This window comes from Kogia breviceps, chromosome 11, assembly GCF_026419965.1.
Source record: "Kogia breviceps isolate mKogBre1 chromosome 11, mKogBre1 haplotype 1, whole genome shotgun sequence".
NCBI classification, from domain to species: domain Eukaryota; kingdom Metazoa; phylum Chordata; class Mammalia; order Artiodactyla; family Physeteridae; genus Kogia; species Kogia breviceps.
Window position 1 is genome coordinate 9,673,243 of NC_081320.1, and position 69,504 is coordinate 9,742,746.

The window sequence follows — 69,504 nt, forward strand, 5'->3', positions numbered from 1 at the left end:
ATCATATAAACTTCCACCTTAGGAAACTAGAAAAAGAAGAGTAAATTAAATCCAAAGTAAGTAGAAGGAAAAAAATTAGAGCAGAAATCAGTGAAATTGAAAAGAAGAAATAGAGAAAACCAACAAACTCAAAAGCTGGCTCTTTGAAAAGATAAATAAAATTGACAAGGCTTTAGCCAGGCTAAGAAAGAAAAAAAGAGAGAAGACACAAATTACTAATACCAGAAATGAAAGAGGGAACATTACTACAGATCCTTTATTAAAAGGATAATAAATGAATATTATGAACAACTTTATGCCCACAAATTTGATAACCTGGATAAAATGAACATTTCTTTGAAAAATGTAATCTGCTAAAGCTTACACAAGAAGAAATAGACAATTTGAATAGGCCTATATATATTAAAGAAATTAAGGCAATCATTAATAACCTTCTAAAACAGAAAGTGCCAAACTCAGATGAGTTCACTGGTGAATTCTACTAAACATTTGAGGAAGAAATCATACCAATTCTCTACAATCTCTTGCAGAAGATAGAAGCAGAGGGAATACTTCCCTAACTTAATTGGTGAGGCCATTATTACCCTAATACAAAAACCAGACAAAGACATTACAAGAAAAGAAAACTACAGACCAATATCTTTTTTTTTTTTTTTTGCAGTACACAGGCCTCTCACTGTTGTGGCCTCTCCTGTTGCAGAGCACAGGCCCTGAATGCACAGGCTCAGCGGCCATGGCTCACGGGCCCAGCTGCTCCATGGCATGTGGGATCTTCCCAGACCGGGGCACGAACCCGTGTCCCCTGCATCGGCAGGCAGACTCTCAACCACTGTGCCACCAGGGAAGCCCAGACCAATATCTTTAATAAACATAGATACAAAAATCTTTAACAAAATATTAGCAAATTGAACCCAGCATGTATAAAAAGAATTATATACCACAACCAAATGGGATTTATCCCAGGTATGCAAGGCTGGCTCAACATTTGAAAACCAGTTAATGTAATCCATCAACAAGCCAAAAAAGAAAAATCACATGATCATATCAATAGAGGTAGAAAAATCATTCACAGAATCCAACACCCATTCATGATAAAAACTCTCAGCAAACTAGGGATAGAGGGGAACTTCTTCAATTTGATAAAGGACATCTACCGAAAATGTACAGCTAACATCAAACTTAATGGTGGGAAACTAGAAGTTTTATTGCTAAGATCAGGAAGAAGACAAGGATGTTCCCTCTCACCTCTCCTTTTCAACATCATACTGGAAGTCCTAGCTGATGCAATAAGACAATAAAATAAAATAAAATGTATACTGATTGGAAAGGAAGAAATAAAACTTTGTCCACAGATGACATAATTGTGTGTGTAGAAAATCTCAAAAAATTAACAACAGCAACAAAAAAAACCTCCTGAAACTAGTAAGTGATTGTAGAAAGGTTGCAGGATAGAAAGTTAATAAGCAAAAGTCTATTGCTTTCCTATATATCAGCAATGAACAAGAGAAAAATTAAATTGAAAAAATTACCATTTATATTAACACCCCACCAAATGAAATACTTAAGTGTAAATCTAACAAAATATGTACAAGATATATATGAGGAAAATACAAAACTCTGACGAAAGAAATCAAATAAGTAAATAAACGGAGAGGTATTCCATGTTCATGAATAAGAAAATTCAATATTGTCAAGATGTCAGTTCTTCCCAACTTGATCTGTAGATTCAATACAATCCCAACCAAAATCCCAGAAAATTATTCTGTGGATATTAACCACCTGGTTCTAAAGTTTATGCAAAGAGGCAAAAGACCTAAAATTGCCAACACAACACTGAAGGAGAAGAAAAAAGTTGTAGAACTGACACTACCTGACTTCAAGACTTACTATAAAGCAGCTGCAATCAAGATGGTATGGTTTTGGTGCAGGAATAGACAAATAGATTAATAGAATAAAATAGAGAACCCAGAAATAAGTCCAAACAGATATATTCAACTGATCTTTGACAAAGGAGCAAAGGCAATACAATGGAGAAAAGACAGGCTTTTCAACAAATGGTACTGGAACAATTGGACAGCTGCATGCAAAATAATTAATCTAGACACAGACCTTACATCGTTCATAAAAATTACCTCAAAATGGATCAAAGACATGAATGTAAAGTGCAAAATGATAAAACTCCTTGATGATAATATAGGAGAAAATCTACATGACCTTGGGTATGGTAATGACTTTTTAGATATAACACAAAGACATGATTCCATGACAGAACTATTTGATAAACTACACTTAATTAAAATGTAAAACTTCTGCTCTGTGAAAGACACTGTCAAGAGAATAAGACAAGTCACAGACTGGGAGAAAATACTCGTAAAATACTTATCTGATAAAGGATTGTTATCCAAAACATACAAAGAACTCTTAAAACTCAATAATAAGAAAATGAACAACTCTAGGACTTCCCTGATAGTCCAGTGGTTAAGACTCCATACTTCCAATGCAGTGGGCGTGGGTTCAATCCCTGGTCAGGAAACTAAGATCCACTTGCTAGTGCAGCCAAAAAAAAAAAAAAAAAAAAAGAGCAACTCAATAAAATGGAAAAAGACCTGAAGAGAGACCTCACCAAAGAAGATATACAGATGGCAAAATAAGCATATGAAAAGATGCTCGACATCATATGTCATTAAGGTACTGCAAATTAAAACAACAATGAGATACCACTACACACCTATTAGAATGGCCAAAATCCAAAACACTGACAACACCAAATGCCAGTAAGAATGTGGGAAAATAGGAACTATCATTCACTCTTGGTGGAAATGCAAAATGGTACAACCACTTTGGAAGACAATTTAGCAGTTTCTCACAAAATTAAACATATTCTTACCATATAATCTGGCAATTGTGCTACTTGGTTTTTACCCAAATGAGTTGAAAACTTATGTTCACACAAAACTTGCATATGAATGTTTATTAATAATAGCCAAAACTTGAAAGCAATTTTGTCATTTGGTAGGTGAATGGATAAACTGTGCTACATCCAGACAATGGAATATTATTCACTGCTAAAAATAAATGAGCTATCAAGCCATTAAAAGACATGGAAGAATCTTAAACACATTTTATTAAGTGAAAGAAGGCATTCTGGAAAGGCTATGTACTGTATGATTCCAACTGTATGATATTCTGGAAAAGGCAAAACTATGAAGACAGTAAAAAGATCAGTGGTTGCCAGGAGTTTAGCAGGGGGAGTGATGAACAGGTAGAGAACATAGGATTTTTAGGGTACTGAAACTACTCAGTGTTACTACATCACTATAGTGATACTACAGTGGTGGATACCTGTCATTATACATTTGCCCATACCCATAGAATATACAACACCAAGAGGGATCCCTAATGTAAACGATAGACTTTGGGTGATAATGATGTGTCAATGTGGGTTTATCAATTGTGAAAAATGTACCACTCTGGTGTGGGATGTTGACAGTAGGGACAGGGAGTATATGGGAACTCTCTGCCTTTCAGCTCAATTTTGCTGTGACTATAAAACTGCTATAAAAATAAAGTCTATCAAAAAATAAGCAAATTGAAATTCTGGAATTAAAAAATACAATATCTGAAATGACATATTCATTTAATAGGCTTGACAGCAGATTGGATACAACAGAAGAAAGGATCAGTGAAAACTTAAAGGCCGGTCAAAATAAATTATCCAAACTGAAAGCGTAGAAAGAAACCATCACCAATAGCCGACTAGAGTAAAAATCAGCAGCCTATGGATCCATGGGCCAAATCTGGCCTTCTGCTTATTATTTTTAAAATCTATTTTATTTATTTATTTATTTTTTGGTTGCATTGGGTCTTCACTGCTGCGCGTGGGCTTTCTCTAGTTGCAGCTAGTGGGGGCTACTCTTGGTGGTGGTGTGCAGGCTCCTCATTGCAGTGGCTTCTCCTGTTGCAGAGCACCAGGCTGAGTAGTAGCCTGCAGAACGCAGGCTTCAGTAGTTATGGCTGTGGGCTCTAGAGCACAGGCTTAGTAGTTGTGGCACACGGGCTTAGCTGCTCCACAGGATTTGGGATCTTCCCAGACCAGGGATCGAACCTGTGTCCCCTGCATTGGTAGGCAGATTCTTAACCACTGTGCCACCAGGGAAGTCCCCTGCTGCTTACTCTTATAAATGAAGTTTTATTGAGACATAGGCATTCCGATTTGTTTAAGTATTGTCTATGTCTGGTTTAGTACCACAATGGCATTGCTGAGTAGTTGTGACAGAGACCATATGGCCTGAAAAGCCTAAAATATTTACACTCTGGTCCTTTAGAGAAAAAGTTTGCCAGCCCTTGGAATAGAGCAACAAAACCTATGAAACAATATTAAATAGTATGACATATGTATAATTGGAGTCCCAGAAGACAAGGAGAGAGAGAATGGGGAGAGTAAACAGCTGCAGAAAGAATGACTGAACATTTTCCAAAACTGATGAAAGATGTCAACCCACAGATTTAAGAATCTCAGTAAAACAAGTAGGATAAATACAAGGAAGGCTATTTCTAGGAACATTAAAATCAAGCTAGAAAACAGAAGTAAAGAGAAAGTCTTAAAATCATCCAGAAAATATAGTCATATTACATTCAGAGGAAAAACAGTAAGAACGATAACTGACTTTAAAAACAAATATTTATTTATTTATTTAGTTTGCTGGATCTTAGCTGTGGCATGTGGGATCTTCGTTGCGGCATGTGGGATCTTTTAGTTACAGCATGCGGGATCTAGTTCCCTGACCAGGGATTGAACCCAGGCTCCCTGCATTGGGAGCGTGGAGTCTTAACCACTGGACCACCAGGGAAGTCCCACTAACTTATTAGAAACTAAGGAAGCCGGAAGACAATTGAAGAACAATTTTAAAGGGCTTAAAGGAAACAAAACCTGAACTTAGAAGTCTATATCAAATAATAATCTCCTTCAAAAATAAAGGCCAAATTAAGACATTTTTAGACAAATAAAAGTTTGGAGAATTCATTGTAAGGAAACCTGCACTACAAGAAATACTAATGGAAGTTCTTCAGGTCAAGGGAAAGAATCCCAGATGGAAGTCTAGACTATCAGAAGGAAATGGAGAGCATCAGACACTGTAAACATGTAGACAAATAGAAGAGACAAATGTTTTTTTCACAACAGAATAAAAAACCTTTGGGCTGTTTGAAGCAAAGAATAATAAAAATGTAGAAATAAAGCATATGGTAACACTAGCACAACAGACTGAGACGGTAAATAAATTATACTGTTGCAAGGTTCATTTATTATCTTGATGTGAGTGATGGATACAGGGGTGTGTATATATTTGTAGAGATTCATGGAGGTGTACAGTTAAGATTTGTGTACTTCATTATATGATAATTATACTGTACTTCACTATACATAAAAAGAGAGAAATAATAGACACGACAGAGCTCTGTCAGCTGTACAGGACTCACAAATAGAGCAGATGTTCATGCTTGTCACGGGTGAGTCAGGTCCTGCTCCCTGGAAGAGGTCGTTACAAGCTGAAGATGGAGTTGGGCTGAGGTTCAGCCTGCTTCCTGCTGTGCTGACAAGGCAGGAATTTCCTTCTGTGATTGGAGCCCTGCTGGAGCCCCTCTTCCTGTCTTCATGGAGAGATACACCAGGACTTGACCCATGACATGAAGGGCCCTGAGGCCTGGTCTTCCTGTCCTGGGACTCGGGGGGTGGGGCTGGGGGGGCTGGAAGACAGCCTATCTCCTTCCTGGGACCCTCTTGTTTGTGGTGAGGAAAACTAGAATGTCAGCCTGGAAGAGACTTCTGATTCAGTCAGTTCCCTGCTGCCATTTTACAGAGGTAGGACTTGGAGCTCAGAGTGAGTAAATTAAGAGAAACTGGATTTGAAACCAGGCCTTCTCTTTGTACTATAACAGCTGCCTTGGGCCCATTTAAGCTTGTCCTGCCTGAACAAAGCTAGAGGATCCACAGTTATCTCTTTCTCTGCCCCTTTCTTAAAAATCCTCATTCCACCAATGCCCTTGCTTTGTTAGTTCAGGGGAAAGCAGCTGATGAAACTAATTCATACTATAGTATGAGTGACTGATATCCATTTAAAACCTGCCTGAAAGGGCATGTATATTAACCACCTCCGAGAAACCATCCTCATGGTGGGTGTGATCCCATTCAGCATGGCAGGCTGAGGAGGAATATTTTGGGTCAGGGGCAGGCAAAGAAGGTGAGAAGAGTTACCAGTCTGGAGGCAGCATAGGGTAGGTAGGAGGGAAGGCAGGGTTCCATCTCCACTGTGTCCCACCCTGGGCACATGATATGGCTTCCCTGCGCCTGGCTCTTCCTCTATAAAATGAGGGCTGGACACGAGGATAGCTCAGAAGCCCTTCCTCCCTGACATCCCAGGCCCTTTCACTCACATCCTTCTAGTGTGTTCACTTTACAGGGGTGGTCTTGTTATCAGCTTTGGCTCTCATGACCACGCTAGAGGATTAGAACCTCAGGTATGGGGGGATCTGCAGGGCAGAGAAGGAAGGTCATTCTGTGGGGTGGACTGAGTTCCTCCCTCCTCCCCCACCCCGCCCCCCCCCAGGCTGTCTCATGAGAGGGGCTGGGGTAGCCGCCTTTTCACACCTGAACCCTGGCTGCCTCTCTGGCCAGCCCCAGGCAGCAGTGCCCTCCCTGGACAGGGGTGGGGGTGGAGTGGGGAGCCAGCCCCACTCGAGGCCCCAGAGAGAAGTAGGGGACCCCTTCCAGAGGGGCTCTCCCCGCTCAGCTCCTCCCCAGCATCAGGCGTCGCAGCCACCCGAGTGCCCTTATCGACTCCCAGATGCCCCCCCCCGCTTCCTCTGTGTCTTCGCTCACACGTCCCCTCCTCCTCGGCTGTCCTTCTCCCCTTCTCTTCCTGCCATGCTCTCACTGAGGTGGCTCCGGTAGCAGGGTGCAGTGCATGATGACCGTGGAGACAGGCATTTCTAGCTTACTCAGGGGTCTCCCTTGCTCTCGGGGGACTCCCTGGGGGAAGGACCTCCCGTCCACCCACTCCCCAGTGCACAGCGCCTTTTGGGGTTTGGAGACACGTATTCTGATCCCCTCAGTATGCTGGCGCAGCACAGAGTCCCTGAGCACCCTTGAGGTCCTGGCCCAGCCCAGGCACGTTCTTGGGAGACTGAGGAAAGGACAGGCTGGGAAGCTACAGAGGGAGAAAAATCTGGGTTCAAATCCCAACTCATCACGCAGGAGCTGATGAACCAGGACACTTTGCCTCACCATCAAATGAGACACTAGTGCCTCCTTCACGGGCCGTGGTGATGGGTAAGCAAAATGGTGTAATGTGAAGGAAAATGCTCAATGAATGACGATTCTTATTCTTACTGTCCGCCTGTGAGACCCTGGCAGGCCACCTCCCATCCTGTTTCCTCACTGTAAAGGGAATAACGGCCCCAGCACTGCCTGCCTCGCCGGGCCCTGGTATGCATTCGAGGCGGCTCGGGTGATGACGGTGTCAGGGGGCCGGAAGAAATGAGGAGGACCGGATGGGGCCCGCGGCCGCTTCCCACTGGGCCCAGAGATGAGCGGCCCCGCCGCTCCCCTCCGGCCGCAGAAGCACCAGCTGCTGCCCTGCCGGCTCCGGGCTGTGTTTGCTCACTGATAGGTCCGCTGGAGCCTGGGGACCCAGAGCCCCACACCTTCCCCAGAAAGACCCCCAAGGTGGTGTGCTCTTCTCTTGCTCTGAGGATTGAAAACTGTTTTATTTCCAGAATAAAGAGAACAAAGCCCCTCTGACAGCAGTAATGAAGCGGTAATAAGAGGAGGCTTAATGGGCTCTCGTTAAGAGGTGCGCTCAGGGAGTGACAGCTGCCAGAGCCGACTGTCACAGAATCATGGTGCCATTTGTCAAGGGACCAGGAGGAGGGGAGGGGACCGTGGGGGACAGCCTGGAAGGCACGCCTGCCCAGCCCCAGCCCCAGCCCCGGGCTGCAGATTCTGCTCCGGGAAATGGGGCTCCAGGTAGAAAGGGTCAGTGGCATCGGTTCCTTGTCTGGCCTCTCAGCCATCTCAGGTGGCTTGTGGCCGTGTCTGTAGCACTTGCCATCTGATGAAAGGAGCAATGAACATGGCCCAGGACGGGATCTCAGGGGCCGTCTGGACCAGGTTTTGCAAATTCTTGGTCACACGTAACCATTCCTGTGCCCGTCGCACATCCGTCCCTGCCGAGCCCGGGGGGCAGCCTCGGAATTCCTCTTAAAATGCCACTCAGACTGCTGTGCCCAGTTGGCCTGTGCGTGGAGGTCTGTAGAGCCACAGCCAGACTCCGGGGCCCCGTGCAGCCCAGTGTGGGTGGATCCATCCCGCGGCTCGTTTTGCATGGGGAGGAAGCGGTGACCTAGGCCTGGCTGAGGGACCCGGACAGATGCTTAACATCTTCGTCCTGAGCCCTGTTTCCTCTGGCTCAGGCCAGGAGATGCACTGAGTCCTCATGTGGCCGAAAGTCCACGCAGGTGCACGCCAGGGTTAGCTGGAGCTCCGGTCTTGAGCTCTGGGAAAGTCCGGGTACCATACCCCAGTTCTTTGTTTCCCCGTTGTGTCTTTCCTAGTTGATCTGAGGCATCGAAAGGGTAGGGTTTGTCCCATTTTGGTCCCATGAATGGAAGCTGGCCCCTCTGTGTAGAGTTGAACGGGGGTAGGAGTGCAAACACCCCCAGGGGTAAAACACAGGTCACTGGTGCAGAGAAGATGCATGTGTTGGGGCCAGAGGTGAGGAGGCCACGTAGGAGCCCCCAAGGAGGCAGGGAGGGAGGAGCGGAGGGACAGAGAGAGGAAAGAGAGGGGGTCCTCAGTCATGTGACCGAAACTCAGTAGATGTCCCCTGAGCCCGGGTAGCAGTGTTGGCCAGGAGGAGGCAGTCCCAAGCTGCCCTTAGAGAAGGACCCTGGACTCCCCACCCCAGGCCGAGGACAGGGGGACAGGGAGGGGCTCCAGGCAGTGTCACTGAGCTCTTGGGGTCAAAGGGCAGGGGCAATATCCGGGCTACACTTTTATTCCACAGCAGTGACGTGAGGGGGTGTGGAGCGCTGGGCACACGGTGGGTAGACTCCATGGGTGTGAGGCTGGCCTCCGCAGCCTGCCGGTTTTGGCTGTGCAGTGGCCGACCTGTACAACAGGACACTTGCCACGTGCCAACACATGGCACAGCTGAGGGGTCTTGGGAACCTGAATCCTGAATTCACTCTTACGCTCTTCTTCTCTCTGTGGACCACTCGAGCCAGGCTGTCTGGGTTTGTATCGTGTTCACCAACCCAGCTCCTCCCTGGTGTCCCCCAGCCCAGCCTTGGCATTGCTTGTGGAACAAAGACGGAGGAAGAGTCGCCACTTTCAGGAAACTGGCCAGTGACAGGTCTGGGCACTGCCAGTATGGTGACTCTTTCTTGTTATGTAGTTTCTCGTTTTGATGGAACATCTCTTCCAAAAGTTTCTTGAGAAAAGGCACAGAGGAGGAAGTTATTCTGAAACTGTCTTCAGCATCCCATCCCACACACCGGACAGTCCGCCAGCGTATTCGTCTGGCTTCTTGTAGCAGACAGCTGGCTCCAGGGCGGATTTGACCTCCCTGGCTGGTTGACCCTTTTGGCTCCCAGCTGCTGGGGCAGCATCCCCCGACCTAACGTTCATGTCCCTTTTGCGACCTCTACTGTAACATCCAGTCACTCAGAAGCCCTCAGCAATCATTACAAACAAGGCAAATAGGCAAAGGAAAGGCTAACAAACGGCAACTTTAATTACCAGCAAAGCACATGCAGATCACGTGCTAGGAATGTATCTTAACTAGAGGCACCTCCTGAGGAAAAATGGAAAATACTAATAAGAAAAAAAAAGCCCGCCCCTGCCTCTGCCATACTCGGCTCTAACAGCAGCTGCCTCCTGTTTGAGAAGACCTACCTCCCAGGGGTATTAAATTTTTTATTGTTCCTGTTTATTTTTTACTTTTTTGGCATACTTTATTTGTTGAACCAGTAGCGGCAGCAGTAGAAAGAGAAATGGGGGAACTGCAAAACCGGTTCGCTGTGTCTGCCTTGACTGGGGGTGGCACATGGGTGACTCCCAAGCCCGCTCTACTGGGCCTGGCAGGTCACACAGGGCACACACACTCCCGGTCTGTGTGTGACATTCTTACGGGGCTCATGCTATTAGAATGAATAGAGAAGTGGAGGGGGCACAGGTGTAGTGGTGCCCTGGCTGGAGTTCTGGCTGGTGGGTTTCTGGCAGGAGGGGCCATCTGCTAGGAAAGGCACAGCCGATGTGACCCCCTGCCCACATCCTTGGGGAGGCTGGAAGGGACAGGTGGACTCCACCCACCACCCTCATGTCCCTGCTCCAGTGGGGGAACTCAAGGCTGGTGGCTGGCCTGAGGTCACCAGCATCCAGGAGGTGGCAGGACCCTCCAGGGGCTGCCCTAGGTCCCCACAAAGGCAGCTCGCTTTCCTGGAGGCCCGGGTCCCTCTGAATGCCCATCGTGGAACCCCGAGTGCTAATGGCACCCGGCACAGCAGCCTGGAACCAGGGTCTCTGTGCTCCTCTCCAGGGTGCCGGGGAAGCTGGAAACACCCCAGTGGTCCACCCCCGGGAAAGGGTTAAACAAAGTGAGGGAGCCAGCGCACGATGTGCAAGGAAAAACCTCCGAGAGCGTTTGTAAGAACACCCAGAGGCAGGACTGTATGCTGAATATGACCTCATTTGTGTAGAAAAATAATGAATGTATAGTTTATGAGGAAACAACGAACATCTTATGCCTGTATGCCTGAGTTTTAAAAGATTCAGAGGAGTATCCCAAAATTGTTAATAATGATTATGCGGGCAAGGGAGATGTTTCATCTCACACACTTGGTAATTGCTTGAATTGCTAGCATGAACGTGTATATATTTTTTATGGTGTATTACTTCTGTTAAAAGAAAGAACTAGCTTTAGTCATTACCTGTGGAGACGGAAACATGTTTCGGGGAGGGGGAGGTAGTTGAGAGACACATTAGCATTGTCTGGAATATTTAAGTTTTTTTTTTTTGAACAAAGATATTCTTGAGCAATTTAAATACATCTTAAAAGCCTAATAAATAAATAAAAAATAAAACTTCTGGCTGTGGCTTCTGAGCTCCCCCCACCCCGTACCTCCTTTACTCCCCCTCCGCTTGGGAAGCTCAGGTCTTAGGAAGGTAAATCTTTGGAAGAAGCTGGAAGAAGGCCTGCAGAGGCCTCACTGGCTAGGCTCGAGCAGGTGCCAGGCCCAGAGGACCTGTGTGCTCTGGCCAGGGCAGCTCAGCACTCAGGAGCCCAGCTCCATGGGGCTCTAGGGGGGCTCAGAGGTCACATAACTTACCCAATCCTGCAGTCAGCTTCAGAGGAGCAGGGCTGGACCCACGAGCCCAGCAGAGCTCCCCAGAAATGGATGGTCCCCGCCCCACTGCCTGGGCGAAACACCATTCCAGTCTCTAAAGCCCTCCAAGTCCCCCTCGTTGGGTTCCCCAAGGGGCCCTGGTGGTCCCTGAGCCCACCAGCCCAAGGGTCCACACCTTTGACCAGAGTGAGGCTTGATCCAGCATGGGCTGGGGGAGGGGTGTGTACTTGGGGGAGGAGGTCCCAGGTCCCTTCCCAGGACCGAGCTCCCTTCCCCCTCCTCACCCCCTCTGCTCCTCAGTGGCTGGCAGGTCAGCTCCTGCCTCCCGAATTGTCATGCCAGCTCTGAAACACACCCAGATCCCAGACTTGGTTCTGGAAAGGGCCCTGGACAGGAGCCAGGAAACCCATCTTGGAGTCCTCACTCCACCCCAACCAGTCTGGTGACCTTGGATCTCCTTTTCCCTGGGGAGTGAGAGATTTGCCACTTTCCTGCCTCGTAGGGCAAGAATATTAGGAGAGCTGAGGGCTGGAGAAGACAGAGGAAGCAATGTTTTCATTCATTCGATGCTCAGCTTTTACGAAGCACCTGCAGGATATCAGGTACAATGCTAGGGGAGACCCAGATAAAGGAGAAAGGGTCTTCACCACTGAGGAGCTCACAGTGCAGTGGGGTGGCCAGCTGACAAGTGGACAGAGAATTATGTGGAAATTCTACACGAAGACATTTGAAGTAGCAAGACAGTCCTTGAGGTCTGCCTGGAGGAGTTCAGAAGCTTTGCAGAGGAGGGGGCATTTGATCTGGGCTTTTAGGGATGGCTAAGCATTCACCAATTAGAAGAGAAGAGAGGGGCCTTTGTAGGTAGCAGGCAAAACGAAGAGAAAGCAAAATGTGTTTCTCCTAGAGATGCGTTAGAAGGGTAGTGATGGAAGACGAAGCTGAAGAGGCAGGTGGGTACTAGATAGTGTTGGACCTTTTCAACAGTTAGAGTGCTTCTGGCTGCAAGTAAAAGAATTGCCCACTTAAAGTGTATAAACACACGTAATGTTTTATTATGTCACATAACAAAGAGAGGCAGGGCATTAATTAAAAAACGCATGGTATTCATATCTATCTATCTATCTATCTATCTATATATATATATATATTCTTTTTCAGATTCTTTTCCCTTATAGGTCATTATAAAATATTGCGTGTAGTTCCCTGTGCTATACAGTAGGTCCTTGTTGGTTATCTATTTTATATATATATATAATATATATATATAAATGCATATATATTATATATATATATAATATATATATATATATCCTTCCCCCCTTCCCCTTTGGTAAGCATAAGTTTGTTTTCTATGTGTGTGTGTTTATTTCAACAACAAAACATTTTTTAAAAATAAAAATTAGATAAATAAAACTCCTTAAGCCCCCCGCCTTCCGCAAAAAAAAAAAATCTCATGGTATGGTTAAGGAACATTGTTTTCCACCTTGGGCTGGTCTCCTCATGGTCACAAAATGGTTGCCATAGCACTAGACAATATGCCCGCACACATCCAAAGACACAAAAGGGTAGTTTCCCTTGAAGCCTCGGCAGACGTCCCCCCAGGTCCCCTTATCTAGGATTGGGTCACATGACAAGGCTTAGGCTGTAAAGGGGTCTGGAAAAAATGTGGCTGGCATTTTCTCTCTCTAATGGAAGGCTGAGTGGGCCAGTAAGGAAGAAGGGTGGAAGTAGAGGACCTGGCAATGGCCAGAGAGTCTACCAGGGTCTTGAATGCCAAGCTTATGAGGAAGGACACCATGATGAAGCAATGGGGCAGCCATCAGAAGCCTGTGGCCAGGGCAGTGGTGGTATCGGCTGAGTGCTGGCGAGCTCTCTCTCTCTCTCTCTCTCTCTCTCTCTCTCTCTCTCTCTCTCTCTCTCACACACACACACACACACACACACACACACAGGAGTTCTCACCAGGAAGGGTAATTGGGAGGGGGTCACCCAGTTCCCAAAGAGCAGTGACCTAACTTGCTCAGTGATTCCCTGAAGGTGGTGGTCTTGGGGGCAGTGGGGGCGGGGCGTCTGCAGATGGCAGTGGAGAAGGGAGGGGCCTGGGATCCCAGGCCAGGCTCAGGACACATGGAAGGGCAGGGGGCCCCACGCCAAATTCTTCCCCACCAATCCCTAACATCCCACCCTTAAAGCTTTATTCATTTGGTTAAGCATCGCCCTCCTCTATTTTACAAGACAAATACCCCTAGCAAGGCAAGGACCACAGTGGGAGCAAGTTGCCAGTAACATGGCTATCCCAGAAAGGGCCCAGGGCAGCGGGCTGGGGAAGGCTCTAAGAGTGAGCAAGGGGCCACCCAAGGCTACCACTGCTGCCATCCCTGGGTTTTCCTGTTCTTCCTCTGGAGCCCTCCCCCTACCATTGAGGAAGAAGCAGCGGGCCCCCATCACGGTTGTGGCCCCGAGGCCCAGGCTGAGGACGGGTCAGTCGGGGAGCCCTGGGACCAGAGGGAGAAGCCTCATGGCCTTCAGCCTCCCCCGAGTCCCTGTGAGAAAGGCCCCTCTCCTGAGGGTACGGGCACTGTCATTCTGTCCTCCTCACAGACAAGGCAACCGAGGCCCAGAGACGCCCGGCACACGGCTGCACGGCACAAGCAGAGCCAAGAAAGGCAGGATTCCGCACGCGCCTCCTCTCGCTGGTGCTGCTGGGAGGTTCGGGGCTGTGGGCTGGGGGAGGGGCTCTCCCGACCTCAGAGCAGGGCCACTGAGTTGCCTCCGGGCTCCCCACAGACGGGTGTGAGAGGGAAACAAACTTCCATCTCGTTCAGGTGCCGTTGCTGCAGCAGAAATGAATCCCGTCGGACACGAGCCCCTCGCTTTTGGAGTCCTGCTCAGTGGCCAAGAGCTGTCACCACATCGTCTCCCTTGGGACCTGCCCTCCCCTGTGGGATTCTCTGAGTGTTCCCACTTGGCAGGTAGGAAGACTGAGGCCCAGGGCAGTGAGGTGGCCTTTCTAGAGTCAGCGCCCGCAGGGCGGCTCCAGCCATGGGCTTCCAGATGGGGACGGAAGGGGCAGTGGCCTGGACGGAGGCAGGGCGGTGCGGGGGACAGTAGCTACGCTGGGGGGGGGGGGCGGACTTGGTGACGGGCGGGGTGTCAGGGAAGGTGGTCTGGGAGGAGGGTGGGGAGGATGGGGGCCGAGCCCTGCGTCTGGGGACGTGGGTAGGGAGGCCATAGGCCGAGGTCGAGGTTCGACCTCATCGGCCTGCCTCTCTCCTGCCATCCGGCGCGTGTGACATCCCACGGTCTGAGCCGCGGCCGTCCCCCGTGCCCCTCCACGGCCAAGCGCTGTAACATTGGGGGGATACGGGGTGTTGTGAGATGAGTCAGGCCACCGGTCACGGAGCCCAGCACAGGGCAGGGGTGAAGAGGGCGCCGGGGAGCCAGATGGCCCAGGGGTGAGGCATTTACCGTTGCGCGCGCGCGGGGGGGGGTGCGTCTCAAGTGGGTGCCCGCAGCAGCCCCCAGCCCTCTCAGCAAGTCTGCGGCGAGAGCCCGGCGGCAGCTGTGAGCGCAGCTCTCTGCCGGCTGCGCCAGAGCCTCTGAGAGGCCCAGGCCGAGGCAGAGCAGCCCGCGGGCACGTTGCTGGGAGCAAACCTGGTGGCTCCCGAGATGAGCCTCCTCCCTAGCCGCCCTCTCCCCAGTCGTCCCTGAGTCACCAGCACCCTTCCCTTCCACTCGGTTCCCTGGGAAGCTCCCTGTCCCCCACTGTCCTGTGAGTCACCCCTCCACCCTCGGCACCCCGCCCACGCGGTGCGATCATCACGCGCGCTCCCCCAGCCTGCTCTCTGCACGGCGCTTTCAAAAGGCTGCCTGGAGGCGGGCCGTCAGGCGGGCAGGGCGCTCGCTCCGCCTCTCACCTCCCGGGGGGCCATCTTCTGGGCCTTCTCCTGGGCTGTCTCCTGTCAGGTGGGGAGACTGACCGAGTTGGAGGGCTGAGTGCAGGGCCAGGCTTTGGGGAAGGGGCTGGGTGCCCAAGGGCCTCAGACAGACGGAGAAGTTTCAGAAGGCGTGACCTCCAAGGCGCCTGGGCAGGCTTCTTAGGGGTCTGCTGCAGGCCCACCCTCTCTTTAGGCTGGCAGGGAGCCCACATTTCCACCGTTAGACGTGTATCCCTCCAGGCCGTGCCCTGGGTCTGCAAGACACCCCGCCGAGATGAATGCACTCAGCTCTGGCAGGGCCTCTTCAGTTCTTGGCCATGACTTCACTCCGCAGGTGCTCTGGCCACCTGCTCCCAGCTCAGCACAAGGCCCCGCTGGGCAGTGGCCAGGGGAGCGCGCCTGGTGGGAGCAGGCAGAGCCGGCCTTCCTGCTGTCTGCCCTCCGTCCTGCTCTGTGGCCACCTTTCTGGACCTCGGGTCCCCTTTGACAGCATGGGGGGGGAGGGGTGTTCTTTGAGCTTCCTTTTGTTTCTAGGTCAGAAACCAAGACCCACTTCTGTTTGCAGCTGTGACTTTGGTCAAATCGCTTGACCCTCCTCAGCCTCAATTTCATTCTGTGTGGAGGAAACAGATAGTGAGAGCCCCCGAAGGTGAGATTTTTGATGGAAGAATCGTTAACACCAGTGACCCCATAGGCCTTTACCATCTGCAAGGTGCTTTCACGCAAAATATCTCATCGGGGCGCTCCCACGGACCCTGAGAGGTGGTGATGCTTTCATCTAGCCCCCACCCCGGCCCCTCAAACTTACAGTTTGAGAAACAAAGGCTCAGCTACAGGGGGACAGGCACAAGGACTGGTCTCACCTCCAGGTTCCCTGTCATCAGATGAAACGCCAGATCAGGGAGAGGCCTGGGCACAGAGCCAGGGGCGGCTGCTCCGAATGTTCTTCTCACCTTTCTCTCCCTGGTCGGGCATCTCTGGGAAGGCAGAGGAGCAGCGGCCCTTCCCCAAGTGTGGCGTGAGGGGGCAGGGAAGTGCTTCTGACAGCTGTGCAGATAATCAGTACTTCTCCCTTGCTGCTAATGGCATGTTTAGCTTGCCGACTCCTCTGTTTGCCTGGTGCCTCCCACGGGCCCAGAGCTGGGAGTCTCTTAGCTCTTGCTTGGGGCGGGACATCTGTGACAAAGGGGGCCTGCCTGCTCCCCAGCCCTGGTCCACCCGGGACCTCGGGGTCCCCCTGCACTTCTGTGCCTCGGCTCCCCCCACCCCAGGGAGCTCCTTTCAGGCTCTGGGAAAGTGGAAAGGGCCTCCTGCTCCTGGACCCCCGGGTGCCCCAGCCCTCCGAGCTCAGTGCTGCATGAATCTCTTATCTCCACGCAGGACCAAGTCTGGGTGATTCTGCACTGAGTGGGTCTCATGGACCAGCGGGACTGTGGCCAGCCCACCTTCAGATTACACTTCCACCCCTTCCTGCAACCCCGTTACCTCCCCCAGGCCACCACGGGACACATCTCACGCTTGGAGCAGGACGGACGCCAGCCCACCAGGCCCCATCACTCCTGAGCTCTCACTTCCTAGGTTAGTAGAAAACCCAGCTCACACTCTCAAGGGGCTTTCTTCCTCTGGCTGGTCTGCAACCCTTAAGGGTTCATGGACTTCCCAAAAGCAGCCCGCCATATTCCTCTCCGTGGGGAGAAGAATCTTTGGTCTGGCTGTGCCCACTGTCCTTGGCCTGGTGCCCTCGGCCTGGTGCCTTCACGGCAGCCCCGGCTTCTTTGCTCCTGGGCTCAGCTTCTGCGTGATGAAAGGCTTTCCCTTTAGGGGTCCATGGCCCTCTGCTGACCCCCCAGCCAGATGGAACGGACCCCACAGTGGATAGCAGAGGACCGGGGTGAAGACACTTGTCTGTCTGTCCATCTCCCGTCTTACGGGGATCATCACCTCACGATGCTGTGACTCCTTGTTTACCATGCGGCTCAGTGCTGGACTGGCCCCTCCAGGAGATGGGGGGGCCTGGCCCATTCACCGCGGTGTCTCTAGTGCCTAGAGCGGTCGCCCAAACAGGATGCTCAGCCACCGTCTGCCGACAGAATGAATAGGTAAAATTTGTTCTCTTTTCCCTTAACGTTATTTCACGAAGAATTTTCCAAGTTTGCCATCTTTCTGGGCTGCGTAATGAGTATCCTGCCTTATTGACACATCATTCCGTTCCCCCCCTGCCACTTGCAGAGCATTTTGGCTGAGTCCACTTTTGTACTATCATAAATAATGTTGCTATAAACAGCTGTGCACATATAGCTATTTTTCCTTTTGCAATTATGTCTTTGGGAGGAATTCCAAACAGTGGGATTACTGGGTCAAAGAACATGGCATATTTATGGCCCTGGATATGGTGCGACTGGCTAATTCTCAGCCCCCAGGCCGGCCCTGTTGTCCCCAAGGTTTGTCTCTGAGTGACGCCCACAAATGTTCCTTCCCTTTGGCGCCAGAAGTGACCCCGGTGTGCTCCCTCTGGCTCCTGACTAACTGGGGGCCAGGCGCAGTGGCAGGGGGTGCTGGCGGGGGGGAGTGAGTGGAGGGGTCAGGGGGAGGTAGCTGTGGGGATGGTGCAGATGAGGCGTGGCCCCCAGATTCTGGGGCCAGGAGTCCTGTTTGAGGGCCAAGGAAGGCACTGCCTCTCCCGGACCCCCTCTTTCTCTCGGATCAGCTCTCTGCTGTCCTGGAGCCCCTACCTCAGTCTCTGAGGCCGGGGGGCGGGGAGCAGTCCCCATCTGGAGGGCCACAGGAAGAAGGGAGGGGGGCTCTGGTGCCTCAGCTATTCCTGACTTCCCTCCTCGAGGCGCTCAGGTGGAGAAACAGAAGATATGGAAAGCTGGTTTTGAATTAAAAGTCTGCATCATTGTAAAAAATGGGTCTGAGATCCCGTCTTCCCCAACATGCTCTGTCTGCCTTCCTCCCGGTCCCCTGCCTCCAAACACCCCTCACTTCCTCAGCTCCCTGAGCCCCCTTAACCCATCAGCAGCACCCAGAACCAGGGGCCTGATGGTAGAGGGGGAGGGGCCCACATCAGCCCCTCTGGGCCCGGCCCCAGAGCCGAGAGGAGGGCAGGGTGCACCCCACCTCAGGTACACCTTCCCTGTACCGGGGAGGCTCATTCCGTCTGGGGTGTCGTCCTGGCCGGCATTTAATGGGTACCTCTGAGGTTTCACTCCACTGATGGCGTCGTGTATTGGGAACAGTAGTGCAGTGCAGGAGGGGCCCGCTGTTTCTGAGAGCTGGCCGAGCCCCAGCCCAAGCAGCAATGGGCAGCAGTGAGGCCCCGTGTCCCCAGGCTCTCCCCTCTAGAGCGGCCAGCAGGATCTCCCTGTACCTCCTTCCCTGGTCCTTCTGGCTTTCAGGTCTCCGGGGGCAAGTTCTGGGAAGCAGCACAGAACGAGCACAGGACTTGGGAGCTCTCGTCCTGTCTCTGCCACTGGCTGGCTGTGTGATCCAGGCCCCCTGCCCTCTCAGTCCTCAGCTGTAACAAACACCAGGGTGCTGACGCCCACTCCTGCCTTGGGCGGCCCCGGTCAAGGCCTCAGCAGGGTGTGAGCCTCACGGGCTCACGAGGGGGTCCTCCAGAAGGACCATCAGGTGGGTGGGCATTGTAATTAACCCAGTTACAGATGAGGATACAGGCTCCGAGGGGTTCACTGACTTGCCCAGGTCACAGAGCCAGTCAGTGGGAGAGCTAGGCCTTGAACCCAGGCCTCTGGGTCCTCCGGTTCCCATCTGCCTGGCACCTCCTCCTAAATGACCACATGGAGCTGATGTTTCTGAAGATGAAGCCAGGGTTGGGGCCACTGAAGCAAAGAGCAGTTGCAGTTTATGTTCTGAATCCTCAGGCAGGATTTGCCAAAGGTTCCCCGCTACCCCGACCCTCAGTAGTATGTCTTTCCTGCTGGAGGAGAAGAAAGGTTAGAATGGGGAGAAGCCTGTCCTACTGGGACCCCAAGTCCCAGGGGGTGGACTTGGCAACTCTCTGGGATTCAGAGGGAGTCTCAGAATCTGTTGGACTCCTAGCTCTCTGCCATGATGATTTTTCCCACCGTGCAAAAGGAACCAATGGCTAGAGACTGAACCCTACTCAGGAATCTCTTGCTTCTTTCCTGGCAACATTTCATTTACATAGTGGGAATTCCTGTGGGGACAAGTCAGGTAAAAGGAGAGTGGGCAGGGGCTCTTAATGACAGGTCATTATGGTAGCCGTTGGAGCTGATCACAAATGTTCAAGTCTCTTTTATCCCAGGCCCATCCGTGATGACTTTTCTATCCACTTCAATTCAGCCTGGCCGTCCGACTTGCTTTGATCAATAAATAAAACTGTGCCCAATAAAAAGTGATGTGGGTATAACTTCCAGGCAGGAAGGAGGGAGTTGATGAGAACGTCTGGGGGCCATGGTGTTGACACCCCTTGAATTTGCATATCGCCATGCAGCTCACAGCAAAAGCTTTCACAGTCTTGGGGCTGCATAATGCGGCGGTGAGAGCAAAGACATTAGCCACTCCTGAGTCCATCTTGTTGCCTTTTCCTAACTGGCTGTGGCTCACCAGATATCCCAGGCTCTCCCAGACTCGTCAACTCCTTTCTCACTAGGCAGGGTCACACCAAAGCATAGAATTCCCAGTGTGTGGGCTCTTCCAGGCAGAAGCATTAATTAAGGGGTCCTTCTTGTCTCTTTCCTTGTCTCTGAGGTTCTGGACACACCTGTTGAGATGAAGCCTCCGTCAGATTGGGTCACTCGTGACTATGATGTGCAGAGCCTTCCCGCTGACCCACAGTGGACATGTTGCATGTGCAAGAAATCAATTTACTGTTTGGGTCATTGAGATTTAGGGGCTGTTTGTTGCTACAGCATAGCCCAGCCTATTGGGACTGATACAATCACCAAGCTAGTCAATGAGAACCTTGCCCAGGACTTTAGAGTTAGGACCTAGGCCTTTCTAGTGGGCTGGACCCATAAACCTTGCTGCTATATTTTCCACCATGGGAATGTGGGAGCTGAGAAATAATTTTTTAAAGAGAGAAAAGGCACACATCCAGGAGAGGTGGAGATACATGCCCAGCGTTCCATTTCCTGCCTAAGATGCAGATGTGTAAAAGTCCCCTGGGTCCTCTTATGAAACACTTCCCCCTTTATTATACAAGCTTGGGTTGATTTAGGTTGGTCTCAACCAAGAGTCCTAATACTGAGCGAAAGTAAGGATTCAGGACAGCCTCCCTTTTCCAGATGAGGAAGCTGAAGTTCCGAGTGCTTAAGTGGCTTGTCCAAGGTTATAGAGCCATTGAGGGTAAATGTTCACTTGCTCCCTTTCTTAGTAAAATAATTCAAACAGTAAAGATAAAATGCTAGCCTTCCCTTCTCGCTCTCCCAATCCCACTCTCCAAAATTAACTACTCATCAGTTTGGTGGGCTTTTTACCAAACTTTTAAAAACTATATATTTACACATAAAGCTACACCACATTCAAAGAGTTTTATTAGAAGAATGGGATATTACACCCATTTTTCTGAAATTCGTTTTTTTCACTCATCGGGTTGTTGACACTTCCAAATTCTATCTGTACCTGGCCCATCTGGTGATATGCCAGGGAGAGGAGTGGTGAATGAGGTCAGGGCCCAGACTCAAGGGAAGCAGGTCAGGAAACCCTGGGGGTGGGGAGTGGGGAGAGAGTCTGGAGAGAACCTTCCAGGCACCTGGTTCTGCCCCTTTCAAGGCTCCCAACAGCCCTCGAGGCAGCAGCTCCTCCGGCTAGCTCTGCACCAGAGGAGCTTGGCCTTTTGTTTAAATTGAAATCTGCTCCCCCGCTGAATCCTCCCACTGGCCCAGTACTTTCCATTAATTCCGGGGCAAAGCGCTTTAACCGCCTCCCAGCCTCCCACGGTAGATCAGGCAGGGGTGCAGCGTCTCCATCTGGCTGCAGATGCAACTCCTGCATCCGGGGCCTGAGAAGCAACAAAAACCAGCTCTGCAGAAGGTGGAAACAAACACCAGTATTGACCAGGAAGAAGTCAGGAGCCCAGAGGCTGAAAACCAAGGGCCCAGGGGGCATGGAGAGAACCAAGAGGAGGCCCGGAGGAAACGGAGACAGCCAGAAGGCAGGCAAGCAATTAAAGGAGGGGGCTGAGTTTTCAATTAACAGGCACCTCTGCTAGCAGTAGATAATTAACAGGTTGGCAAGGCTGTTAGCAAGGCTGCTGCCAGTGAGGACTGGGGCAGGTGCCTGGGCATGGGGAACAGGGGGTGGGACTGGGGCTCCAGATTCCACAGGAATGAAAAGGCAACTTCAGGCTCAGGAACCTGAGGGCCGCTGAGGGTCGTGGGACTCAGCAGGGATGTAGTGTGCAGGCTGGAGGGTGGGAGGGCAGGCCGGGAGTTGGGGTGGTGATGGTGGTGTCATTGAACTGTCCCCTGGCCTGCAAAGGCCGTTGGTTTGCAGAGCTGTCTCTGCCTGGAGCTGGGCTAAGGAGGGAGTTGATGAGAATGTCTGGGGGTCACGGTGTTGACACTCCTTGAATTCGCGTATCGCCATGCAGCTCACAACAAGCTTTCACAGTCCTCTGAGGCTGCATGATGTGGGGATGAGAGCAGAGACTGACATTTGCCACACCTGAGTTCATCTTGGTTCCACCTCCTAACCAGGTGTAGCTCATCAGACATCCCAGACTCTCCCAGACTCATCAGCTCCTTTCTAGTTAGGCAGGGTCACACCAAAGCATAGAGGAGCGAGCGTGTGGGCCCTCCGGCTGTATCTTCCCCGATAGGGAGTTTGAGAAAGGCACTGCTCCAGACAGTGGAGCCTTCATCATCCTGAATCCCTGAGTGGCCTGCGTGGAGCAGATCCCCCTCCCAGCCTCGCGGAGACATATAGTGGGAGTGAGAAATACTGTTTTAAGTTATGAGATTTCAGAGCTATTTGTTACAGCAGCATAACCAAGCCTATATCCTGGCTATTACACAGGGTGACCCTCACCTCCCTGAGCCTCTGTTGCCTCGTCTATAAAGTGAGTAAGAATGATGCTCACCTTGAATGATTATTGGGAAGTTAAGTGAGATGATATATAAGTTGGCTGAAGGATCTTCTCAGTTCCTGGGTTGTACGCCTCCTCCAAAAAAGAGGAATGTTGCCATGTGCCAAGGTCAAAGGCCAGGGGCATTTGCTTGGCCACTGCTAATGGTTGGAACTGCTATAGTGCTGAGCAGAGATTAAAGGCTGAGCCCACATGGGGATGGCAAGGTCCATGGGACGCTGGAGGCCTGGGCTGACCCTCCCAGAGGGAAACCAGACCAGGTCCCTCCCTCTGCGCCTTTTCCAGCTCTCTTTTTTCTGCATTGTGGGGAGAGAGGCTGATGGCTGCTGCCCTTGTCCATGCCTGGGGAGGGCTGGCTGGACCAGTAAGTGCTTCTCCCTGAGCTACTGGGACCCAGACGGGCTTCCCTTGGTTCTTAAAGGCCTCAGGCCATGTGTGACCCTAGTGAACTGCCAGCAGCACAGGCTTTCCCTCTGTACCCTCTCCTACAGCGTCCCCAGCTTCCCTTCCTCTCCTGGCTACCTGCTTACCCTACCATCTGTCAATCATCCCCTTCAGCCTGTTCCTGAGCTGGTCCCACTTTCCTCCATAGAGGAGGAGCCAGGTTACAGGAACAGTCAGGAAACGGCTGACTGTTCTCCACTCCGTTTTTGGCCTATTCCCCACTGTTTCTGTTTGGTCTACAAGATCAACCCCCCCCCCTTTTTTTTTCAGCTGATCTCATTCCTCCTGGAGTTTCTGATGCTCTGCATCCAAAGCCTGAGCAAATGTTTCTGTTCACTTTCCAAATATGAAGCCTTCTCGCCCTCTCTCTGTAGTTGGCTCCCTGCTCTGAGCTCACCTGATTTTTTAGAGGCAGAATGTTCCAGGGGCAGGCTTTTAAAATTTCCTTCTTAGTCTGAGCATGTTCTGTTGGGGCTCTTCCCCTCTCCACCCAGGAAGCTGCCATACGCCCCCACAAGCAGCCACGACGCCTCTTCTCTGGGGCCTTCCTGCCCACCATGACTGAGCCCACAGGTCTGGACTCTGAGATGCACAAATACGATCAAGGTGACCTCATGTCCATGGAGCATCCTGATCAGGAAAGCACTTGACTCTCAGCTGTCTTACTCACAGCCACAGATCAGCAGGGATTGGCAGTTTCCCTCGTCTCTCTCACAAATGAATCCCTGTTCTGGCTAATGCCAGCAGCTGCCACCCTAGCAGCCAGAGGTACAGCCACCAGGCCTGCGCTGTCCAACGCAGTGGCCACTGGCCACATGTGGCTTTGGGCACTTGAAATGTGGCTCCTTCCTTTGTGTCAGACAGATGAGACTGCTGAGGCTCGAAGCATTAACTGAGCACCAGGGTCACAGAGGGCAGCAGGAAGCAGTGCTGGCCTGAGTCCCAGGTCTTCCGGCTCATGTGACTAGTTGTCTACCCAAAAGCCACCCTCCCCTTCCTTTCCCTTAAAGCTGAGGATGGCTATACAACCCAGGATGACTGATGACAGATGTCCCCCGAGAGGGGTTTCCAAGATGGCTACCGCTTTCCTGGCAGCTCTGATGGCTCTTCAACTTTGCCCTTCACCTGCCACTTATTCTTCTCTGAGGCATCAACCACCCTGTGACCATGAGAATGAGGTACCTGCTGAGGACGGCAGAGCTGAAAGGACCCTGTTCCCTGATGACCTCACTCCAACCCTAACAACTTGACTAGCCGTGGCCTCCTGACCTCTAGACTTCTTGTTACTTCAGGAAAAAAACCCAAAACCCTATTTGTTTAAGACACTGCTGTCAGGTTTCTGTGTTTTTGTTATATGCAATTCTAACTGATCCTGTCCCGTGTCCTTTGGGAATTTTGGTCATGGGCAGAATTTACTGGTAGGAAAGGAAATAGCTCAGGGAATCTCTAATCTCACCATTTGTCCTCTCAAGTTTGCAGGGACAGACAGAAAGTTAGCAGGAAACTAGTTTTCCTCAGTGGCCTGGTGGGTGAATTCTAGGAGGATACCCTCGTCACAGAGCATGAGAGCCCAAAGGAGGATGGCTACAATCAGAACCATTCTTTTCACATTACTGATGAAGAAACTGAGCTCTATGTCAGTTAGGGTATGTTTGGCTGCAAGTAAAGAAGACTCAAGTAATGGGAGCTTAATTAAACAGGAGTTTATTTTATTCACATAACAAATCTATGTGGTTGCAGGACTGTCCCACAGCCCCCAAAAAGCCAAAGCATGAGGTTGGCAAGTCTGAGATTTTCTTGGTATTTCCCTCATTGTTGCAAGATGGCTGCCAAAGCTCCAAACATCACATTCTCATTTAATGACAAACAAAACTGGAAAGAAGGGAGGACAGAGGACAGAAAAGGAGGAGGCTTTCTTTATAGAAGACAATCTCCCAGAAGGATCCCAGCAGAGTCCTTCTTCTTTCTCCTTGCCTGGGAGTAGGTCACATGGTTACCCCTAGTTGCAGTGGAGGCTGCCCAGGCAAGTAGTTAACAAAGGGCAGAAGTGCTCCACAACCATTTCCAGTCATGATCCGTTCCCTGTGGGCACATTGCCACCAAGCCACATCAGAGTTGTGTCGGCAAGGTGCGAGGAGAGAATGCCTGTGGGTGGGGGACCGATGGGGCACCTGACTTGTCCAGGGTCAGACAATGACTGGTGGAGAAAACAGGACTAGAACTCCAGTCTCCTCTCCACCGGTCTCTGAGTGGGAAGAACCTCTGTGTTCTGGTGCAGCAGATGCTGCTAGAGTATTAGAATTCTGTGCTATTGGGGGAGTCCATGTAAGCCAGTCATGGTTTTCCTGTCCCCTCTGCTGGAGACTGACCAAGAATGGGTGTGTGATGCCATTCTGGTCAGTGAGCTATGACAGAAAAACTGCTTATGGGGATTCTGGGGAAAGTTCCCTTACTCTTACATATCCAGGAAGAGGTATCCTCTCCTGGGTGCTATCCCCTGCTGGATGTGATGGCTAGAACTGTGGCAGCCCTCTTGTGATAATGAGGGAAGCTGATTTGAAAACAGAGCTGGCCCACTGAGGCGGGCAGCATGACAGGTGCAAGAGGCTTGGGTCTCTGTTGATGCCACTGCAGTGCTGAGCTAAGCAGCGTCAGGCTGTCCTACCTTGGGGCTTCTTTGCACAGGAGGCCCATCTCCCTTATTGTTTAAGCCCCTTCTAGGTGGGCTTTCTGTCCCTTGCACCTGAAAGCATTCTAACTAATCCACCCGTTTGCCTCTGCTCCATGTCCTGCTCCAGAGGCAGGCGCAGAACAGCACCAAGCAGCCGCTACCCGTTCTTTGCCCACACAGCTGGAGCTCAGCCTTGTGCGTCTAGCTGTTCAGTACATACCACGCTGCCTACCACAGCCAGAAAGAGGTTGAGAACTGCATTCAAAACCCCAGACAGTGGGCAGGAGTGGTTTGGGGAGAGATATTATGGGGGCTGCATAAAAGAAGGTCATTCCTGACCTTCAGAACCCCACCATGGCCCTGCCCAGCCCAGCCTGGCCCCCAGTGACTCTGAAGACAATGCCAGCAGCCACCTTCCAGCTGCTCCTGGGCAGGGAGGGGCAGAAAGGTTGGTGGTTAAGTGCTGGAGAATTCCCAGGCCCTGGGGCCGGCCCAGAATTGGTTTTTGTTGCGGGAACGTGACCATTCTGTCCCTGCAGCTTGCCTGGTACAGGATGAATACAGACCAGTTAAGTACTTTTCAGGCAACTGATTATATAGATATGCTTCCATATGGACTCTCTTGCAATGACCCAGGATCCCACGGGGGCCCTCCCCCAGCCATTTGTGCTGAAACACAGCATGCTAGCCTCTTTGCTCTCTAGGAAAGGGACTCTTTGGCAGGAAGAAGGGCCTAGAGGGAGGTATTTCTTGAGGCACTTTCTTTCTTGGAGGAAATGCTAGAGGGCCCTAATGTCACTACTCCCCCATGCCACCCACCACCAGCTGCCAAGTGAAGCCTGCACATTGCGGATTTGCTCATACCTCCCCCGGTCCAGGGCTCTGGTGGCGCCTGCTGCCCTGGAATTGCCGGGCAGCAGGGGGCTTCACGTTCTGCTGGTCCAGCTTCATGTTGCTGGGCTTTTTGCTTGTGCCAGTCCCCATGCCACGATCCCCTTATCGACCCAGACAGTTGTGCCACCCCGGTGTGGCCATCAGAGTCATAGGGATTGGTTCAGGCATGGGCATATGTGACTCTTTCTGGGCCAAAGAGCATCCGTCTTTGTGGGAAACTTTGTGGGAAACTCTGGGAGAGGGATGCCCACACCTCTAGGTTTGTCAGATGGAGAGTCTACAGCTGGCACTGCCGGGGACCATCTTTGTCCCCCAAGGGGCTCAGCCTAAGAATGAAACCAACCCAGAGGGAAGCAGACTGGAAAAGCTCTAAGGGACATCCTGATGACATTATTTGCAGTACCTGAATGCATCTGTGCCTGAAAGCTACCTTTGGACTTTTCAGTCACTTGAGTCAAGAAATCCCTTTGTTCAAAGAGACCAAAAAACAAAAAACAATTTGAGCTGGGCTTTTAGGCATTCACATGAAAAGTCATTCATTATGGGACTTCCCTGGTGGTCCAGTACCAGGGTAAGACTCGGTGCTCCCAATGCAGGGGGCCCAGGTTCAATCCCTGGTCGGGGAACTAGATCCCGCATGCGTGGCACAACTAAGACCCCGTGCAGCCAAAACAAAATAAATAAATAAATAAATATATTTTTAAAAGTCATTCATTATGAAGAGAAAGGCAGGACGCCCTATCAGGCAGGATTGCTCTCCATATGCTGCTCTCACAGCACTTACCCACTTGGGTAGCATTGGCTGTTTCTTTATCCGCCTGCCCAACTGAACCGTCTCTCTTGAAGGAGTGGACATTGCTGCCTCCTCACCTGCCATTGGACCTCAGATGTGGCTCATTATACTCTCAAGCTGAGTTAAATTCCTTGGCACATTTTCATCTTTGGTCCACGTAAAACCCCTCTCTCGTTTTATTTATTCTCTTTTAGCTCTGTATCTCTCTCTCATTCCCTTCCTCTGCACAGGATACATGTGAATGGATCTCCCCCCACCCCCCGCCACCCCCACACTGTATACGTTCTTGCAAAATGGCTACTCACCTTTATCCAGCTAAGTCTGACCTGTCTATAGATCGCGTTAGTTCTCTGCTGCTGTGTAACAAGTTACCACAAACTTAGTGGCTTAAAATAACATACATATTTAAAATATTTATTTATTTTTGGCCTCTCTGGGCCTTCGCTGCTGCGAAGCTTTGGGCTTTCTCTAGTTGCGGTGAGCAGGGGCTAATCTTCGTTGTGGTGCGCGGGCTTCTCATTGCGGTGGCTTCTCTTGTTGTGGAGTACGGGCTCTAGGCACGCAGGCTTCAGTAGCTGTGGCACATGGGCTCAGTAGCTGTGGCACACGGGCTTAGTTGCTCCACGGCATGTGGGATCTTCCCGGACCAGGGCTCGAACCTGTGTCCCCCTGCACTGGCAGGCGGATTCCTAACCACTGTGCCACCAGGGAAGTCCCCACATTGATTCTTTAATCCACTATCTGAGTATCCACCTTGTATGGGATAACATCATTTTTCTCTATAAAGTGAGTCAGAGTTTTCCCAATAAGAACAACTCTTTCCCCACTGGCTTGTGATGTACCTCTTATCACATACTAAGCTCCCCTATAACCAGAGATCCAACTCTGAACTCTCCATGCTGTCCCAGCAGGTTGTCTATTCTTTCATTAACGCCATATTGGTTTTTTGTTTGTTTGTTTTTAAAACGATGTCATTGTAGTATACCTGAATATCTATGGGAGTGAGTTTCCTGCCCACCCCCACCCATTTCACTTAGGTATCTACAGACCTTTATTTCTCCTCACAGATTTCAGAGTAAGTTTACATAGCTGGAATTGTTATTGAGATTACAGTGAAGTTTAGATTAACTGAGGGAGAACTGACATCATCATATATTGGGCCACCCCTCCCAAGAGCGTGAGATGACTACTTGGGGAGTGTCTACACCCCCAATTTGTGCCCATCCAGCAATTAGCAGGAACTAGATAGTTTGATAAATCAATGCTAGGGAGGAAATCTCCAAGGGGGAAGGAAGAGAGGGCCTGGAATGTTCCTCAGCACCAACTCCCTCTATTCAGCCAAGTCAGGCAACAGGGTGGACACACCCTGCTGAGCTCTAAAGAGAGGGGCCAGAGCCCCTCTGCCCAGATGAATGCCAGCCTAAGTCCTCTTTTCCAGATGACGTACAGAAGGAAAGCCCATCTAACTCAGGGAACACTGGCCCCCAACCACAGGGCAGGCCTCTGTCCCTCTGGGCCCAGGGAACCCAGTTGCGTGTGTCAGGACATTCTGGGTGATTCGGCCTGGCCTGAACCCAGGGTGGGGCTCCCGAGGTCCAGTTCGGGTAGGGCCAAGCCCCAGTGAGTTTCTCTGTTTCCCCCGAGGTCTGGTCAGCCAATCAGTCTGCACGGCAGCCGGCCTGCAGGTCTCGCTGCATGGCAGCTCCATGTTTTCTGTGCACTGTTTGATGAGTACACTGAATTCTCAGTATCCCAACCAAGATGCAGGTCTGAGAGATGTGCTTCTTTTTAAATGTCCAAATTGCAGCAAACAACACAAACAAAACACATTTCTTCCAAAGAAGCAACAGGACTGAGGACAGAAACTCTGCTAGAACACAGACCTAGTCTCTGCCCTCACAATCCGTGCAACTTTCAAGTCTGAAGCATCTGTCTGGGCTACTTCTGAGCGTTAAGTCTCCCTACGAAGGAATGGTGGGGGCCTACTGGCAGCTGTGAAACTCAACTGCCTACACAGATGGCATTCCCAGAACAAAGGGGCCTCAGGTCAATGCAAGTCTGTACTCTGAGGAGGTAACTTACTTCTAATTTAAGGTGGTCTTGGGTTTTTTGTTTGTTTGTTTTTTCAGATTCTGAAGCTGAAGTGTACCCTGATACAAAAGAAGGGTAAGATAGGGGACAAAATGGATTCTGAAAATGCTAAAAGGACATTGCAACCTGAGTTAAAGTCAACGGACAGAAACATAGAGCCTGCGTAGATAGACACAAAATGGCACAAAGAAGGCAGAGGAATGGCCACACCCTGGAGGGGAAGGGTGAGGGCAGTCAGATCAGGGCTGTCGAGTCAGAGAGCAGGTAGGGGTGTGAACCCAGTCAGGCTCCGATGTGACTTTGCTCAGTGTCACAGTGTTCGGCAACTGTGGGGTTCTCTGGCTGTCATTACATGGAGGCCAGTGTAAGAACAAAGCACAATCATCCCCTCCTTCATTTATTCTGTACGCTTTGCCTACTACTTGCTGGTCCCCTGCTGTGTCCTGGAAACAATCAAAACATGAACGAACCTATACAGTCCTCATTCACCTGAAGTTAGGGCGGAGACAGGGTATTAATCAAATAACCACACCAATAAGCACACTGGTCACAGGGCCAGCTGAAACTCTGGCACCTCGTGACTGCAGTAAGTTCCTGACTGTGGTCTAGGGTGCTAATCAGCAAAGGAGATGACACAGAGGAGGCCTGACTTGTTTTTCATGAACCAAAACTGGCTTCTGGTGATCTCTTTTCGAGGTATCCCCAGCTCGGGATTTTGCGAGAACCTACACTCCAACTTGGCAGCACGTGTACCCTGGGAATCTCTTTCATTAGAACCTGGCGGCCCACCCGTCCTTATCCTTCGGGAACCCTGGGTCTCACAGACGACTCCAGGGGTCCAGATGGGAAGGCGAGCAGCACACGGCTTGGGACTCACTGAGGCGCCCCCGCCAGTCACGCTGCCCCCAACCCCGCCCACAGAGGCAGCCCCGCCTGTCCACGGGGAAGGCCGCGTGGCCACGCAGCGTGCGGCGCGGCAGCACACCAGGGGCGGGGCTTCGGGCCCAGCGCGCGTCCCAATTGGCTCTCAGAGCTGCCTTTTAGACGGCGCTCAGAGGACGCCCGCCAGCACTTCCGGCTGCTGCTTTGGCGGGAGTGGGCGGCTGGTGTGAGGTGAGACCCGCTGGGATCGCTCAGGGACTGGGCCGGCTCGCTCCAGGCCCGGGCCGGCTCGCTCCAGGCCCAGGGCCACCCAGGGGCCTTCCCACTAAGGGCGCGGACTCGGACGGAGGGCCTTTCTGGGGCTTGGCAAGGTTTGGACGGAGCGCCGGCCTTGTAGGGCTCGCTGCGCAGGTGAGAGTCTTTGGCCTGAGGGGCAGCCCCTCAGAGAGCCCTGCTGTGCGTGGTCCTTGGCGTCTCGTCACCCTGGACCCAGGGCCGGTGCGTCAGACGCCCTTTCTTCCGTCTCGGGGCAGCTCAGGGAACGCTCGCCGTGGGTCTGTGAGGGCCCCAAGTTCTGAGTCCCCCCTGCCCCCGCCCCCGGGTGCGGGCCGAGAGGTGAAGAGGTCATGTTCAAGCCGTGGTTCTTTGTAGGGAACAGACATCCCAGACAGGGGAAGGGGTTTGGATGTGATTCTTTGGTCAAGCTCAGATGCGCACAGGGGCCGGGCGTCAGGTGTGATTGATGCGGCGGCACACGGGAAGGAAAGTGCTGTGGAGCCAAAGGGACATGGGGACAGTGGCGCTGGGCTCCGGCCAGTGGAGGCCCTGTGGGGTGCATGCCAGAGACGTCAGGTCGCAGGGGGTTTTGGTTTTTTTTTTTTTTTTTTTTTTAGTACGCGGGCCCCTCACTGTTATGGCCTCTCCCGTGGCGGAGCACAGGCTCCGAACGCGCAGGCGCAGCGGCCATGGCTCACGGGCCCAGCCGGTCCGCGGCATGTGGGATCTTCCCGGACCGGGGCATGAACCCGCGTCCCCTGCATCGGCAGGCGGACCCTCAACGACTGCGCCACCAGGGAAGCCCCGCAGGGGTATTTTAACAACAGCCGCTGGAGACCCTGGTTTGGTGGTGGTTGTTGTTTTTAAATAAGCTCTCTAGTTTTGAATGTTGAGGTTAATTCATCGCGTTTTAGAATATTGCAGGGCCGAAGAAAATACATCTGTGAATTGCATTTGGCCCTCAGGCAGCCAGTTTGCCGCCTCTGCTGTAGGTGTCCTGCGGGGAGGGGCGTCCAGGCAAGAGCTACAGACTGATAGAGAGATCCCCATTTGGGGGAGCTTGGGTGCTAGAAAGATCTATCCCAGAACTGACCTCTGGATTATTTGAGCTGAGTAGTTGACTTGGTTGGAGACTGGGAGTTACCCCTTGCCTTGTCTTTTAGGGGTAGCACGGATCTAGTGGGGTTAGGTTTGAGAGTAGGGGTGTTCTGAGGCTGGGGAGCAGACATCCTCCTTGCAAAGCAGGCAGGACTCCTCAGATAGCAGCTTGGGCGTGGGGACTCCCTGTGCCAAGTGTTTGTGACTGGGGCTGTGAGAACATTTTCAAAGGAGGAAGTGCATTTGGGATGAGGCTACCAGAGCCGTGCCCTGGGGAATTGTGAGCCTGGTACTGCTTTGGCCTCGTGGTTCTAAACTGCTAACTGGGGAGAGGAGGAGAGACCCAGAGGAACTCTGGGAGAGGAAGTTACAGTCAGTCATCTAGCATTTCCTGGGTCCCTCCTCTGGGCAGGGCAAGCTGCTGGGCATACAGAGATGAGTCAGTTGCAGCTCTTGCCCTCAGGATACTTTCAGATGATGTGGGGAAATGAAGTCGCAGCCCTGGAGAAGGCTTCTTGCCCGGCAAGCTTGGGCTGGGGGAACCAAGGAAGAGAGGAAAAACCTAGAAGGTGATGCAGAGGTATCATGGACTTAGAGCCGTGGTCAGAATTTGGGGAAGTGGTGGGGAAGGGAGAAGGCACTCCTAGGTAGGTATGTGTGCTGTAGTGGGGTTAGGGATAACGTAAATAACTTAATCAGCCTACCCATCAGGGACGTGGTGAGAGCTCAGGGTTGAAGGGTTTTTAGGGCCCAGTTTCTGGGCTGGGAGGGGTTCAGTGCTGTCTTACGAAAGATAGATGTTATATTGTGGTAGGAAGGAGGAGGCTGAGGAGATACCAAGTGGGGTCTTCTATGGAGAATGCTATGTAAGAGGATACCAGTTGTGGAAAAGTCTGTCTTATCTCCAGCCAGAAGACCATTCCTTGGGAACAGGTCTGTGTGGCATCTCTCTGTGTTCTGACCCCCACCTGTCCCCCATCTAGTACCCTAGGCCCACATTGCTGTAATGATTAAGTGGATAAAGGGCTGTCTTCTGGTGCCGAGGGGAAGACCATCTGAGCAGGACCTGGTGGTCTCGTGACAATGGTCCTGTTCCTCTTTGGCAGTCTCACGCCTCCTTCCTGCCAGTCCAGCCTTGTTCCTTCCCTATGCACAGAAAGGGTCTGAGTCTCCAGTACAGGCCCATCTGTGCTGTGAGGTGGCAGGATGGGGGTGGGTGGTGAGACAAACCATCTCCTTCGTGTTAGCCTGAGCGAGCCCTGATCTGAACACTCTGAGACCTTCTGAGGATAGTTGGCTCCTTGGTGGGACCAGTAGGGTGTTGGGGGGGAAAAGCTTTGATCTGAGCCAGCCCCCAGATTCCAGCCCTGGTTCTCACCACTGCCGGCCTGGGTGTTGTCTGTCTGTCCTGGGGTGGGGGGATGGGGCTCACTCCAGGAACCCCTGCTTGTGGCCCAGATTCCAGTACCTCCTCCATCCTTCTTCCTCTCCCCAGGTCAGGTTCCTCTGGAGAGAGAGAGAGAGAGGCAGAGGCGGCTGCTTCCCAGATGTTATAGACCCCGTGGACACCATGTTGGAAGCCAGACTCCAAACCCAGCAGAGAAGCAGCCAGAATGGTCGGGAGGTAGTGTAGCCTTTCCCATTCCCAGAACACTCTCTGCCCTCCTACCTCCTGTCCTGTGCCCCTCACTCCTGGAGCCTCCCTCCCTCTGCCAAGGACTTCGAGTCCTCTCATCTCTCCCTGTGTCTCTTTTCCAGACCAGCCTGTGGTCCTCAGGTTTGGGGATGAAGCTGGAGGCTGTCACCCCGTTCTTGGGGAAATACCGCCCCTTTGTGGGTCGCTGCTGCCAGACCTGCACCCCCAGGAGCTGGGTGAGTGATGGTAGAGCCAGGCCCTACCTTGTGAACCTTGGTTCTGGGAGCCATGGCTCCCACGGCCTTGGGAAGCAGCTTCCTTTATGTCTCCCAACCTCAGCCCTCCGCTGCACCTGCCTCTGCTGTCTTTCATGGAATGGGCACACTGGTATTGGTTGGTTGTTGGTCTGGGACTGGCTCCTGGCTCCCAGGCCTGGGAGAGTTGGGTGGGGCAGTGTAAAGGGGTCTGAGAGGAGGTGTAGAGCATGGCCGGAGGGCTGGGGTCTGACTATGCCTGCATGAGTCCTGTTGTTCAGTTTTAGGGACACTGCCCACCCAGAGTCAGTGAGCGCTCAGCACATGCTTGAAGACCTCTGTGTGTCCGTGCCATGTGCTGGTGCTGATGGGACCCAGGGTTCTGGTGGGGATTTAGGCTACGTGTTCTCTGCTGTTGATGAGAGAACTTCCCAGAGACTTTATTTATTTATTATTTTTTTTGTGGTATGCGGGCCTCACTGTTGTGGCCTCTCCCGTTGCGGAGCACAGGCTCTGGACGCCCAGGCTCAGCGGCCATGGCTCACGGGCCCAGCCGCTCCGCGGCACGTGGGATCCTCCCAGACCGGGGCACGAACCCGCGTCCCCTGCATCGGCAGGCGGACTCCCAACCACTGCGCCACCAGGGAAGCCCCCAGAGACTTTAATACGCTGTTCTCCAAGAGGGTGATTCTACAGAGGATGCAGCCCTTCCATTTTGACCGTGGAACCCTCTTTCCTAAGTGAGCTTCAGGATCTGGGGTCAAACATCTATTAGGAACTGCTGTGCTATAATCCTGTCTCCTGGTAAACTCTATAGTCCATCAGGCAAAGACCACAGAAGACAGAGCAGGGGCTTTCCTTTGCTGGTTTGCAAAGGTCCCCCCAAGGACATGCTGTCCCTGCCCCTCTTGGGCAGGAGTCCCTCTTCCACAGAAGCATAATGGATCTAGGCTTCTGCAATGTGATCCTGGTGAAGGAGGAGAACACCAGGTAGTCAGAGCTGGGGGTGGGGCAGGGTGGTGGGCAGGGCCCTTGGGTGCAGGGCTGCTGGGGCTCTGCTTTGTGGTATCATTTTCTTCCTTCCTCTGCTCCAAACCCACAGGTGGGGACAGGCAGGCTTGGAGCTTTCCTGTAGTTCCTTTTGTGAGCTTTCAGGCCCTGAACCTGTACCCTACTCACTGGGGAGAGGGGTAGGAATAGGCCACAGATGGGCAGGTGCTTCCTCTTCCTGCTCCATGATAAGGCAAGCTCAGGTGTTCCCAGTCCGTGGGGCTAGGGTGATCCCTTCCTGATGGAATGCCCTCTGTGGGCCCTAGTCAGGGGCGGGCCGTCTGAGAGATCTACCCCCTGCTTGGGGGCTGTGCCCAGGTTTCGGGGCTGGCTGGTTCGGAGGCTCTGCTATTTCTTGTGGTCACTGGAGCAGCACATACCCCCCTGCCAGGATGCCCCACAGAAGATCGTGGAAAGCACTGGGTGAGGAGGCAGGGGCTGGGGTCTGGCTGGTACTTCTGGGATCCTTGAAGGGAGGACAAAGGCTGTAGGCAGGGCTGATTGAAATGGCTGGTTTCTAGAGTGTTAGCTTGGTCTGGGGCCCTTCCTTAAAGATGGAGGGTGAAGACTGGAGGCTGTGCCCTGGGGCTTCTGTGGGGCTGAGGGAAGTGAACTTAGGCCAGCTCCAGCCTGACACCACTGCCTCCCACACCACAGGGTTCAGAATGTCATCCCAGGGAAGGCCCCAGGAGGGGCTGGGGAAGGCCAGGTGCCCAGCCACGTGAAGAGAGAGGTACAGCGCATCTTGGGCCACATCCAGGCCCCACCCCGCCCCTTCCTGCTCAGGTAACTGTGCTGAAGGGTGTTTTGGTCTGGGGCCTCTGCCCTTTGGGAGAGAGCATTGGCTGGGCTTGGGTAAAGACTAGCCCCCCCCCTCCCCGGGAGCTGGGTGGTATATTTACCAGTCTGAGTAAGCCCCTGATCTGAACACTGTGAGACCTTTTGAGGACACCTGCCTTCTTAGTGGGACCAGTTGGATAAGGGGGCTTTGAGGGGCTTTGATCTGAGCCAGCCCCCAGGTTCCAGCCCAAGTTCTCACCACTGCTGGCCTGGTGGTGTGTATCTGTCCTGGGGGTTGGGGCTTGGGGGTCATCCCAGGAAGCCCTGGTTGAGACCTAGACTCCAGTACCTCCTGTATCCTTCCACCTTTCCCCAGGTCAGGTTCCCGTGGAGAGAGACAGGAGGTGGCTGGTTCCTCCATCTTAGGCCCTCCTCTTCCCTCCCACATCCATCCCGCTGTCACTGCCTGCTCCCTCCTCATCTGTCCTGCATAGGTCTGAGCTCGTCTTAGATGCAGGACACTCTTCTGGGGAAATGGAGGGATGCACAGGTCAGAGTGAGGCGAGAGATACACGCCTGCAGGAAGGACGGAACAAGGGCTAGGACTGAGAATACCTGGAGGGGAGGAAGGGACTTGTAAGCCAGGCACAAAAGGGGGAAAGGAGCCAGCCTTGGGGAGGTGAGGATGTGAGGGAACAGTTCTGCCAGAGGGAAGAGCATGAGCTGTGGCTGCAGGAAAGGGCCAGGTTTGCTCAAGTAGCTGATGTGGTCGGAAGCTGGCAAGTGAGGGAGAGTTGTTGGAGACAAAACTGAGAGGTAGAAGGGACCAGATATGCAGGGCCATACAAGAAGTTTGGATTTGACTTCCAAGTGCAGTGAAAACCAATGGAAAGGTTTTAAGCAGAAAATGACAACAAGATTAATTGAGGTCAAGAGTAGAGAACAGATCATCTGGGGAGGCTATTTTGTTAGTCCAGGTGAGACGTAATGATGGGGGATGGGTGTGACAGTAGAACTTAGGAAGACTGATGGAGAAACCAGTATGAAATTATCAGGACTCACTGATGGATCGGAGGGTTGCAGTGGGAGCAGTGAGGGGGAAGCGGGGGCTGCAGGAGAGTTGGGTTCCTGCTGAGCGCCTGGTGGTGTGGTTGGAGGGGAGCGGGCAGGCTTGGGGAGGAGCGAGTTTGGCCCACAAAAGGTGTTTTGGAGATAAAGAGTTTCTGATACCTGACATGCTGGTGGATACACTGAGGCAGCTGCTTATATATATGAGTCTGGAGCTCAGAAACATGTATTTGCAGAGCTTTAGCACATAGATGATGCTTCAAGCCGGGGGATGCGTGAGTCATTGAGGGAAAGAGGGCACCGGGCTGCACAGGTCAGGCTCGACTGTGTTCAAAGTGCTAAGAGGTCAACTGAGCAAGGACAGGAAGTAGAGGTTGTTGGTGACCCACGACCAGCCCTCCATGTGACAGTTGTTCTTTGGCTTTTTTGAGACTTCCAGTCCCTTGACCTGAGCGCCTTTACACCAGCCATCAGCCTCCTCCTGTCTTTCCTGCCCTCCAGGCCTAGCTTCGCTTCCAGGGCCCTTGTGATGAAAGTGCCCTTGGGAAGGAGTCACTGGGCACAACCCGGCTGTCTGCCTTCTCTGCACCCAAGCAGCCAAATGTCACTAGATAAACACACACTGGGTGGACCTGTTTCCTTTATGAGTGATTCTCAGAGGGGCGCACTGTACTCTCCAAGGCTCCAATCTAGACTGCTCCTTCTCTAACGTACCCACTGTTGACCAACCGCCTCATGCTTCGTGGAGAAATAGGAGCCATCAGATGAGGACGTGCTGTGTGTCCCGCACATCTCCATGCTACCTGCGTCTACACTTCTGTCCTCATCTCAAGCCAGTCCCCACATTGGGCCTCTGGACAACCACTCCCCAGAGATTTTGCCCCTTCTGTTATCCCCTTTCCTTCTCGTATCACTAACTCCTCCCTTTTTAGTTCACTTTTGCCAGCAGTTTGCAGAGACAAGGCCGGGTTAAGCCTGGAGAGAGTCTTGGTTCTCTGATCACCTTTGGGGTAAATGGAGGCAGGGAGATGCTTGGAGGTTGATACGAGGCAACTGTGCCATCAGGTCGTCTTGGGAGATGGCAGCACCTTGCCGGCACAGGCTCTGCTGTCAGGCCCGCCTCCTCATCCCAGCACTCGCACTTCTTAGCTTTCTCTCTTATCCAGAAGCTTCTGTGACCTCTCTGAACCTCACTTTCCTCTTTTCTAAAGTGGGGACAGTAGTAGTGCCCACTGTAGAGTTGTGGCCGGCCCTGTGGGCTGCCTCGTGGGCCGCGCCCTGCCATGCCTCAGGCTGGGCGCTGCTCTCTAGGCTGGTCAGCTGGGCACTGCTGCGGATCCTGAACTGCCTCTTCCTGAACGTACAGCTGCACAAGGGCCAGATGAAGATGGTGCACAAGGCCGCCCAGGCAGTAAGGCCCACCTTCCCTTGGGACGGGGATGGGATGGCGGGGACAGAGGAGCAGAGGCCAGGCCAAGCCCTGAGTCGGGACCAGCCCCATCAGCTGGTGGGAAGAATCCAGTGCTCCCTGAGGACCTTCTCTTTGTGTCTCACGGTCCTGCTCCCACGAGGCTTCCTCTAACGGCTTTTCATCATGGTCTTAACAACCATTACGTCAATGCATTACCTTAAAAGCTGTTGACAGAACTCCTCTGCCTTTGGGAGATGTGCTCAGAGGAAGAGCTGCTCAGCTGAACCCTCCCTCCCTCCCTCCCTCCCTCTGGGGCTGCCCTGGGTCTGGAGGCGCTAGGGTTGGGCTCCCTGCATCTTCAGGGTGGGGGCGGATTGGCACTTCCCTTTGGCTCTCCCTGGAACAGGGCTCGCCGCTCGTCCTCCTCTCTACCCACAAGTCACTCCTGGATGGGATCCTGCTGCCCTTCGTGCTGCTCTCGCAGGGCCTGGGCGTGCTCCGTGTGGCTTGGGATCCCCGCACCTGTTCCCCCATCCTCAGGTAAACATCTTGTGCCCTTAGACATACAAGGGAGAGGTCCCCAGGCCGGGACAGGGGTGTGTGGGGATGTCAGGCGATATTCTGGCAGCAGCTCCCCGGAGGCCCTCTTCCTGGTCTCTCTGTTCTCAACTTTGTGCCACCCCAGCCCTTGGGGCTCAGATGGAGGGTCAGCTCTGGGCTCTAGGGCCGTTGCCTGGCCTCAGAGTGTTCAGGCAGGACCCAGGCTGGCCCTGTGTGGACCAAGGCTCTCACTAGCCTCCTGCCTGGTCCCGTCTCCTGAGCGCCTTTCCCCATCTGCCCTGTACCCCACAGAGCTCTGCTGAAGAAACTTGGGGGACTTTTCCTGCCCCCAGAGGCCAGCTTCTCCCTGGACAGCTCAGAGGGGGTCCTTGCAAGGGCTGTAGTCCACGCGGTGAGTGTCGTGCCAGTGGTTGTTTATGGGGCCAGGCCAGGGTACGGGGGCCTGTTGCTGTTCTGGCTTTGACACCTGCCTCCCCCCACCCACTTGCAGGCTGTGGAGCAGCTGCTGGTCAGCGGGCAGCCCCTGCTCATCTTCCTGGAGGAGCCCCCTGGGGCTCAGGGGCCTCGGCTCTCAGCCCTGGGTCAGACCTGGCTGGGACTGGTGGTGCAGGCGGTCCAGGTGGGCATCGTCCCAGATGCTATGCTGGTGCCAGTGGCCATCACCTACGACCTGGTTCCAGATGCACCCCGTGACACATACCACGTGAGACCCTCCTGCCCTGGGTACCCAAGTGGACACCGTGTCCAGAGAGGAGGCACAGTATTGTGTCTGTGGCTGAGTTCCCCTCAGGGCTTGGCTAAGGGGGGAGGGCAAAGGAATTTCAGCCCTACGGTCATTATCCTATGGCACCTGCTAAGGCTGTTATAATCATCCTCTCATTTCATACTCAAAAGACCTTGCTAGGGAGGGATTCTCCTGTTTCACAGGTGAGAAAATGAGCTTGGAGAGGTCATGGTCATATAGCAGTTTGGGCCCAAGATGAATCTGAGCAGAAAGCGTGCCCCAGGCAAGCCGGCTCCCCCAGCCCCTTTCTCCCTGCAGGCCTCGGCCCCACTGGGGCTGTGGACCGGAGCTCTGGCTGTCCTGCGGAGCCTGCGAGGCTGGGGCTGCAGCCGCCGAGGCTGCGTCCGTGTGCATCTGGCGCAGCCCTTCTCCCTGCACGTATGGACCCCATTGGGCAAGGCTGGGAGTACCTGGGGTCTGTCCTAGGGCTTCTGGCAGCCTGGCCCTCAAGGCCACTTCAGGGGTAGTGTTACCTACTTCAGATGGGCTGCATGCAGGTTTCCTGGTGAGCCAGGGCAGACCACCTAAGAGCCTTGTCCTGGGCAGGAATACACCACCACCGCCAGAAGCTGCTGGGGCAGCAGGCAGACCCTGGAGCAGCTGCTGCAGCCCATCGTGCTGGGCCACTGGTAAGGGCAGAGGAAGATGAGGGTCTCGGGCAAGGCAGGCAGCTCTTGGGCCCTAGCTCGTGAGCTGGCACCCTCTCCTCCCAGAACCACAAACATCATCAGCTCCAGCCTTCCCCCACCAAATAACTTTGGGTCATCTCAAACCATGCCAGGCACCCCTCCTTGCCTGTAAGTTGAGTGTGGGTTACGGCACACAGGCCTGGAAAGGACTAGGGTTACACGAGCCACCTCTTCTGGGGATGGGAAACACCCTCACCTTTGAGAAAGCTCTGGGCTCCCCCATGATTGTTTTTAGGTTTGGTCCCTTCATCTTGTGGTCTGTGTCTCTATCCCAGTACCGTCGTCCCTGACACTGAGAAGGAGCAGGAGTGGACCCCAGTGACTGGGCCCCTTCTGGCCCTCAAGGAAGAGGACCAGCTGTTGGTCAGGAGGCTGAGCCGTCACGTCCTGAACGGTGAGGGGAACCTCGGTCTGGCCTTTGAGGGAGGCTCCTGAACACTGTTCTCAGGGTTGGCCAGTCGTCAGGGCCCGCCTCTCCAGGTGGGTTTCTGCACCTGCCTGCTCTTGCATGGCCCACTTGGGACATGTGGAGAAGAGCGGAGCACCTGCCCCTGCCCCTGAGGCGGGGGTCAGTCAGAACACGGTGTGGAGCCGCGAAGCGAGAGCGCACAGGCGGCCGCCCAGCCCGGCCTCAGGCGCATCACTTCACTCCCTTAAGTAGACATGAGCTGAGCTGAACAGTGTATGTAAGGGACGTAACACAGGGCCTGGCACAGAGGGGGCTCTTACCAGCACTGTTATTACCATCTTTTCAAGTGTCCCTTCTGTGGCAGAGACTGTGGGTTGGTGGGTAGTAGACCTGCAAGAGGCAGCGAAGGTCCCTGAGCTCCCAGCCTGGCTCTCAACATGTATTTGGTAAATGCCACTTCTCCACTGGGGAGGGTGGCACCCAGGGACCAAGCCTGCTCTCCCCTTCCCAGGGGTGGAGTCGTATGGGGGTGTGGATGTGGCTGCCGTGAGGGAGGTGTGTGCTTGGCTCGGAAGGCTTGCCTGGTGACGGGGGGCCGGGCTGTTGGGCCCCGCCCCTGAGCAGCATCCCTGCACCCCCCGGCCCCAGCCAGCGTGGCGAGCTCGCCGGTGATGAGCACGGCCGTCATGGCAACGCTGCTGCTGTTCAAGCACCAGGAGGTAGGGCACGGCGCGGTGGGGGCCTGGGGGAGGAGGCGCAGCCCCGCCGCTGAGCCCCTCACTGCCCACCCAGGGCGTGTGCCTGTCACAGCTCCTGAGGGAGTTCTCCTGGCTGACAGAGGAGACGCTGCTGCGTGGCTTTGACGTGGGCTTCTCAGGGCAGCTGCGGTGCCTGGTGCAGCACACGCTGAGCCTGCTGCGGCCGCACGTGGCCCTGCTGCGTGTCCAGCAGGGGGACTTGCTGGTGGTTCTGCGGCCCGGCCCAGGCCTCACGCACCTGGCACGCCTGAGCTCCGAGCTGCTGCCCGCCTTCCTGAGCGAGGCTGTGGGTGGTGAGTTCCTAGGGCCTGGGATGGGTGGGATGTGTGTAGGGGTGAGGGGAATGGCTTCCTTCCTCACGTCCGGCCCCTCCTCCCCCAGCCTGTGCCGTGTGGGGGCTGCTGGCGGGCAGGGTGCCGCCTGAGGGACCCTGGGAGCTACAGGGCATCGAGCTGCTGAGCCAGAACCAGCTGTACCACCAGATCCTGCTGCTGATGCACTTGCTGCCACAGGACCTCCTGCTGCTGCAGGTCAGGCCTCTCCCACCAGCCCAGCTGAGTCCTGGGTCCTGAGTCCAGTCCCCTTCTTGGCTGTAGGAGGGGGCCCACGCTTGCCTGAGCCCTGACCCTAAGATGTCCTGCGGCAGTAGGTCTGGTCTCTGTCTCTGGCCAGGCCCCTGCCTGGCTCTCCCGAGGCCACACGGATGCCTCTTTCTCCCCAGCCCTGCCAGTCTTCCTACTGCTACTGCCAGGAGGTGCTGGACCGCCTCATCCAGTGTGGGCTCCTAGTTGCCAAAGAGGTAGGAAGGGCAGCTGGAGACAAAGCCCCTGCCTGGGGTCTGGCCTCCTCCTGCCTCCCCCCGGGTGACAGCGGCCCAGGTTCCTCCTCTGGCATATGTGTGGGGCGGGGGGGGCGCGGGTGGTGTGTGCGTACAGCCCCTGGCCTAGCAGAGAGAGAAGCCTGGTCCCCGCCTCACCACTCTCCGCCCGCATCTGCCCTGGGCCCGTGTGCAGCTATAGCGATGGGATTGGACAAATGCACCTGAGGGTTTCTGCATAAGCCCCGCCCTCCACATTTCTTGTCCACAGGGGCTGTGGCCCTTGAGGGTGGGTGCTCACTTCCTCTCACCCCGCAAGTTGGCTCCGCAGCTGTGATGGTCTGGTGTGGCCTGGGGCATCCTCCCAGGCTCCCCAGGTCTGGGTGTGCTGGTTTCACCTCCCTGGCTGGCCATGCTTCAGTCTGGGGGCCTCGGGGCTGAACCTTGGCCAGCCTGACGGACCAATGGCTCCCACGGCCCCCAGACCCCAGGCTCCCGGCCAGCCTGCGACACCGGGCGGCGGCGTTTGAGTGCGAGACTGCTGTGGAAACCAAGTGGGGACTTTACCGACAGCGACAGCGATGACTTCGAGGAGGCTGAGGGCCGGTGCTTCAGGGTGCGCTGGGAGAAGCCATCGGGGAGGCGGCCGCGGGGAGGCTGTGGAAGCTGCCCTCACCCGGCCTGTCCCCCTGCAGCTCAGCCAGCAGTCACGCTGCCCTGACTTCTTCCTCTTCCTCTGCCGCCTGCTCAGCCCGCTGCTCAAGGCTTTTGCGCAGGCTGCCACCTTCCTCCACCAGGGCCAGCTGCCAGATACTGGTGAGGCTCGCGTGGCCGCGGCTGTCCTGAGGAGAGGCTGAGCGCTCGGGGCGGGAGCCCTGCCTGCGTGGGGCCCCGGGCCTCAGACCTCTCTCTCCCCCAGAGTCGGGCTATGCGGAGCAGCTGTTCCGGTTCTTAGAGGCCACCGCCCAGGAGGAAGGGTTCTTCGGTGAGTCCCGAGCAGCCAGCCCAGGCCCCGGAGGCGGGGAAGTTTTGCTGGTGGCTGCCTCCCCCTAGCGGGCAGGGAAAGCCCAACTCCAGGAAGGCTGGCCGAGGAGTACAGAGAAGGCCTTTGGGTCCAGCGTGAGCCCTATCCTTCGCTTGTCCGTTCCTTAGACAAGAGCAGGAGAGGAGCTGGGCCCCAGGGCTCCCTTCCGTAGCCTTCACTTCTCTTTCCTCCAGAGTGTGTGGACCGAAATCTCGCCATCAGTGCCGTCTGGACCTTCAGAGACCTGGGGGTGAGAGGGGCCAGCCTCCCTGCCCTCCTGTCCCCCTGCCTCCCACTCCCATACCCTGAAAGAGCTGCTCAGGGAGCCCAGCTGTACCCCCCTGGGATTTACCCAGGGTCTCCCACGAATAGGTGTGGTGTCTCCCAAACCCCTGGCTCATTCTGCTCCCGGGGTGGTGGTCGGGGGGGCCTGGGGGTGTTCTGAGAGGCAGCATTTGCCCTCAAACACTGAGGCTCACGGGGCCACAGGTCTCACTGCAGTTTTCCGGGGGTGGGGGGGTGGGGCACAGCCCCCGTGGTGGGCGCTCAGAGCCCTTCTCCGTGGCCCAGGTGCTGCAGCAGACGCCCAGCCCTGCAGGCCCCATGCTCCACCTGTCCCCCACCTTTGCCAGCCGGGACAATCAGGAAAAGCTGGAACAGTTCATCCGGCAGTTCATCTGTAGCTAGAACTATGAGGAGGAGCCGGAGACTTCCCAGCCCCAGAAGGCCAGGGGGAGCTGCAGACCCTTAGCTGGACCGTAAGATCTTTGGGGTCTGACTGCCCCTGCCATCTCTTGCTTTCTGTGTCCTTTGGTGTGACAAACGAGAGGACTGGATGAGTCCTCTTTTCCCAAGCTCAGCAGTGTCTTTCTTTTTGGTGTGATTGTGTGTATTTGCTCTTTCCTTCCCCACTGTGCGAGAATGCCCTGTCTCACTCCTTGAAACAAATCCTAAAGGAAGCCAAAAGGAAGTTTATTGAGGAGGAGAGCACCATCTCCTCCCCGTCTACCTGGAAGGGGGGCTGGCACTGGGCCTCTCGCTGTGCTGGCCTCAGTGGGAACGGATGCCCTCTCGTCGGAAGTCCACAGCCCGCAGTAGAAGAGGCCGTCACACCACCTTGTTGACGATGACACCTAGTTCTTCGATCTCACACTGGACTTCGTCGCCTTTCTGCAACAGAGTGGGCCGTGAGGCTGTCAGTCCTTTGGTGTGGCACATACACAGGCCTGGATTTCTCAAGTCTGAGCCCACCCTGCCAGGCCTCCCTCCTTTCCTCGTCTAGCCAGCCTACCTTGAGAAAGACAGGAGGTTTTCTGAACACACCAACACCTGGGGGGGTCCCAGTCAGGATGACATCCCCTGGGAAAAGAGTGGCGAACCTAGGGCAAAAGGGCTGGGTGAGACCACGGGCCGAGGTGGCTACAGCCTGCCGTGGAGCAGTCGGTTTAGCCTCCAGGTGGGTGTGGGGGGGCAGGGCTCCATCCCACTTACCGGGAGATCCAGGCTATTAGCTCTTCTGTCTTAAACACCATCTGGTTGGTGTTGCTACTCTGGACCACCTCCCCATTCACTCGGCAGCAGATCTTTAAGTTGTGTGGATCTGAAACGCAAAAACAACACTTTGGGGTTCTCCCTTTCCCTCAAACCCCTCCCAATGGTCAGCTAGAAAATGAAAGCACAGGGAGGCCTTGTGACTCGTCAGGTGAGAGGCATGTCTGCTGGGCTCCCTGTGCTTGCTCCTGGCACTGCCTGCCCTGGAACTGGGCGTGGACACTGGCCTCCTCGGGCCTCCCTGTATCCACCACAGAGCGGAGTGCCTGCCAGTGGTCCCCTGAGTGGGTCAAGGAGGGGATGTTCCAGACTCAAGGGGGAGAGGAAAGTGGCTGTTTCTGCCTTAAGAAACAGATGTCTACCCACAGCAGAGGCTGACTTGGCATCTATAAAGCAACAGGGTAGCAGCACAAGCTGGCGCAGTGAAGACTCCTGCACCTGAAGGCTTACCTGTAATAACGGTCCCAAGTAGGCAGTACTTTTAACTTTTCGGTGTTCTACACGTTCACAGACACACACACACACACATACCCGCCGCCCAAGGGGTCACCATTTAACTTCTCTGATTGACTGACTGCATGGGGTGGTGTGAGGCTGAACTGCATGGACACGGCCCCACCCAGATGGCTGTGTTCTGTCCTCTGAAGCACCGTCTGTCTCTTCCTGGCTCTCACAGGACCTCACCCAGCCACTATGTAGGCAGGCAGCAGCGGCTACAAGCAGCAAGGGCACGGTGAGGTGCAGGGGGCTTTGGAACAGCTGTTCTCTCTGATGTTCAAAGGCCAGCTCTGCTTCTTTCCAACTTAAAAACTCTCCCAGCTGGGGGCAGCTAGAGGAAGCCCGACCCACCCATCCTGAGAGCACTGTGCTTCGTTATTCACTTCATGAATGCAGATTCACCACCTCTGCAATTGTGGCTCTCTATGGGGTGAGGGGACAGGGTGAGGCCCACTGGAGAACTCATGGCCCACGTTGAGAGATCTGCTCTAACATAAGCAATCAACGAAAGGGCAGCTGGGGATCGGGGGCCTACCTGGAGCCATACCCCTCACTCCCATTTCCCGGAAAGCTGCTTTCTCTTCAATGACGTATCTAAGAGCAAGAGGAGTCACCAAGTGAGCTGTCAGAGACCTACCTGCTACGCTGTCCTTGGTCACCAAGGCAGGGCCCAGGGGGCAGAAGGTGTCAAAGGTTTTTCCCAGCAGCCACTGCTTTCCATTGCGTCTCATTTGCCAGTCGCGAGCACTCACGTCATGTGCCACAGTGAAGCCAGCCACATGGGCCAGGGCATCTGTGGCCTATGGGGGGCAGGGGGTTTGGCCAGATTGGAAGTTAAATCATGATGACACGAACCCCTGTAACAAAGGATCTCAGAGCCTTGGTCCCATGTTACTGGCCAGAGGTGGTGGATGAGAGGCAAGGCAGGGTCAGGAGCAGGTAGATGCCAACCACCTCCCAATGCCAGGGACAGATGGCACGTCCCTTTCCACCTCACCTTGATGTGCTTGCCTTTCCTTCCAATGACCACGGCCAGCTCCACCTCCCAGTCCACCTCCTGTAGAGCGGGAAAGGAGCAGTGAGCTGCCTGGCTCTGGGCCCCGCTCCTCTGCCGAGGGGCTACACACTGCCTAAGGGTCAGGGCCTCTTAACAGTGGGGTTGGCTGCCGGCCCCCATTTGTAAGACCCCGAGCCAGAGTGGAGCGAACAGCAGGGGAGGTATCACGTGCAGACCCATCAACTGGGCAGTGGCAGGCAGCACCTCCAGAGGCAGGCAGGGCTCTCCGAGCGACTGCAGAAGAGCAGCACAGCGTTTGTCCGGGGAGGGAGTTTAATAAGAGTCACTCGATACTTCCAGAAAAGGATGAACAAGTAACAACAGCTAACCCTACTGTGTGCCAGGCACTACACTCTAAATGCTTTAACGTACTAACTCAAATAATAACAAGAAAAAGATCAACATGCCAAAATAAATGTGGGCCAAAGGCTTGAATAAGCAATTCACAAAAAGAAATACATATACGTGGCCACAAAAAGGAAAGCATGCTCAGCCCTTTCCATAAACCACTAAGTGCCCCATAAAATAGATTACAATTTAGCCTTTCAAACTGACTGCTCTTTCTAACAGTAACAACCAGAAACACAAAAAAGAACTGGGTTCCTTGGGGAAATGGCTAATTCCAAGTCTGAGACAGAGAGTACAAGATGAGCCTGCAATAGCTTGGCCATGGCAAGGAAGTACTCAGAAAGTGTAGATGGGGCCATCTTGAAGGCCCTCATTGGCCAAATTGAGACCCTTTGAGTATCAAAAAGAATGTAAATGATGGACTATGACATATTGAATAAAACTAAAAATCAGGAATTTACAGTGATACTAAAGGGACATGAGTTAAAAAAAAAAAAAAAAAAAAGGGAAGCAGTGTTTCTTCAGAGTACCAACTAATAAAAGTACACAGACAGAAAAAAACACCTTTTTCTAACCCTCACTGCAATAACAGATGCAGGTAAGGATGACTAGATGATCCCTGGATGAAAAATTGTGAGGCAATAAGACAGTCAGCCACATGGCTTCAATGTCTGCCCTGCAGATTGTTTGCTAATCACCACAGTGAAATGTACCTTTACAATGGAGAGGTCACGTGAGCATCAAGTAAACTAAGGGATCAAACTTTAGGGCCCGACAAGTTTCCCAGTGGGATGCAATACAAGTACACACCTGTTGCTACAGACTGAATGTTTATGTCCCACCCCCCCATCCCCCAATTCATATACTGAAACCTAACCCCCAAGATGATGGTATTAGGAGGTGAGACCTTTGAGAGGTGATTAGGTCATGAGGGTAGAGCCTCCATGAAGAGGATTAGTGCCCTTATAAAAAGAGATCCCAGAGAGCTCCCTTCTACCACGTGGGGACATAGTGAAGAGACAGTTGTCTATGGACCAGGAAGTGGGCCATCACCAGGCACCAAATCTGTTGGCACCTTGATCGTGGAATTCCTCGACTCCAGAACTGTGAGAAATGCCTTGTTTATAAGCCATCCATTCTGTGGTATTTTGTAATAGCAGCCTGAACAGGTTAAGACACCTGTGCAGAACTTGACAAAGATGTTTAACCTGGGGCTTCCCTGGTAAGCGCAGTGGTTGAGAGTCCGCCTGCCAATGCAGGGGATGCAGGTTCGTGCCCCGGTCCGGGAAGATCCCACATGCCGCGGAGCGGCTGGGCCCGTGAGCCATGGCCGCTGAGCCTGCGCGTCCGGAGCCTGTGCTCCGCAACGGGAGAGGCCACAGCAGTGAGAGGCCCGCGTACTAAAAAAAAAAAAAAAAAAAAAAAAAAAAAAAAGATAAAAAAGGGCAGGGGGAAAAACTGCTTGAGATCAGGGGTCGGCAAGCTATGGCCCACAGACCAGATCCTTGCTTGTTTGCTGTCTGTTACTATAGACAAAATTTTCCTGGAACACAGCCATATTCATTCATTCACGTATCAGCTATGCAGCTTTCATACTTCACAATGGCAAAGCTGACCTGTTGCAAAAGACTATCTGGCACTCAAAGCCTAATACTTACTAACTGGCCCTTTGAGAAAAAGTCTGTGGATCCCTGTTCTAGATAAAAGGCACTCAAGAGACATAACCAAATACAGTGTATGACCTTGACTGCTCTTGGACCAAAACCAAAAAACAAAACAGGACCCAAATTAAAAGTCATCTTTGGGGGCAATTGGGAATATTCCCAATTGGACTGGATATTAGATATTACTCATGTTAACTTTCTTAGTTGTGATAATGGTATTATGGTCATGTAGGACACTGTCCTTATTCTTAGGAGACGCATGTTGAAGTTTCTATGAGTGAACTGTCTTAATGTCTATAACTTACTTTCAAAAAAAGTGTGCGTGTGCCTGTGGGACATGAGGGAAGGAGAGGAAGAGGGAGGGCGAGGAAAAGCAAATACAGCAGAATGTTAAGTGAACCCAGGTGACGAGTCTGTGAGTCACTGTACTTTTTTTCAACTTTCCTGTAATTTCCAAAATATTCCTAAACTAAAAATTTGAAAGTATTAGTAAGGGTACATACACTGCTGGTAGACATGTAAATTGCTTTTGCAACTTTTCTTAAGGTCACTTTGGCTGATTTTTTTTTTTTCTTTTTGGCGGTACGCAGGCCTCTCCCATTGTAGAGCATAGGCTCTGGATGCGCAGGCTCAGCGGGCATGGCCCACGGGCCCAGCCGCTCCGCGGCACGTGGGATCTTCCCGGACCGGGGCACGAACCTGCATCCCCTGCATCGGCAGGCGGACCCCCAACCACTGCGCCACCAGGGAAGCCTGACTTTGGCTGATTTTTGAAACCCTGCCTACACTCTGACAAAGACATTCTAATTCTAAGAGTTTATTCAAAGGAAATAATCACACATTCATGGATGTGCAAAGTCTTTCCTATAAGGAGGTTCACTGCAACACTACTTATAAAAGCTAAAAACTGGAAACAACCTATCTAGCAATATGAGGACTACTGAATAAATTATGGCCATTGATACAATAGAAAACTAAGCAGTAACCTAAAAAATGTCAGGGGAGAATATTTAATGGCATGAAAAATGTTCTTGCTGGAGACTTAAGTAAATGGTAGGCATATGTACAGTATAAATAGAAACAGAAAAACACTGGGGAGATATACAGCAAAACATAAATGTTGCAAGCCCTGGGCAGTGGGAACATGGGTGACTTTTCTTTATGTTTATCTGTATTTTATTAATTTTCTATAATGCAAGTATATTACTTTTGTAATCAGGAAAAGATATAAATTAACTTCTCCCTCCCCCAACCCCGAGAGCAGTCTTATTACCGTAGAGTCCCCTGGAGTTTCTGTTTAATGCACTAATGAGCAACAGGTGGTCCCTTTAGGCTGGAGGCTGAGCACCTGTGTGATGGGCCCCAGTGACTCCGGGGGACAGTGGGGGGGGCACCAACCTGGCTCTCAGGAGGGAGGACGACCTCGTCATAGGGCCCCACGATGGAGCTGGCAAACTTGCTGAAGATGATGGGCTCCTTGGGCACGGGCACGTTCTGCTCTTTGCAGTGGTCCACATAGTTCATGCCCACGCACACCACCTTGTCTGGCCGCGTAACTGGGGCCAGGAATGTCACTTCTGACCGTGGTAGGACTGGCAACCGGGCAGCCAGGGCTCTGCAGAGACCAGAGCAGGAGAGAGGGGCACTCTGGGGAGATCCTGCAGCAGCTACAAGGTTCTTAAATGTATTTTCTAGATCAACCATCAGAGTCAGCAGGAAAATCAAGCCCAGTTACTGTCCTTTGATATCAGAGCACTGTTTATATTTATCCAGTGTTGATTTCCTCTCCCCCATTAGGTAATACATGTCCATGTAAGAGAATTCAAAAGGTGTAAATGGGAATAATGGAAAGGTCTCTCTTCTACACCTTCTCCTAGTCACCCTGCTCCAGCCCTGGAGACAACCACTGTGTCCTGCGTAGCTCTATGGACACTCTTCTCCCATCTTTTTTTATGCAAATGATAGCACAATTATATATACCTTTTAAAAATACATATATTTTAGAGATCTCACCATAACAGTATACAGCTTCCTCATTTTCGTATGGCTGCCTATTACTGCACAGTAGAGATACACCCAATTCTCTAATGAGGGACACAGAAGTAGTTTCTCATCTTGCGAGAATATGAAAGTAGGGGAAAAATACTGTTACCAACACTGTATGCTGTCAAACATCTGTACTTTTTGGCAGTTAAATAGGTGAAAATGACACCTCAAAGTGGTTTTTTGTTTTGGGTTTTCTTTTGCCACACCACGCGGCATGCGGGCTCTTAGGTCCCCGACCAGGGATCAAACCCTCACCCCCTGCAGTGGAAGCACGGAGTCTCAACCACTGGACCACTAGGGAAGTCCCCTCAAAGTGGTTTTTAATTTACTGTTCACCAACACCTTTAGACCAGATTCCACAGGACTCCTGGCTTCAGGGAGGCCCCTACCTAATCCAGCCCAAACCCAAGAACTATCTTTAAGAACCTCTTTGCAGTCCCCTCTCCTAATGAGCTTCCCAAGATGCCTCTTAGGAACCCAGGTTCTAGCCCCTCAGGCAAGCAGGAACTTAATCCTCCAGGGAAGGCAGTGTGACAAAGTAGAATTCTGGCTCCACCACCAAGTGTGTGGCCTTGGGGTGGTCAATCATCCTCCCTGGGCCTCGGTTTCCCCCTCTGTAAACTGAGGATGTTGTCATAAAAGATTTCTAAGGCTCTTCACTAAGAGAACAGGTGAGAAACGAAGGCTGGGTTGCAAAAGAGGCGGTGGGTGGGAGGAGGGAGGGGGAATGGGGCAGCTGCGGCAGGGCACTGCTGCCTGCTGATTTACCTCTTTGCCACTGAGAGGGCGGCCTCTCCCTGCCCCAGGAACTCTATCATCGTCTTGGGCAGTGTGGGGTCAAAGGCGCTGAGGTTGATGACGCCTCCACCATTCCCTGACTCCAGGCCCAGATGAGGTCCCATCAGGTGGGGTGCCCGGAACTGCACCAATCTCATGTCTCTGGAGGGTTGAAAGGGCCAACGCTGAGCCTGCAGCAGAGCCGTGAGCCACCTTCTTCTACCAGAGACCAGCATCGGAGCCTGTGGAGAAAAAAATAGGTCCTAGGGCACGGAGAGAGTCCAAAACCATCACTGGGGTTCCCAAAGCTCCTCAAGCTGCAGCCCAAGTCCTTCTGCCCCATGAGTCATTCTTGGCTCACCACACGGGAAGTGGTCCAGGTTTTCACTTATTTCACGTGTTTCAAATGAAACATTTCTAGAGAAGCAACTACTTCACGCCAGCCACTGAGCTAGGTCCCAGGGATTCCAGCCTTCCGTCAACCAGTGCTTTCTGAAAGCTTAGACTGTAGCTGGCATCACTGGGGCACCGGGCAAACAATGCAGGTCAGACACACTCAGCCCTGCCATCCTGCCTGCAGGGGAGACTGATGTTAACAACGGATACCGTTAAGTAGGATTCTGCAATTGGGACTGCTGCTGTGTAGATCAAGGGCCCTGTCTTTGTCTAGTTTCTTGAGGCAGTGTGGGCTGGCTAAGATGAGCAGGGCTAGGAACTAGTGAAGAGTGGGGCCCAGCATGAGCAAGAGCTCACAGGTGAAACTGGCTTCACAGCTGCCACAGGTAGTTTTTTAAATGCCAATTTGATCCTGTTACCCTCCTACTTAAAATGCTTTCCACTGCTCACATGACCAAGCCAGAACCCCTTCCAGGCTGTCGCAGCCTTTTAGGAGCAGCCCCCGCTGCCTCTCCAGGTAGTAATTATTTAGTGGCTCCTGTGCTGGAGTACAGGCTGCCCTAGGAAAGAGGCTGCAGACAGAGGGCGGGGGCTACACCTGACGGGCATCACGGGGCTGTCTCCCCTCTGGGTTCTGGGGCCACAACTGTCTCTTTCGCTGCCAGGTCCATAGTGCCTAGCACTGTGCCTGCCACACAGAAGGCTCTCAGCTGCTCTCTGTTCAATGATCAAATGCCACAAGCAGGGGCTTGACTTTTCACTACTTGGGAAAGCTTGGTGATTGTCAGCCTCAGGAGGGGTGGCTGTGCCTTCGCTCCTCAAATCACTTAGAAAGTATCAACAAGGCTCAGGTCCCATTTTGAGTTCTAGGCTTCACGCAAAGACAAACCCCATTCTCTTCTTTTGTTTCTGAGTCTGGCTTCCACCCCGACAGTCCCTCCTCTTCATGGTTCCTTGCCTTTAAAAGTAGTCCTTTAGGGATTCCCTGGCGGCGCAGCGGTTAAGAAGCCGCCTGCCAATGCAGGGGACACGGGTTCGAGCCCTGGTCCGGGAAGACCTCACATGCCGTGGAGCAACTAAGCCCGTGCGCCACAACTACTGAGCCTGTGCTCTAGGGCCTGCGGGCCACAACTACTGAGCCCACGTGCCACAACTACTGAAGCCCGCGTGCCTAGAGCCTGTGCTCCGCAACAAGAGAAGCCACCGCAACGAGAAGCCCGCACACCGCAACAAAGAGTAGCCCCTGCTCGCCACAACTAGAGAAAGCCCACATGCAGCAATGAAGACCCAATGCAGCCAAAAATAAATAAATAAAAAATAAAAGTAGCCCTTTATACTCAAGCACGTGTAGGTCATCCCAGACTCCTGGTTCTCTGATGATTCCATCTGCGTCGTTCCGTTAAACACTCATTAGATCCAGGTCAATGATCTGATCGCTGTGCTGGCTGATGAGTTTAACCAGAAAAACCAGGAGTTCTGAAACTCCCACCCTCCTGTCTTACACAGGCATCAACCATGCCACTGTCAGGGGCTGTTCAAGCTAAAGTGTATGCACTCATATACTCCACACACTAAGATTATTATCCCACTGCATGCCAGGTCTTACTTTGTTTTACCTACAATGGCTGATTTAATTCTCTTGACAACAGTGGACGGCAGGCACTGTTGGTCCCATTTCACAGATGAAAAAACTAAGGCTCGAAGAGGTTAAGGGATTTGCCCAAGTTCCCAAGGACAGAAAAGAACTGGGACTTGAATCTAAGTCCAGGTGAGGAGTTGGACACTTTAGCCCACAGGTGGTGGTGAGAAGTAGGAACCTCCAACAGGAAATCTTCTGGAGGCCCAGCGACACCCTGCATGCCCCGGGAAACTTGATCTCCTGCTGGCTACTGCTTCAGGGATAAGGCTGGTTAACTGCTTTCCCAGATAACCGCAGGCCCCACTGACTGCCCTTCCCACATGACAGGCCCTTGCAGGCTCTCATTCCACCCTCTAGCAATCCCCTCAGGCTGAGTGCCTCATTTTACAGAAGGGGCACTGAGGCTGAAGGAGGTGAAGTCACCTGCCGAGGTACCTGAAAGTGGCCTCGCTGCTCCTGCGGGAACCACTGTGCCGCAGAGCCTGAGCTCAATCCAACTCTGGAAAAGGGTCCCTAAGCAAAGAGGCAGGGACATGGAGCGGCAACGGCGCAGGCGAGATAAAGGTTTGCACCTGGGACCGCGTCCCACCATCCACTCGCCTGGGCCCCTGTGCCAGTCCCCCACTTTCCCTGTATGCCCAGCTCCGTCCCCTGCACTCAGTGGGCGCCCAAGAGAGCCCGCCCGCCCAGTCCGTGTGGTCGGAGCGGCCGGGCACCAGAGTCCAGTCCTGCCCTCAGAGGGAAGCCCAGAGGAAGGCTGAGGCCCGGTGCACCCCGCCGTCTGGCCTAAACCTAACCTACCTGGCGTCCTGTGCTGTCGGGATAGGACTCGCGGGCCAGAGGCCAAGGTCACCGGGCGCCTGAGCACAGGTACAACGTCCCACAAACCGCGAAACGCCGAGAATGCTAGCGCGGCGTCCCACGCCGCTCCTCTAAATAAGGCGTCAGCAGAGGCGGGCGCTCCCTGGTGACGTCACGTGACAACGGCCAATAGCAGGGCGTCTAGTTCGGTGCCGGAAGCCAAGTCGCAGAGGGGGCGGGCCCAGCGCCCGAGAGTGGGTAGTGTCTCTCGCGTTCCAGCAGTCCTGTGGGTGCAGACCTGAAGCTGGCGAAGCCAGCCGGATTCCCCGGACGCCACATGCCCGAAGGCATTCGCTTTTGGGGCAGCGTGCGCTTGCATGAACCCGAAAGGGGGTGTTTCTTGACATTTTGCGCCCTGGGCGCCTCGCTGGCCTCGCCCGCGTCGGGCCCAGCATCTGGGCCAGGCCCTGCTCTGATGGTTGAGCGAAATGCGTGGACACCAAATTCTGGCGCGCTGGTTGACAAAGACAGCTCTTTTTGTGCAATATCAGTGAAGAGAAGAGTGATGATTGCACCGATTCTACATATGGGGAGCATGCGGCCGGAAGTATTTTGCTTAAGATGGCATTCTTAAGCAAAATTAAAGCCTTTTACAGCCCTGTCTTCTTATGCACTCCGTGGGACTGTGCGCAGGGTAGTAGGAGGCATAACCTCCATCGTTAGAAAACAGGCATTCTAGTGGAGAGGTGGTTTAATTAAACAGTTACAATCCAGCTCTCCAGGCATAAAGACATACGAGGGGGGCTTCCCTGGTGGTGCAGTGGTTGAGAGTCCGCCTGCCGATGTAGGGGACACGGGCTCGTGCCCCGGTCCGGGAGGATCCCACATGCCGCGGAGCGGCTAGTACCGTGAGCCGTGGCCGCTGAGCCTGCGCGTCCGGAGCCTGTGCTCCGCAACGGGAGAGGCCACAACAGTGAGAGGCCCGCGTACCACAAAAAAAATAAATAAATAAATAAAGACATACTAGGGGCTCTGAGCAAGAAGCCCAAGACTTAATCAAGGAGCAGATCATCAAGGGCTTTATTTGCCCCAGAAAGGCGTTTGAGCCTTATCTAAGCACACAGGAGTCCACTGGAAGGTCCTCACCGGGCGGGGTGGGGGTGGGGGTGCCGTGGTTAGACTTGCACTTGAGAAGTTTTGCTCAAGGAAAGGTGTATGGGTTAAGAGTGGTGCAGCTGAGAGCAGTGGTGGTTTGGTGGAAGGAGGTGCAAGGCCGACTCGTAGGTCTCTGGCCTGGTAGATGGCAGTGCCATTCATGGAGACGGGTTCTGGAGAGGCAGCAAGTCTGGGGGGAGGATGGTGAGCTTAGTGTTGGACGGGTTGTATATAGTGTGGCCATGGGACATTCAAGGGTACTCTGCAGGGTGGGCCATTGGAGACATGGATCTGGAGCTTCGGCTCTTGTCTGGCTGGAACATAGAGGTCAGCATAGAGACATAAATGGAACCTGGGGTGTGAGTGTCATCAAGGGAACGTGCTAAAGAGAGCCTGGCGTAACCCCCAGTCAGGAGATCTGAAAGGATCAGCCAGAGAGATTGAAGGGAAACACAGGGAGAGGAACACATAACTTAGGCAGAGGTCTGGGAACTATGCTTTCTAAACACCAAGGAGAGAGGACTTCCGTCCTGGACAAGGTGGAGTAATGGATAGGATTTACCCTCCTTCATGAAACAACCAAAAAACTCAGAAGACATATGCACAACAATGGTTTTCAAGAAATCGGACCTCAGGCAATGAAGAACAGTGATCTCAGACATGAAACAAATGAGACAAGCCCTGCGGTTCCCCAGATTAATCCTTTGAGAGAGTTTCCTCTCCCACGGCACAGAGAGGAGGAACTGAGGTGAAGCCAGCATTCCCCGTAAGTTGCAGCAATGGAGCTGAGGGCCTGGTGAGACCAAGGAAGCTAGACAGGACAGAGTACTAGACAGGATACCTGGGCAGAAAGGGAACACAGATCTGCAGATGTTCCCCCTCGAGTATTCAGCAGAGTGCCGAGCAGTGTGTGCCTGTGAGTGTGTGACCTGAGACCAGGGAAAGATTCATCAGAAAGAATTAGAGGGAACAGTGTTAAGAGACTGACAAGGCCAGGAACAGTGCCTCTTCGCACTAGTCTGACTGGAAGGACACAGAATTCATGGAATATTGAGTAGAGTACTCATAAAGATCTTGCCTCCGTAATGGGGAATAATGAACCCTAGACTAAACAATGCTCCAGTCCTGCCTGACAAATCGTAAAATCAAGACACAAAAGGATCAAGCTTGTCTCCAAGTAACTTAAGTACATCATAGCCCAAGCTCAATCATGTTTATAGAAAAATTTAAAAATGTATCTAGCCTCCAACAAGGTAAACTTCACGAGATCTGATATCTAATCAAAGATTACCCAGCTTGGAAAGAAGCAGGGAAACAGGACTCAGAACAGTAAAGCAATTTAATCCAACTCAGAACTGACAGATGTTAGGATTAACCGACAAGGACATTATAACAGTTTTTTATAACTGTACTCCGTGTGTTCAGATGTTAAGTAGAGGGACTTCCCCGGTGGTCCAGTGGTTAAAACTCCATGCTCCCAATGCAGGGGACCCAGGTTCGATCCCTGGTCAGGGAACTAGATCCCACATGCCGCAACTAAGAGCCCGCATGCCGCAACTAATGATCCTGCATCCCTTAACAAAGATCCTGCACGTGCAAATAAGACACGGCGCAGCCAAAATAAATAAATAAATATATATTTTTTTAAAGTAGAGACAGGGAAATTAAAAAAAAAAAAAGACCCAAACCAAACTTCTATGGATGTAAACTGCAATATCTGAGATGAAAAATACACTAGATGGATTAATGGTAGATTCAACACTGCAGAAGAAAAGATTAGTGAATTTGGAAACATAGCGCTAGCTTTGGGGCTGGCACCTCTATCTTCTGATAATTTGCCAAAATGACCAACACAAAAGAGGAGAGGCTCCTGAAAGATAAATGTTCTCTAGGCCTTTTAGAAGACATGGAGTTGTTCCTTTGGCCACATACATGTGAATCTACAAGAGAGGTGATGTTGACATCAAGGGAATTGGCACTGTTCAAAAAGGAAAGCCGACCACTGTTCCCACGGCAAAACTGGAAGAGTCTATGGTGTGTTCCCACGTGCTGCCAGCATTGTTGCAAACAAACGAGGGCAAGAGTCTTGCCAAGAAAATTAATGTACATTTTGAGCATGTTAAGCACTCTAAGAGCTGAGATAGCTTCCTGAAACATGTGAAGGAAAATGATAAGAAAAAAGAAGGCAGCCAGAGCAAAAGGTACTTGGGCTCAACTGAAACCCAGGCGGCTCCACCCGGAGAAATGCAGGCATTGGTTCTCCACCTGTGAGAACCGTGGAAAGGAGCCTGAGCTGCTGAAACCCATTCCCTATAAATTCTTGGCATAATAGGTGTAAAAAAAAAAAAAGAGAGAGAGACCTCTGGACTGTAAAAATGTTTCTCTTAATTGAGAAGTGTGGTGTCCCCTCCCCCAAAGAAGTGTTTCCAGCAAACTTTTTTTCTTAAGAAAGGGAAAACATAGCACTAGGAACTGTCCAAAATGAAATAGAGTAAAATATGATTTAAACATGATGAAAAGACCAACAGTGAGCAGTGGGGAAAATCCAAACCACTTAATATATGTGTAATTGTATTCCTAAAGTAGAGGAGAGGGAAGGGGGAACAGAAAAAAATATATTTGAAGCAATAATGGCCAAGACTTTTCTAAACTTGATGAATACTATAAACCCACTATCCAAGAATCTCAACAACCCCCAAGCACAAAACACATGAGGAAAACTACAGCATAGCATAATCAAGTTGTTCAATACTAGTGATAAAGAGAAAATCTTAAAAGCAGCCAGAGGACTTCTGTATCCAGAACAATGGAGAAACACTTGTTTCTATTCCTCCTGCTAAGTACAGCTAAAAGCCTGTACGAAACAAACATAAGACTCTGAAAAGGAGATGAGAAGGCAGACTGGCCTGGGGTCTGCACACCAGTGAGATGATGCAGCAGTGAGTTCTCTGGGTTCTTTTTTCTCATGTATCCAGACTTGGTCCTGAGGAAGCTGGCAGCCTGGAAATGCCAGTGGGTGCAGACACAAAAAGCCCCAAGAAAATCCTGCTCTTGAGTCAAAGGACCAGAAGAGGGACAGCCTAGCAAGACAGAAAATTTAGACAATAACTGCTGTACTCCAGCCAGACGACACAGAAGAATACTGTGGTCCCATGTCCACCAACAAGGCAGAGTAGGGAGCCCAGATTTCCACCCTCTTCAGGATGTAAGGAAGTGCCTCAGCCCTTCCCCCATGTCAGAGTGGTGAGCGGGGTGGATCAGAGAAGGGGAAGTGGGGAGCCTGAACTGTCCTCCCTGCTGGGCAGTAGCAAGGTCACCCTCCACAGTGGGGGCCATGTGGGGAGCTGAAGCTTCCACCCTGCTGCGCAGTAACAAGGATCCTCTCTTCCCTGGGTGTCATGGAGGCTGACTTAATGAACAGGAAAAGTAACATATCAAAATTTGTGGGGCACAGCTAAGACAGTGCTCAGAAGGAAATTTATAGCGCCAAATTCTTGTTTTAGAAAAGAGGAAAATCCTCAAATCAATAAGCTTAGCTCCTAGAAAAAGAAGAGCAAAAAAAAACCCAAAGCAAGCAGAAAGAAGGAAATAATAAAGAGCAAAAAAACTCGATGTAATAGAAACCAGAAATATAGTGGAGGAAATCAATGAAACAAAAAGATGTTTCTTTGAAACGATCAATGAAATGACAAACTTCTACCAAGAATGACAAAGGAAAAAAGAAGAAAACACAAATTACCAATATCAGGAATGAAACAGGTGATATCACTGTAGACCCTGAAGTCATCAAAAAGATACTAAGAGGCTACTATAAACAAGTATACACACATCAATTTGACAACCTCAGTGAAATTGACCAATTCCTTGAAATACAGACTATCACAATTCACCCAATATGAAATAGATTATTTGAATAACACTACATCTATTAAGGACATTTAAATTGTAGTTTAAAAACTCCTGAAAAAGAACTATCCAGTCCCAGATGATTTCACTGGAGAATCCTACCAAATATTTAAAGAATAAACACCAATTTCTACATAATCTATTCCAGAAAATAGAAGACGTAGGAACAACGCTTTAATTCATTTTATGAAGCTAGTATTACCCCGGTAACAAAAAACAAAGACAGTATTTTTAAAAAAGACAACTACAGACCAATATCTCTTATAGATTCAAAACAAAGCATTAGCAAATATAATTCAGCAATATATAAAAATAATTCTCTGCCATGACTAAGTGGGCTTTCTTCCAAGAATGCAAGGCTAGTTCAATAATCTTGGTGAAAGTTTCACAGACGTTCACCAAAAACATAATATAAGGAAAAGATCGGGGCTTCCCTGGTGGCGCAGCGGTTAAGAGTCCGCCTGCCGATGCCGGGGACGTGGGTTCGTGCCCCGGTGCGGGAGGATCCCACATGCTGCGGAGCGGCTGGGCCCGTGAGCCATGGCCGCTGGGCCTGTGCGTCCGGAGCCTGTGCTCCGCAACGGGAGAGGCCACAACGGCAAGAGGCCAACGTAACGCAAAAAAAAAAAAAAAAAAAAAAAAAGATCGATGAAGTGCACTTAATCAAAATTAAAAGCTTCTGCTCTGCAAAAGTATGCTAAGAGTATGAAAGAACAAGCAACAAACTGGGAGAAAAGATTTGCAAACTACGTATCTGACAAAGAACTCATATCTAGGATATTATAAAGAACCATCAAAAATCAGCAGAGAAAAAAAAATCTAATTAGAAAATGGGTAAATGACATGAAGAGATGTTTCACTGAAGAAACTATTCAGATGGCACGTGATCACAAGAAAAGATGTTCATCATCACTAGAGATTAGGGGCATATGCACATTGAGACCAGGATGAGATATCACTGCAGAATTATTAGAACAGGTAAAATAAAAAATAGTGACAATCCCAAGTGCTGGAGAGGATGTAGATAACTGGATCTCTTATACATTGTTGGTGGGAATGTAAAATGCTATAGCCACTCTAGAAAATTGTTTGGCTGTTTCTTAAAAAACTAAACATCACTTATAATATGGCTCAGCAATGGTACTCCTGGGCATTTATCCCTGTACATGATTGTTCATAGAAATGTTATTTGTAATAGCTAAAAACATGGAAACAATCAAAAGGTTTTACGATAGGTTAAACACAATGTGACACATCCATACCATGGAATACTACTTGTTAATAAAATGGAAGTATTTATTAATTAACGTGTGTACATTGCTTTTTTAGACATAATGATATTGCATACTTACCAGACCACAGCATAATGTAACATAACTTTTATATGTACTGGGAAAACAAAAAATTAATGTGTCTCACTTTATCACGATGTTTACTATATTGCAGTGGTCTGGAGCCAAACCCACAATATCTCCAAGGTGCCGGTACCCCTTTTACACACATTTGGACTCTGTACAGCAACAAAATAACTCTAAATGTGAGGCTAACCTTCTTAAGAATGAAGAAGTTCTTACCCTTTCCCAAGAGTCACATCCATCACTGGCTATATTATAAATTTATTTATTTATTTATTTATTTTTATTTTTGGCTGCGTTGGGCCTTCATTGCTGCACACGGGCTTTCTCTAGCTGTGGCGAGTGGGGGCTACTCTTCACTGTGGTGCGCGGGCTTCTCATCGAGCTGGCTTCTCTTGTTGGGGAGCATGGGCTCTAGGTGTGCCAGCTTCAGCAGTTGTGGCTCCCGGGCTCTAGAGTGCAGGCTCAGTAGTTGTGGCACACGGGCTTAGTTGCTCCGCGGCATGTGGGATCTTCCCAGACCAGGGCTCGAACCCATGTCCCCTGCAGTGGCAGGCGGATTCTTAACCACTACGCCACCAGGGAAGTCCTGACTGTCTATATTAAATGCTCTTCAAGTCTAGTAACAGCTCCCTGAATATTCTGTTGCCTAAAATGTAAAATTAAGTTCTGAGACTTGTGTGTAAAGTAAAATTGGGAAGGAGAGAGAAGAAGCAAATGGGTAGCATATCCAAATGTAACGATCAAATAGAAAATACGCTGGATTAAATGCTCCCACCAAAAGACACAGACTGGCTGAATGGATACAAAAACAGGACCCATATATATGCTGTCTACAAGAGATCCACTTCAGACCTAGGGACACTTACAGGCTGAAAGTGAGGAGATGGAAAAAGATATTCCATGCAAATGGAAATCAGAAGAAAGCTGGAGTAGCAATTCTCATATCAGACAAAATAGACTTTAAAATAAAAACTATTACAAGAGACAAAGAAGGACACTACATAATGATCAAGGGATCGATCCATGAAGAAGATATAACAATTGTAAATATTTATGCACCCAACATAGGCGCACCTCAATACATAAGGCAAATACTAACAGCCATAAAAGGGGAAATCGACAGTAACACAATCATAGTAGGGGACTTTAACACCCCACTGTCACCAATGGACAGATCATCCAAAATGAAAATAAATAAGGAAACACAAGCTTTAAATGATACATTATACAAGATGGATTTACTTGATATTTATAGGACATTCCATCCAAAAACAACAGAATACACATTTTTCTCAAGTGCCCATGGAACATTCTCCAGGATAGATCATATCTTGGGTCACAAATCTAGCCTTGGCAAATTTAAGAAAATTGAAATCGTATCAAGTATCTTTTCTGACCACAACGCTATGAGACTAGATCTCAACTACAGGAAAAGATCTGTAAAAAATACAAACACATGGAGGCTAAACAATACACTACTTAATAACGAAGTGATCACTGAAGAAATCAAAGAGGAAATCAAAAAGTACTTAGAAACAAATGACAATGGAGACATGACAACCCAAAACCTATGGGATACAGCAAAAGCAGTTCTAAGAGGAAAGTTTATAGCAATACAATCATACCTTAAGAAACAGGAAGCATCTCGAATAAACAACCTAACTTTGCACCTAAAGCAATTAGAGAAGGAAGAACAAAAAACCCCCAAATTTAGCAGAAGAAAAGAAATCATAAAGATCAGATCAGAAATAAATGAAAAAGAAATGAAGGAAACAAGAGCAAAGATCAATAAAAGTAAAAGCTGGTTCTTTGAGAAGATAAATAAAATTGATAAACCATTAGCCAGACTCATCAAGAAAAACAGGGAGAAGACTCAAATCAATAGAATTAGAAATGAAAAAGGAGATGTAACAACTGACTCTGCAGAAATACAAAAGATTATTAGAGATTACTACAAGCAACTCTATGCTAATAAAATAGACAACCTGGAAGAAATGGACAAATTCTTAGAAATGCACAACCTGCCAAGACTGAACCAGGAAGAAATAGAAAATATGAACAGACCAATCACAAGCACTGAAATTGAAACTGTGATTCAAAATCTTCCAACAGACAAAAGCCCAGGACCAGATGGCTTCACAGGCGAATTCTATCAAACATTTAGAGAAGAGCTAACACCTATCCTTCTCAAACTCTTCCAAAATATAGCAGAGGGAGGAACACTCCCAAACTCATTCTATGAGACCACCATCACCCTGATACCAAAACCAGACAAAGACGTCACAAAGAAAGAATCCTATAGGCCAATATCACTGATGAACATAGATGCAAAAATCCTCAACAAAATACTAGCAAACAGAATCCAACAGCACATTAAAAGGATCATACACCATGATCAAGTGGGGTTTATTCCAGGAATGCAAGAATTCTTCAATATACGCAAATCAATCAACGTGATACACCATATCAACAAACTGAAGGAGAAAAACCATATGATCATCTCAATAGATGCAGAGAAAGCTTTTGACAAAATTCAACACCCATTTATGATAAAAACCCTGCAGAAAGTAGGCATAGAGGGAACTTTCCTCAATATAATAAAGGCCATATATGACAAACCCACAGCCAGCATTGTTCTCAATGGTGAAAAACTGAAACCATTTCCACTAAGATCAGGAACAAGACAAGGTTGCCCACTCTCACCACTCTTATTCAACCTAGTTTTGGAAGTTCTAGCCACAGCAATCAGAGAAAATAAAGAAATAAAAGGAATCCAAATAGGAAAAGAAGAAGTAAAGCTGTCACTGTTTGCAGATGACATGATACTATACATAGAGAATACTAAGGATGCTACCAGAAAACTACTAGAACTAATCAATGAATGTGGTAAAGTAGCAGGATACAAAATTAATGCACAGAAATCTCTGGCATTCTTATAGACTAATGATGAAAAATCTGAGAGGGAAATTAAGAAAACACTCCCATTTACCATTGCAACAAAAAGAATAAAATATCTAGGAATAAACCTACCTAAGGAGACAAAAGACTTGTATGCAGAAAACTATAAGACACTGATGAAAGAAATTAAAGATGATACAAATAGGTGGAGAAATATACCATGTTCTTGGATTGGAAGAATCAACATTGTGAAAATGACTCTACTACCCAAAGCAATCTACAAATTCAATGCAATCCCTATCAAATTACCACTGGCATTTTTTACAGAACTAGAACAAAGAATTTCACAATTTGTATGGAAACACAAAAGACCCCAAATAGCCAAAGCAATCTTGAGAACAAAAAATGGAGCTGGAGGAATCAGGCTCCCTGACTTCAGACTATACTACAAGGCCACAGTAATCAAGACAGTATGGTCTGGCACAAAAACAGAAATATAGATCAATGGAACAGGATAGAAAGCCCAGAGATAAACCCACACACATATGGTCACCTTATCTTTGATAAAGGAGGGAAGGAAACACAGTGGAGAAAAGACAGCCTCTTCAATAAGTGGTGCTGGGAAAACTGGACAGCTACCTGTAAAAGTATGAAATTAGAACACTCCCTAACACCATGCACAAAAATAAACTCAAAATGGGTTAAAGACCTAAATGTAAGGCCAGACACTATCAAACTCTTAGAGGAAAACATAGGCAGAACACTCTATGACATCAATCACAGCAAGAGCCTTTTTGACCCATCTCCTAGAGAAATGGAAATAAAAACAAAAATAAACAAATGGGATCTAATGAAACTTAAAAGCTTTTGCACAGCAAAGGATACCATAAACAAGACCAAAAGACAACCCTCAGAATGGGAGAAAATATTTGCAAATGAAGCAACTGACAAAGGATTAATATCCAAAATTTATAAGCAACTCAGGCAGCTCAATAACAAAAAAACAAACAACCCAATCCAAAAATGGGCAGAAGAACTAAATAGACATTTCTCCAAAGAAGATATACAGATTGCCAACAGACACATGAAAGAATGCTCAACATCCTTAATCATTAGAGAAATGCAAATCAAAACTACAATGAGATATCATCTCACACCGGTCAGAATGGCCATCATCAAAAAATCTACAAACAATAAATGCTGGAGAGGGTGTGGAGAAAAGGGAACACTCTTGCACTGTTGGTGGGAATGTAAAATGATACAGCCACTATGGAGAACAGTATGGAGGTTCCTTAAAAAACTACAAATAGAATTACCATATGACCCAGCAATCCCACTACTGGGCATATACCCTGAGAAAACCATAATTCAAAAAGAGTCATGTACCAAAATGTTTATTGCAGCTCTATTTACGATAGCCAGGACATGGAAGCAAACTAAGTGTCCATCAACAGATGGATAAGGAAGATGTGGCACATATATACAATGGAATATTACTCAGCCATAAAAAGAAATGAAACTGAGTTATTTGTAATGAGGTAGATAGACCTGGAGTCTGTCATACAGAGTGAAGTAAGTCAGAAGGAGAAAAACAAATACCATATGCTAACACATATATATGGAATCTAAAAAAAAAAATGTCATGTAGAGATTAGTGGTAGGATGGGAATAAAACACAGACCTACTAGAGCATGGACTTGAGGATATGGGGAGGGGGAAGGGTAAGCTGTGACGATGTGAGAGAGTGGCAGGGACACATACACACTACCAAATGTAAATTAGATAGCTAGTGGGAAGCTGCAGCATAGCACAGGGAGTTCACCTCTGTGCTTTGTGACCACCTAGAGGGGTGGGATAGGGAGGGTGGGAGGGAGACACAAGAGGGAGGAGATATGGGGACATATGTATCTGTATAACTGATTCACTTTGTTGTAAAGGAGGAACTAACACACTATTGTAAAACAGTTATACTCCGATAAAGATGTTTAAAAAAAAAGAAAGAAAGAAAATACGCAAAGCTACTGCAGTTCTCCTGTAGTTTGTCTCAAGGCCATAAATGATATTGATGGCTTTCTTCTATCACTGCACATTCTGTATTTACCCTGCCCTCAGTGAGAATCTCAGCTGGTCTGGGTTCTTTACCTAGAGGAGTGACCTAAACTTTCATTCCCCAAAGGTTTAAGCCCTCAATCACCCTGCCTTTTTTGGTTGCTGCAGGTTTTCATTAACCTTTCCTATTTTCCTTAACCTTTACTATTGCTGTATTTTTCATTAAACTTCACTACGAACATAGGTCCTGTGAGGGCAAATCTCTGCCCCTTCCATGATGGAGAAGGTCCAGTGTAATCAACCTGCCCCTAGAGGGCTGGCTGGTGCCGTAACGGGGACCCACATTGGTTTCTTCTGTTGGCAGATGAGGCACTTAGCGGTGGCATTAACCAGGTCAGCCTTGGTAAGGGGAAGTCCAGGATGCTGAGACCACGCATGGGCTCCATTCCTGCCTTCCTGGTCACTTAGTTCATGGGCCCATTGAACAAGCACTAGCATGGGTGGGGAGATCCATAGAGTCCATCACTTTGTCCACCTGATTATTAAGTTTCTCCTCTGCAGTGGATGCCTTTTGGTGGGCGTTCACACGGACATCACTATCTTCACAGTAAGTACCCATTCAGAGAGGTCCCTCCGCATTCTTCTCCAGACCTTCTTGTTACTGACTGTGATGATTAACTTTATGTGTCAACTTGGCTTGGCCATGGTGCCCAGAAATCTGGTCAAATATTATTCTGGATGTTTCTGTGAGGGTGTTTTTTGGATGAAATTGACATTTAAATCAGTGGACTCTAAGCGAAGCACATTGCCCTCCATAATGTGGGTGGGCCTTGCCCAATCAGTTGAATGCCTTAATAACACAAAGACTGACCTCCCCCAAGCAAAAAGGAATTTTGCTGGCAGATGGCCTTTCAACTCAAGCTGCAACTCTTCCCAGAATCTCCAGCCTGCTAACCTACCCCATTAGAGTTTGGACATGCAAAGCCTTCACTATCACATAAGCCAATTTCTTAAAATTATCTATCTATCTATCTATCTATCTACGTATGTTGGTTCTATTCTCTGGTGAACCCTGACTAATTCTCCAATCTTCCGTTCCTGTTCCATCCAAGTCCTTGACCATGAAGCCAAACCATTAGCAACTGATCATGAATCAATGACCAGTAGATTCAAACTTCTGCTAATCTACTGCTCCAGAAAATCAAACAGGCCCCCCAAGTTCTATCCACAGGGAGGCATTTTCTTTACCATTGACCTTCAGGGTCATCCTTGAATGAAATGGTCGTGCTGCAGCTTATAACTTTGGGGAGGTATCAGCATCATATCATGCAGACCCATCTTTAAATTGTGCTTCGTCTTTTCATCCTCAGTAAACTGATTCCAAAGAATATCCCAGGAAGCCTCAATCAGGGGTTGAGGCAGAGGAGGCAGCGTGACTGGAGTTGGTTCAAAGGAACCTGAGCCACCTGCTCCTATAACTTAACTGTACCTCTCACACCTGCTGGAGCTCAGCCTCTCCTCTACTGCTTCCACGGATGACAAATTGCTGTTGCACGTCCAACCTTCTGGTTAGTGGGTCCGACAACACCTAGGTTGCTCCGGAAAGCTCAGGCCTCATGGCCACTTGAAAGCCCACGGCTAGGTGTTCAGTCTCTACCAAAGCCCAAGAGCAAGCCAGAGCTGTTTCTAGAAAGGAGAGTAGTTATCTCAGAAGAGAGTATGGACAGGCTCCACAGTCCTAGTGTCTGACGTGGTGACTTCTCACCCTGCTTTGCCATAAACACTGCAGCTATCAGATGACCCCTTCCCCAGCCACTGTCTGACTGCAAGCGCACAAGGGACCTTGAACCAGAATCACTATGGGATGTAATGATAATCCACGACAGCTCTGCAGCAATAACAGACCACATCAGCCCCCTCGGCTGGTTCCCTGCATCCACTCGGCCTCCTCCAATCTGGTGTCCAGTTTCACTCAGAGGGGGATTTTCGAAACACTCATGTGACAGTACCCGTATCAGTGGCTTCCTGCTGTTCTCAGGACCAGGCCGAAGGCTTCAGGGGACCTTGCCCCCTGCCTGCGTCTCTGTCCTGCTGCCCTCCCCATTTCACCCGCTTTGGCACCCACGATCCGGACTCTGGCCTCATCAACCCAGCCCCTGATTCTGGACAGCGCTGTCTCCCCACCCTTCCAACCCTTTACCTGACTCACTCCTACTTATCTGTAGATGAAAAAATAATCAGTTGATCTAAGAAGAAATGGAAAATTGTATTTGAGCCAAACTGAGGATTATAACCCAGGAACAACAACTCAGAACAAAATGCATTTCCATTCTTTATACCCTCCTTCCATTGAAAACACGCCTCGCATTTTCCCTGCATATTGAAATGTTTCCCTATTTTAGTAGCTTTATTACATATGTTGTAATTCTTAACCCTAAAACCTTAACTTCTAGAGAAAACCAAGAAATAATTCTGAACTGTTTGTCATATCAGGATTTCCTGATTGGCACTTATGAATGTATTTTATAACCTCTAGAAACATATACCTTCTCATAGCATTTCTTTCTTCAATGTGATACAAGACTTGGTGGGCTTTGGATTATTTCTGGAGCCAGACCTCTGGTCCTGTAAAGACTAGATTTGTAAAACAAGGATAGTTGTTTTTAATTCCTCAAAGAATTGGGTAGCCTCCTCAACGATAGCAAAAGACTGGCATACCCATTCACCTATGCTGGAATGTTTTACTTTCTCTCATTTAGCTTAAGGGAAAAGCCTCCTTTCCCTCAAAAAAAAAAAAATTCCTATCAGGCTCTAAACTTCAGCTATGGTCAGTTTATTCAGACCGGTGGCCTCTCATTTTGGTAATCCATTTACAAACACTTTTGTGGAGCCTCCCTGGGTTTAAGAAGTTCTTTAAACTAAGTGTGGCCCCTGGTTCGGCCTTTGATCTGAAGAGATTTGCCTACAGCCTCAGGTGGTTCCATTTCTAAAGGTAACGATTTAATAGGGTCTTCTGAGTGGAAAGGCAATTCAGACAGAAGATTGAGTACTCCAATAAAGGAAGATAGAGGGAAGCAGTAGAGTTTTAGGTACCTTTTATATCATTAATCTTTGATTAGCCTGTACAAGTCTTTCAGTGAGGCTATTTTGGAATCTTGAGGCCTTTTGGGGCTTCTGCATACCAATTTAAAAAGGTACAATAATTTAAGATGCGAGCTCCCTGAAATTTCAGCAATTTAGATGTTTCTCCACTTCAAAGGATCCAAGGAGCTAGCCCTACAAATATTTTTCCTTGCTAACCTAATGTTAGAAAAGTGAAAAACACTTACCACTGTCGTTTCCAGTAGACCCTGCAGGCGCAGATACAGAAGACTGCCGGCTTTAACTGTGCACTCAAAATTGTTTTGGAGTGCCCAAAGAACCCCATCTTGGCCATTTTAGGGCCCGATTTCCTTTAGTTCCCAATTAAGTACTTGCAAGTATATATAAATCCAGCTGGTATTCCCATAGGTGGCTGTTTGCATGGAAGCTGTCTGGCCTTTGAGGCACAATTTCCCAGTATTAATTTTGCGGCCTAATTCAGATATGAGTTACGATCTGAGCAACTTTCTGAGGACAGTGTGGTGGATTGCATGTGTGCTGAGGAGTTACCCTTGGGTCAGTTGGACACTTTTACATGGCCTGGTTTCTCCCTGGTGCTGCCAGAGCTGCTCGAGGTCTTTGCTCAAACCTGCCAACCCCACCTTTAGCCGGAGTTACTGTCAACCTTTAAGTTAAAGAGTCCAGAGATAAGAAAGGAAGCTACAATCAAACAAACAAACCCCAGCTGAAACCAGCTGGGACCAAGATGGTGATGAATCTGACCTCCAACACACCCTGAGTCTCATTACATGTTAATTTCACTACTTTAGCATATTAAATGACACACCTAGACCAAAAAAGGCTAAAAAGGGGGTGGGAAAAGCACTGCCCCTTCCCCAGTAGACTAATGCATATGCCTCCCCCTTATTAGCTCATTCCTCCTCCCTTTGCTTTATTTTTTAAAATTAAACCCCTCTCACCAGGTGGCCGAGAAGTTGATCTATGAACTGAGCTCCTGCTTCTCCAGTCTTTGGCCACTGAATGCAGCTTGTGCTGTGTCCATCTCAGCTTAGGTTTCGTTATTTTCCTACTTGAACCCTAAGGGAAAAAGAACCCTCCCCTGCAGAGGCAGAGAGCCTCGGCCAGGTTAGCGCCCAATCAGGGTCCATACGACTTAATTCAGTAACAGTGTGACAGCCTAAAACCGTCAGGGGTGCTTGGAGCGCTAGGTTACCAGCCTCTGTCTTGCCGTCCAGACGAGCAGTATTTACTTAAGGTTTGACTGGATCTCCCTTATTCTTCAGAGCTGAATAATTCTGCCTCTCATTTCAGTAGCAAAAGTTTTGTTCAGACCATATATCAACTTTTTTTTTTTTCGATTTAAGCCAATTTTAACAAAAAGCCACCTATGTTTCCCTGGGCCTCTTACCCAAACCCCCTAGGTCCTGCCTAAGAAAAGCACCGGTAGGGCTTCCCT

The 69,504-nt window shown here is 50.7% G+C and overlaps 2 protein-coding genes across 5 annotated transcripts; one reads left to right on the forward strand and one right to left on the reverse strand.

Moving 5' to 3' along the window:
* Nucleotides 1–14,234: 14,234 nt before the first annotated feature.
* LOC131765952 (glycerol-3-phosphate acyltransferase 2, mitochondrial) lies at nt 14,235–43,662 on the forward strand. 3 transcript variants are annotated; one of them, XM_067007197.1, is made up of 24 exons: nt 14,235–14,375; nt 15,907–15,990; nt 16,722–16,919; nt 33,058–33,186; nt 33,321–33,434; nt 34,369–34,442; nt 34,821–34,925; nt 35,160–35,288; nt 37,717–37,761; nt 38,168–38,301; nt 38,614–38,713; nt 38,813–39,025; nt 39,365–39,484; nt 39,653–39,735; nt 40,071–40,189; nt 40,853–40,923; nt 40,997–41,255; nt 41,344–41,492; nt 41,684–41,761; nt 42,264–42,395; nt 42,475–42,595; nt 42,699–42,764; nt 42,998–43,053; nt 43,374–43,662. In XM_067007197.1, the coding sequence occupies exons 1-24, from the start codon at nt 14,249–14,251 to the stop codon at nt 43,488–43,490; spliced, it is 2,823 nt and encodes a 940-aa protein (XP_066863298.1). In that variant the 5' UTR covers nt 14,235–14,248; the 3' UTR covers nt 43,491–43,662. The 3 variants fall into 3 exon arrangements, 2 of the variants coding, with proteins under 2 accessions (XP_066863298.1, XP_066863299.1); XR_010835370.1 differs by lacking the exons at nt 14,235–14,375; nt 15,907–15,990; nt 16,722–16,919 and adding an exon at nt 32,018–32,142 and having other exon boundaries at nt 37,662–37,761; nt 42,051–42,395; XM_067007198.1 differs by lacking the exons at nt 14,235–14,375; nt 15,907–15,990; nt 16,722–16,919 and adding an exon at nt 32,075–32,142 and having other exon boundaries at nt 37,662–37,761.
* A 92-nt stretch (nt 43,663–43,754) lies between these two features.
* On the reverse strand, nt 43,755–53,725 carry LOC131765958 (oxaloacetate tautomerase FAHD2A, mitochondrial). Of its 2 annotated transcripts, none has more exons than XM_059080003.2 (8): nt 53,581–53,725; nt 50,736–50,986; nt 49,320–49,536; nt 45,850–45,909; nt 45,490–45,652; nt 44,295–44,403; nt 44,095–44,182; nt 43,755–43,973 (listed from the first exon to the last, which is right to left on the reverse strand). In XM_059080003.2, exons 2-8 carry the CDS (start codon nt 50,978–50,980, stop codon nt 43,911–43,913), a joined length of 945 nt encoding a protein of 314 aa, XP_058935986.1. In that variant the 5' UTR covers nt 50,981–50,986; nt 53,581–53,725; the 3' UTR covers nt 43,755–43,910. The 2 variants fall into 2 exon arrangements, with proteins under 2 accessions (XP_058935986.1, XP_066863300.1); XM_067007199.1 differs by lacking the exon at nt 45,490–45,652 and adding an exon at nt 45,388–45,446 and having other exon boundaries at nt 49,270–49,536.
* Between the last annotated feature and the right edge of the window lie 15,779 nt (nt 53,726–69,504).

Bases quoted from the DNA above. Each gene is read 5' to 3' on its own strand.
- LOC131765958 (XM_059080003.2), bottom strand. From the start codon at position 50,980: ATGCTGGTCTCTGGTAGAAGAAGGTGGCTCACGGCTCTGCTGCAGGCT. The intron at 49,537-50,735 runs GTAAATCAGCAG...TGGTCTCTGCAG, and splicing joins GCCCTCTCAGTGGCAAAGAG to AGCCCTGGCTGCCCGGTTGC. The intron at 45,910-49,319 runs GTTGGTGCCCCC...CCCGCTCTACAG, and splicing joins TCCTCCCTCCTGAGAGCCAG to GAGGTGGACTGGGAGGTGGA.
- LOC131765952 (XM_067007197.1), top strand. From the start codon at position 14,249: ATGAATCCCGTCGGACACGAGCCCCTCGCTTTTGGAGTCCTGCTCAGT. The intron at 16,920-33,057 runs GTTAGTAGAAAA...TCCTCTCCCCAG, and splicing joins CCTGAGCTCTCACTTCCTAG to GTCAGGTTCCTCTGGAGAGA. The intron at 34,443-34,820 runs GTAGTCAGAGCT...GGCTGTGCCCAG, and splicing joins GTGAAGGAGGAGAACACCAG to GTTTCGGGGCTGGCTGGTTC.